The sequence below is a fragment of the Capra hircus genome, chromosome 27 (genome assembly GCF_001704415.2).
Source record: "Capra hircus breed San Clemente chromosome 27, ASM170441v1, whole genome shotgun sequence".
NCBI classification, from domain to species: Eukaryota; Metazoa; Chordata; class Mammalia; order Artiodactyla; family Bovidae; genus Capra; species Capra hircus.
The window spans coordinates 19,247,775-19,318,138 of record NC_030834.1 but is presented as its reverse complement, the minus strand read 5'-3'; the positions used below and the strand labels follow the sequence as shown (position 1 = coordinate 19,318,138).

The 70,364-nt window shown below is 43.7% G+C and overlaps 2 protein-coding genes and 1 long non-coding RNA gene across 4 annotated transcripts; 2 read left to right on the top strand and 1 right to left on the bottom strand.

The window, feature by feature from the left end:
* Positions 4,379-13,698, bottom strand: MBOAT4 (membrane bound O-acyltransferase domain containing 4). 2 transcript variants are annotated; one of them, XM_005698798.3, is made up of 3 exons: positions 13,529-13,698; positions 9,658-9,882; positions 4,379-5,631 (listed from the first exon to the last, which is right to left on the bottom strand). In XM_005698798.3, exons 1-3 carry the CDS (start codon positions 13,645-13,647, stop codon positions 4,668-4,670), a joined length of 1,308 nt encoding a protein of 435 aa, XP_005698855.2. In that variant the 5' UTR covers positions 13,648-13,698; the 3' UTR covers positions 4,379-4,667. The 2 variants fall into 2 exon arrangements, with proteins under 2 accessions (XP_005698855.2, XP_017897626.1); XM_018042137.1 differs by lacking the exon at positions 9,658-9,882.
* Positions 18,486-40,736, top strand: DCTN6 (dynactin subunit 6). The gene is made up of 7 exons (XM_005698799.3): positions 18,486-18,695; positions 23,598-23,662; positions 33,588-33,693; positions 35,040-35,128; positions 36,413-36,460; positions 37,969-38,111; positions 39,670-40,736. The coding sequence occupies exons 1-7, from the start codon at positions 18,673-18,675 to the stop codon at positions 39,766-39,768; spliced, it is 573 nt and encodes a 190-aa protein (XP_005698856.1). The 5' UTR covers positions 18,486-18,672; the 3' UTR covers positions 39,769-40,736.
* LOC106503675 lies at positions 43,251-62,727 on the top strand. Its single transcript, XR_001297374.2, has 3 exons — positions 43,251-45,342; positions 53,602-53,805; positions 62,150-62,727. It is a non-coding gene; the product is annotated as an uncharacterized LOC106503675 (long non-coding RNA).

Here is a 70,364-nt window from a genome sequence, read left to right as displayed (position 1 = left end):
GCGGTCAGGAAGTGTATGCCCTCCAGGGGCTAACTCTAGTATTCGTCCCACAGAATCTAATTCACTTGTCGAGGGCTACTACCCACAGGGCAGAGGCTTCTGGCCATTTCCTTGCATTGTAGAGGATAAGCATGATTTGTCAACACAAGCCAGAAAGAGATAGAAAGTAGGGGTGACCTGGGGACCACTTCTAGATCAAACAAGAGGGGGAAAAAAAATCTGGTTCTGGCAGCAAGGTCAGAGCCATGAGGTCAATAACAAGAGAGAAGAATGAGCAGGTGCTATCAGTGTCAAGGGCATTTGGGAGTCTGTGAGCAGGTCTTGGGAGTGACAATCAGCAACTCAAGGAAAGAGAAACTAAAGTTGCCAAGGATCCAGTACTGAAAGAGCTGAGTCCTAACAAAGGAAACGAGGAAGGGAGAGAAGACACAGTCTCTTTTCTCTGCCCTTCTGGGGATCCCAAGGATCTCCCCTGCAGACAGACAGTTCCAGGGTCTATGTCTCCGTAGAGTAATTCTCTCAAATTGCATTGTTCTTTTTTAAATGTCTTTTCTTTTTCTTTTTCTTTTTTTCTTTATACTCTCCAGCTAAATGAAACCCTTCCTGGTAGATGGAAATAGAAAAAGAAGGAAGCAAATGTCCTGGCTGTAACCAATCAGAGGAGCAGAAATGATCCCTGGGAGAAAGGGAGATAGATTTGGAGAGACCAAGTTGCACTTTAAAATACTTCATTAACCAACTTGTTTTAAAGCTGAACATTCTCTCATATACATTTCCCTAATTATTAAAAGCACTCATTTAAAATTGTTAAAGTGTAGCGTATATACAGAAACTTGCATGGGTCTTTTTTTGGTGTGTGTCTTTGGGGTGTGTGCATGTGTGCGTGTGTGTGCTGCATGGATATTAAGTGTATAGCCCGAAGGGTTTTCATAACCTGGGGAGCACATACATCCAAGTAGCCAGCTCCCCAGAGGTACCTCTAGAAAAACCATTTATGTTTAATAGCTCTGAAAGAGGCCATCATAATTTGCTTAGCCATTTTCCTCATGCTAAATATTTTTCTCTATAATAAATAATGCTGCAATGATTAACGTTTCTCCGAGTTTATGAGCCCACCAGCACCACCATCCCTCTTGTTTCTCTGGATTAATCCTTAAGATTGCCATTTCAGTGCTTGTGATGGTCTTAGATTTGTTATACCACTTCGAATAATTTTTATTGTGTATTATCAGTGGCATTTTTGTATATTATTACTGCATGGTTTGATAAATGCAACATGTACATGATTCAGAAAGTTAAATGATGTTAAAAAGTTGTAATAGGCTATCAAATTTATACAGCAATACTGTATTTATTTTCCTTTTTAAAAACATTTTATGTATTTATTTTTGGCTGTGCTAAGTCTTCGTTGCTGCACGGGCTTTTGCCGTGAGCGGGGGCTATTCTCTAGTTGTGTTTGGTGCCCAGGCTTCTCGTTGCAGTGGCTTCTCTTGTTGCGGAGCACAGGCTCTAGGCCTCTCGGGCTTCCATAGGTGCAGCCCGTGGGCTCGCTAGTTGCGGCTCCCAGGCTTAGTTGTTCCACAGCATGTGGGATCTTCCCACATCAGGGATCAAATCTGTGTCTCTTGCCTTGGCCAGTGGATTCTTTACCGTTCAGCCACTGGGGAAGTCCCTACTTTCCTTCTTAATAACACCCCCTAGGCTATCTACTGTATCCTCCTTGACTGTGCCCCACGCTGGAAACCCCATTTGTCCACGTTGTCTCCCCTGGGCTATTGAGTGTAGTGAGAGAACGTATAGAACCGCGCCGGTCAAGGCCACAACACATTCATCCCATCTGTTTAAGGCACTTGACGCTTGTTGCACTAAGTCCTGTGTGCTGAGATCAGGGGCTGTTTGTTTGTCTTAATGATGGCAAGTGATAGTGACATAACTTTCTAAGTGATCTATGCGTGTATATATATTATAACTTCTTAGTATTACCTTTGTTAAATTTTAGACATTAAAAGCTTTTTGCAATTTTATATTTTGAGGATAAAAATGTTCTGTTTTGGAAGCTTAGATACCTGTATAATTCTTTCTTTGGTGGGACAAATGTAATCCCAGGATAAGCAAATGATTTTAAGCAGTACACAAACATTTCTCACTCAAGCAAGGATGTGTTTCTTTTAGTGAGCTTGAGAGGAGAATAAAATTAGTACACCAAAGCCAATTTTTGCCAATGCTACTACTCGGAAACAAAGTTTTTGAAAGTAAGTAAGTTAAAGTTGATTTGAAAAAAAAAATAAATTAGATAATAATACAGGTGGCTCACAGATGTGGTAGTGCTAGGAAAATGCTAGTTAAAATGACATTGCTTCACTGGAACTGGGAGGTCCTGACCTCTTTCTCTCAGTATATTTTAAATCCTAACAGAAGAAGAAACAGAGGAAGTTATATGCCAAGAAAAAGGACAAGACCATCAAAGCTGTACTAAAACAGTGTTTACTTCTGGTTATCGGTCTCTTCATGGGATATATTTCATGAATCAGTTTTGTATTTAAGTAATTTAAATAATTTTAAGTATTTAATTATGTAAGTGATTATCTATCTAGTCTGCTGGATTCTCAGTTTATTAACATATCTCTCTGAGATAATATCAGCCTTGTCATTTTTAGACCAAATTTTTCAAATTCTTGGTGGTTTTGGTTTTTTTGGCTGTGCCGCACTGCACGTAGAATCTTAGTTCCCTGATCAAGGATCAGAACCATGCCTCTGCATTAGAAGTTCAAAGTCATAACCGCTGGACCACCAGGGAAGTTTCAAGTTACTTATGATCCTGTGACTGACTGGGAGCTGCAGCTGCCCTGCCCAGCACCCCAGGAGAGCCTTATATCATAAATTACTAGCCAGGAAAAGATAAAAATTCCAAGGATGATTTCCACTGAATATGTATTGCTTTTGCACTATTGTAAAGTTGAAAAGTCATAAGCTGAACCATTGTAAGTTGGAGACCATCTGTAGATGCCAGTTTCCATTTTGTTCACAGCACCTTGTATTTTTTTACATTTAGGTTTAATTGGAAGATAATTACTTTACTATGTTGTGTTAGTTTCTGCTGTACAACAAATTGTATAACCTCAGATATGCGGATGAATCCACCCTTATGGCCTCCTGATGAAAGTGAAAGACATGGAACAATAGACTGGTTCCAAATTAAGAAAGGAGTATGTGAAGACTGTATCCTGTCACCTTGCTTATTTAACTTATATGCAGAGTACCTCATGCAAAATGCTGGACTTGATAAAGCACAAGCTGAAATCAAGATTGCAGGGAGAAATATAAATAACCTCAGATATGCAGATGACACCACCCTTATGGCAGAAAGCATAAAGGAACTAAAGAGCCTCTTGATGAAAGTGAAAGAGGAGAATGAAAAAGCTGGCTTAAAACTCAACATTCAAAAAATGATGATCAGGCATCTGGTCCCATCATTTCATGGCAAATAGACAAGGAAACAATGGAAACAGTGAGAGACTTTATTTTCTTGAGCTCCAAAATCACTGCAGATGGTGACTGCAGCCATGAAATTAAAAGACACTTGCTAAAAGCTATAACCAACCTAGACAGCATATTTAAAAGCAGAGACTACTTTGCCAACAAAGGTCCATCTAGTCAAACTATGGTTTTTCCGGTAGTCATGTATGGATACGATAGCTGAATAATAAAATAGGCTGCGTGCCAAAGAATTGATGCCTTCTGTGTTGCTGGACAAGAATCTTGAGAGTCCTTTGGATGGCAAGGAGATCGAACCAGTCCATCCTAAAGGAAATCAATCCAGTAAATCATTGGAAGGACTGATGCTGAAGCTGAAACTCCAATACTTCAGCCACCTGATGCAAAGAATTGACTCACTGGAAAAGACCCAATGCTGGGAAAGATAGAACGCAGGAGGAGAAGGTGACGACAGAGGATGAGATGGTTGGATGGCATCACTGAGTCAATGGACATGAGTTTGAGCAAGGTCCGGGAGTTTGTGAAGGACAGGGAAGCCTGGCGTGCTGTGGTCCATGCAGTGGCAAAGTTAGACACGACTGAGCGACTGAACTGAACTGAACTGCTTCTTCTTGAACCTCCCTCCCACCCCACCCCCTACCCCTCTAGGTTGTTATAGAACACTGGATTGAGCTCCCTGTGTTATCCAGCAACTTCCCACACTATCTGGTTTGCATATGGTAATGTATATGTTTCAAGGCTACTCTCTCAATCCATCCCACCCATTCCTTCCCTCTCTGTGCCCAGAAGTCCATTCTCTGTGTCTGCGTCTCTATTCCTGCCCTGCAATAGGTTTATCAGTACCATTTTTCTAGATTCCATGTATAAACATTAAAGTACCTTATATTTTTATGTATCATATTAAATCTAAACTTTGCTTCCACACATAAACTGTAACCCCTAAGGGAAGAAATCGTGTCTTTTTCCTTTCTGGATCCTCAGTATCAGCATCAATAATAGATCATTAAAGTAGATACACAGATTTCCATGTCAAGACATCAGATATATACATATATTACTTTTAAAAAAACAATTTTTTATCATGGAAAACTGCAAATACATGCACACAGGTGCCATCTGGTACTTTCAAACGTCTGTTTCATGGGCGTATGAGAGGAAGGGTGGGAAAGATGTCAGTTACATTTATGCTTTCTCTTTGCTAACAGGAGAAGCAACGTACAGTACACCGTGGGAAAGACACTGCTGTAAGAATTCCACAGCAGCCGGAGAGAGGAGAGGCTCCGGGCCTCCACCGCCAGTATTATGTAGGCGATGATGAGCTGGGTGTGGGCCCAGGCCAGGGCTCTATAGAGCAGCCGCACAGGCCAGGAGCTGATGAACACGCTGGCGAAGGCGTGAATCACGTAGTCGGCTTCCACCATGACAGCCCAACAGAGGAAGCCGAACACCTGTCCCGGGTGGAGACCGTGCCACCAGGCCGAGAAGACGAACGTCTGTAACAAGGGCCAGGTCCTGCGCTGCTGGAAAACCAGGCGTCGCAGCCACCGAGCCGTGCTCTGGTTCCACTTCCTGGCGAACAGGGCAATCCTGTGGGTCGTTTCCAGCGTCCAAATGTCTGCATCGGGGAGGAGTCCCTCCTCACCCAGGCTGCGACCTAACTCAGATCCAAAGCCGGCCGCGCGCAGCAGGGAGTCATCCAGGAGCCAGTGGGAGTAGTAGGTGAGTTTGAAGAGCCCGGCCGTGGACCACAGGACGAAGATGCACTCCAGCTGCTCGCAGCTGCCGAGTCCTGCCCCTGTGCCCACCACCCCTCTGACAATCACCTTCAGACTCTCCAGTCCCAGGATCTGCAGCGCCCTCCAGGTCAGAGCCCAGAAAGAGTGCCTGGACCACACGCTGCTAGGCCCTTCAACTCGAACCTGAAACCTCTGGAAGGAACACAGCGGGCCTCCTAGGAGGGCAGGGAAGAAGAGCAAGTAGCTGAGATAGGGAAGAGCTGCACGCAGATGCTCAGACAAAGAGTTCTTGTTAGGGATGCGTCCTGATGGTGCTACCACCTTCCCCTCACGAATGTCCAGAGACAGGGATGTGACCTTCTGGGTCAAGAGCATGAGAGAAGAGAGAGTGATGCAGAACCTGAAAGAGATAATTTTTTTTTTAAGTAAAACATTCCATAGTTTATTTTAGCCCCTTCCAATTGCTCAAACAAGATCCCCGGAGAAATGAGTGGTTCTAGACAGTAGAGATCCATCTGAGACTCTCCTGGAGATCCAGAGGTTAAGACTCCACTTTCCAATGCAGGGGACATGGGTTCAATCCCTCTTCAGGGAACTAAGATCCCACATGCCATGGGGGGAGGGGTGACCAAACTTTTTTTTTTTTTTTTTAATTTTTTTAAAAAGCATGTAAGACCAATCTAATACCCTGCAGTGCTATCCCAAAGACTCTTGGCTTAACAGAGTCACAGGATCCTCTGAGCAGGATGGAAGGGTAAATGGAGAGATGAATCCTTAGTCAGAGAGGCAAATAAAAGAAAAACAAGGAATATTATGGAGGAAACATTGAATATGTTATCTCTGAGAGTGGCTTATGAAGACTGGGATCAGGGACCTGGGAGAAATCTGCCACAGAAGAAACAGAACCTTAGGAATGAAGAGACTCCAGGAAGCTGAAGATCTGGACTGTAAGATTCTGCAGGCTTTGTTATACAGAGTGAAGTGAGTCAGAAAGAGAAAAATGAATATTATATATTAATGCTTGTATATGGGATATAGAAAAATGGTACCGATGAACCTCTTTGCAGGGTAGGAATAGAGACATAGACGTGGAGGATGGTCTTGTAGACCCAGCGGGGGAAGGAGAGGGTGGGATCAATTGAGAGAATAGCATTGACTTATATACACTACCACGTGTGAAATGAATCGCTAGTGGGAAGCTTTGTGTAACACAGGAAGCTCAGCCTGGTGCTCTGTGACGACCTAGAGGAGTAGGTTAGTGGGGTGTGGGTGGGAGGGAGTCTCAAGAGGTAGGATGTATACGGAGAATCCCATGGACAGAGGAGCCCGGTGGGCTATAGTCCATGAGGTTGCAATGAGTCAGACATGGCTGAACAACTAATACTTTTCACTTTTCATATATATAGTTCTGACTGGTTTGAGTTGTTGTACAGCAAAACCCAACACAACATTATAAAGCAATTATCCTCCAATTAAAATTTTTTTTTAAATGAAAGATTCTCCAGGCTTTGGGATCTGAGCTGAGGAACAGTGAGTCATGCTAGAGGCTCAGGGTGTGTGCTGAGTCATTAGCAATTTGAGGCGTGTTCCTAACCAGCCACCTGAGCTCCTCCTGCTTCGCCCTCGTAGTAGAGAAGGTCCTGCTGGCAAGACTATCATGGAGAAAATTAATGACAATTACAGTGACACACTGGACAATCAGGATTGCTGTCCTGTGGGGAGAAAATGGTTCTGTTTCCCACCCAATGCTGTTTCTGTGTCTGAGAACTGAAGGACCACTGACCTCCTTACTTGACTTATCAAACAGTAGGCAAACCGGCCACCAACCCCTGTTCACTCACCTTCTGTTAAGGGCTGAACATGTCCACCCCACCCTCAATTCATATGTTGGAGTCTTAACCTCCAGCACCTCAGAATGTGGGTGTGTTTTTTTTTTTTTCAATTTGTTTTGGCTGCACTGCTTGGCACATGGGATCTTAGTTCCCCAACCAGGGATGGAACCTGCGTCCCCTGCATTGGGAGCACAGAGTCTTAACCGCTGGACCACTGGAGGTCCCTAGGATGTGTGTGTTTGGAGCTAGGGTCTTCAAGGAGGTAATTAAGGTAAGATGAGGTCGTGAGGGTGGGCCCTAGTCCAAGGTAACTGGTCTCCTTAGAAGAAGAGATCAGGACACAGACATGCCGAAAGGGAAGACCATGGGAAAGCATAGGGAGAAACATCTACAAGCTAAGGAGAGAGGCCACAGGAGAAGCCGAGCCTGCCAACACCTTGACCTTGGGCTTCAGCCTCCAGCGGAAATAAATGTCTGTTGTTGAAGCCACCTGTCCACAGCCCTCTGCATGAGGGCCAGAGCAAACAAATGCATCTTCCCACTTCAGCTCTGGCTCAGCCTCCTTCCCATCCAGCCAGATCCTGTTCAACTTGCTCCTCCAGCCCCCCCAGGTAGCCCTAAGTCACCACATCCCAGTCAGGACTCCCCACTCCCTACCCACCCGCCATCATGCCTTCTCCTCAGAGAAGCAAGCCCTGGAGCCTTTGGTGAAAATAGAATAAAGAAAAGGATCCTGGGTGCAGAGATATGGCAAAGTGCAGGAACCAAAGGCAGCTAGAGTCAGAGAGGTGACCCTCCCCTCGCTAGGTCACCACTCCAGTTCACACGAGACCATGGAGCCAGGAGCAACAGCCCTCAGGATGGCAGAGGCGCCTGCTTCCCTCTAATCCTGCTGATCTCACTGGATCAGGAAAACACGTCCCTAGACTTCACTTCAGAGAAGGCAATGGCACTCCACTCCAGTACTCTTGCCTGGAGAATCCCGTGGATGGAGGAGCCTGGTGGGCTGCAGTCCATGGGGTCGCTAAGAGTCGGACACGACTGAGCGACTTCACTTTCACGTTCCACTTTCATGCATTGGAGAAGGAAATGGCAACCCACTCCAGTGTTCTTGCCTGGAGAATCCCAGGGACGGGGGTGTCTGGTGGGCTGCTGTCTGTGGGGTCGCACAGAGTCGGACACGACTGAAGTGACTTAGCAGCAGCAGCAGACTTCACTTGGCACCTGATTGTCTTTCCTGGATTGAGTGACTTCTCTTCTTCTAGGGGGTGGAAGAGTTGAGTATCAGTGAAAGTAAAACTCTTGCAGAGCAGGTGTGTGGAAATTCGGCAGAGGCTGACAGTCAGTTTGGACCTTCCCTGTCTTACCGAAAAACACCAGGGAGGCTGCCAGCTGTGTGTCTAAACCACCTACACTGAGGTGTGTGTCCTGTGCTTAGTCACCTGCAGGCGGGGGCCTTGGACTCCTGGTTCACCCTCTTTCTCGGGCACAATGATAATTACAGCTGGTGCCAGGCACTGTGCTACGTAGGAAGCTCATGGTAGTTACTAGGATATCAGTCATACATTTCCACTTACAGTAAGTCTTCTACATATGAACAAGTTCTGTTCAGAGAGAGCATTTGTGAGTCCAGTTTGTTCGTTAAGTCCAACAGAGTTAGCCTAGGTACTCAACTAACAGAATCAGCTATATAGTACTGTACTAGAATGGTGGTGGTTTAGTCGCTAAGACATGTCCGACTCTTTCGACCCCAGGCTACAGTCCATGGGATTTCCCAGGCAAGAATACTGGAGTGGGTTGCCATGTCCTTCTCCAGAGGATCTTCCCGACCCAGGAATCAGACCCCGGTCTCCTGCATTGCAGGCATGTTCTTTAACTGACTGAGCTACAAGGGAAGCCCCTTACTAGAATAGGTTTATACAGTAAATCCCCTACATATGAACCTTTAAGTTGCGAACTTTCAGATGCGGACATACGTTCCATTAACATCAGGTGTGAGTGAAATTGCAGCTGGCCCTCCGTCTCCTGTTGCCGACGATCCTTCAGCTCTACCATCTCCCACCTCCTCTCCCTCCTCCTGGCAGTAACTCTTCTTGCCTGCTTGCTCAGGGCCAGCCCCTGTGTGCCAGCTGTTGGACTGTACTTTTCAAGGTACTATACCATAATATTTAAAATGTTTCCTTAATTTTTTTTAAATGTATTGTTTGTGTGAGAAGTATTATAAACCTATTTCAGTATATATAGCCGATTGTATTAGTTGGGTACCTAGTCTAACTTTGTTGGACTTATGAACAAATTGGACTTAACGAACACGCTCTTAGAATAGAATTTGTTCATGGGTAGCGGACTTGCTGTATATTCATTACCTCTAACCTAAGAAGCTTGCAAGATAGGTGTTGTTATCCCCCAACACACATACCCTTTATTTCAGAAAAAAACATGAAGGCTGAGGGAGGTTGACTGATTCACTCAAGATCACACTGCTGAGATGTGGAAGAATTCGGATTCAAACTCAATGCCCAGGTCCTCTCCACCATCTGTGTGGAAGCAAACCCTGGTGGGCTCGGTACCAGTGCAGGAATGGGCTGCTTTACCTTGTAGAAGGAGCTTCTTGCAGATAATACTCCATATAGTGCAGGCCCAGGTGGCACAGCGTCTGCCAGGTCATCTGAAAGAGGAAAGTCGGCCTGTGGACATCCTGGGGGCCAAGCGAGTGGATGAGGACCACCGTGCACAGGGCGGGGATGAAGACCAGCGCAGCGAAGGCACCCATAGCAGCCACGGCCAGGGCACCGCCTCCCGCCAGGAGGAACAGGTACCTGGAACACAGACGACAGCCTGGCCTTGAGCCTGCCTTCAAGTAGTGCACAGAGGAGTCAGTCCCCATGGCAACCACCTGGGAAGCCCGACCCCACTTCACCCCTAAAGAAGTCACAGTGGTGTAGGAGAGAAATGCGGGAGGCAGGGTCCGAGTGGATTTGTGAACTACTTCGTCAGGAGGCAAACCAGGATTCCTGCCTGGGCACCCCTCTCGGATGTCCACCATAGCAGTGAGAACACGTGTCCCCAACAGCCTTGTGGGGACAGGTCTGTAATGTTTCCTGGTAGGGCCACACACGGCTCTGTGCCTGCTGCGTGACCTAAAAGCTCTGGGAATCTAAGCCTGAGGATCTAGGAGGGCTCCAAACGTCATCTCAGCCAGATGGGTCTCTTCTCTTTGACATAGTCACACCGCCCTGGCCTTCAGAGGGAAGGTTGAAGGGAGGGGTAGGCTCAGTGGCTCCCTTTTAAAATGTATTGGTATTATTATTATTGCTACCTGACATGTGAGATCTTAGTTCCCCAACCAGGGGTTGAACCCATGCAGCCTGTATTGGGAGCATTAACCATTGGACTGCCCGGGAAGTCCAATGCCTCTGTATAAAAAGTGTTTGAAAATTCAGTGACAACGTCTTGTGTATCATTTAATAATTTTTGTCACCTGTGTACATAATTTAGCCTACTCTCCAAATTCATATGAATAAAATCTTACAGTACATCCTTATTTGAGTAAAGCTGCTACCATCCGTATAATATTTTGTTTTGTTTTTTAATTTATTGAAGTATACTTGACTTTTAATGTTTCAGGTGTACAGCAAAGTGATTCAGTTAAACACACACATATATCCTTTTTCAGATTGTTTCCATTATAGATTGTTACAAGATATTGAATACAGTTCCCTGTGCTATACAGTAGGCCCTTGTTGTGTATCTATTTTATATATGGTAGTGTGTATATGTCATTTCCAAACTTCTAATTTAACTCTTCTCCCCCACCCTCAGCTATCCCCTTTGGTAATCCTAAGTTTGTTTTCTGTGCCTGTGAGTTTTCTGTTTTGTAAATAACTCCCTTTGTATCATTCTTTTAGATTCCACGTGATATCATGTGATTTTGTCATTATGTCTACCCTTAATCCACCCTGCTGCCCTTTAAGGTCTCATGACTTAGCACTTTTTATAATGTTGTAAATACCCACATCAACATCGATGGTTTGGGAGCTTGCCTCCCTCGGAAGCCAGTGGATGACCCGAGGACCAGCAGAGGCCCTGGAGATTCCACATAATGAAGACTCAGCTCTTCTTTCCACAGTATATGGAGGTTTGTTTGGTTTTTCCTTTTAACTGGTGCCAAGTTAATAAATCCAAACAAAAAGTTCAGAAGAAACCATCTGAAACGGACCGAGGAGTCAGGGACAGGAAAAATGAATGAATGTGCCCCCCAGGGTGTGGATCGAGGCTCCTTGGCTCGTGTGCTTGTGACAGACACGCCTTTGCAAAGATATCTTCCTTTCTTGAGGGAGATGTAGGTTCCTCAGTGTGAGAGGCTCCATTCCACAGGCCCTGGCCTTTCCTGAACCGCTTGTGGAGCCTATGTGCAGGGCTTTGAACACTGTGGTTTAAGCCTTCACCACCTTGCCATCGAAAAATAAGGGAAAACACTTATTCCTTACACAGCACAACTGAAACCTGAAACAACTGCCCTGGGGATTTGTAAGCACTGTTAAGTCAGGAAAAGAACAACAGATGTTGTTTATTAACACATGCACATGGAATCTAGAAAAACGGTACTGATGGACCCATGTGCAGGGTAGGAATAGAGACTCAGGCATAGAGAATGGACTTGCAGACACAGAGCGGGGTGGGGAGGGTGGGACGAACTGAGAGGGTAGCCCTGACATATTCACACCACCATGTGTAAAACAGGCGGCTGGTGGGAATCTGCTGATTAGCACAGGGCGCTCAGCTCAGTGCTCTGTGACAGACAGAGAGGGGATGGGACGGTGGGCATGTTGGAGAGGGAGGGGATGGGATGGTGGGGGTGTGGGAGAGGGAGGCCCGAAAGGGAGGGGAATGTATGTATACTTAGAGTTGATTCATGCTGTGGTACAGCAGAAACAAAGTCAGCACTGTAAAGCAGTTACACTCCAATTGAAAAATAATTTGAAAAAAGAAAAAAATTGTCTACACGTGTACAATGCAAGATGCGTGATTTTTTGAAGTGCTTATTTTATTCTGGGCATTGGGCCAATAATCCCTTTCTAAGAAATTTCTTTATTTAATCCTTAAAATAATCCCATGAGGATTATATTCTTATTGTTGTTATTTCCATTTTACAGAGAAAGGCCAAGTTTATTCACCTATACAAGAACACTCAGGAAGAGAGGGCCCAGGACTCATCAAGCTGACTCCAAAGCCAGAAATCTTAACCTGTGGGAATTAACCATTATTCTTGCATTCATTTTGCTTTGTTGTTTGTGATTCTTCCTTAATAAGAAATTTTTTTTTTTACAACTGCTTCCTTCATCTCTGAAACAAAGGTAAAGAGCCACCAACTAGCTGTGTACATGTAATAGTCTACCATAGTTTAATCAAACTCAGCCAGCTTGATTGTTAGATATAGCCAGATTTTACATAACAACCCCCAATATGTAAAAATCCAAATTTCAGAAATAAGTGAATTATTAGGAGGTAGAACTTTGGCAATGGATTTTAACTTTGCAAAAGGATATACCATAAAACTTTTTTTTTCATAAAACGTTTTTACAAAATAGGGACTGTCTCTGATGTATCGAGTTGATTGTTTATAAAAAATCATTGTAATCATTATCAAATCTCTGATGTGAAGTGAAAGTGACTCACTCATGTCTGACTCTTTGCAACCTCATGGACTATACAGTCCATGGAATCCTCCAGGCCAGAATAATAGAGTCGGTAGCCTGTCCCTTCTCCAGGGGATTTTCCCAACCCAGAGATCGAACCCAGGTCTCCCTCATTGCAGTCGGATTCTTTACCAGCTGAGCCATGAGGGAAGCCGAAGAACAGTGGAGTGGGTGGCCTATCCCTTCTCCAGTGGATCTTCCCGACCCACGAGTCGAACCAGGGTCTCCTGTGTTGCAAGTAGATTTTTAACCAACTGAGCTATCAGAGAAGCCCATCAAATCTCTAGTGACAATAATTACTAGATCCCAGGTTGAGATAAAACTCATCTACGAAAATTGGTTTTGACTTATTTCATTTCTCTGGGAAATCATAGAAAGGCACTTGAAAAATCATATTTAATGAATTTTAATTTTATTGAAAATGATAGAATTCCATGAAACTAAGACTGTTCAAGAACATCTGGAGTGCATGGCTGACTTATACATGCATCCACTGGGGGAAATCTATATCACCCCAACATTTATCTCTCCCTGGTTTATTTTCACCCTTTTCCCTTTAAATGGGAACTTATCAAACTTAGCCGAGTCAGTGCAAACATGATGTCAATTTCCAATTCTGATTCACTCTATTAGACATATGCATATTCAAGCAATCAATAATCAGTGGCAGTGATGATAACTTAAAAATGACCAGTGTAATTAATATTTAATATTCACATGTGCACTCCAACCTAAACATAAGAGCAAAATTAGCCATCAAACCTACCTGGCCTGAGTGGAAAATGAATCCATAAAGCAGAGATAATTAAACAGAAGTGCAAAAGGAAAAGCAGCTCCTTGATAAAGTGATACAGGATCAAGGAAGAACAGCTGGAGCCAATCCATCACGAACTGGAACAAAAGATGCTGTCCTTCCTAGAGTCCTTAACTGATGCTTTCCTGAAAGAGAAGTCTCAGCCAGGTTCTCTTTGATCATTTATATGGTTTAGGAAGGGTGAGCAAAAGGCAAACAAAAGCACTGGAGATAAGCAGTATAAAAAGTCGGCTTTCTGATAAAGGGAACTCACTATAGAAACCAAAACGTATTTGGTGTTCTATCACTTAACAAGGACATGTACAAAAGCATTGCTTTCAGAAGTTCTGGTTTTGTTTATATACTGCAGTATTTGCCTTTCCAGTCATCTGACTGTCATATTCTTTTCACTAAGTAAATGAAAAATCCCATTTTCCCATTGAGGACAGTTAACTCACTAGATTAGGAAGGGAGAGCAAGAACGTGAGCTGTGAGAAAGGGAGGCAGGTTCTCAAAGACTAGGAAGACTCTCCCAACCATTTCCTCCCTGGGCTCCTTAGACTATTTCCTTATGCTCTATTCTTTTTTATACTACTGGTCACAGCCCTGGTATATCTATTTCTGGGCTAGTTTACTACCCGTCTCCCTGTGAGTTCTACAGGGGAGGAACTTTGTTTTGTCTATTGCTGTATTCCCTGCACACAGAACAGAGCTGGGTATGTATGATCTGCTCATAAGTGCTTGCTAAAATTCAAAAGGTTTTAAGGAAGAAAACATGTGGAGAGAAATATTTAAAGAGAAGCTTTTCTTTAGGGTGTGGACAGGCAATCCAAGAGACACTGCCTAGAAGTAAGAACAAGAAGCCTCATGGCGAGCTGAGGTCCATCTGCTGAGCCCAGAGCATTACTGTGCTGTCCCTGACCAGCCATTTTTCATCTCTGAAGGTACATGCAAGAGCAAGCAGCCTTAAATAAGAGACAGGAAAGTATAGCCTGATATAATATCATCTTAAGGAAAAGAAAATCTTAAAGGCAAGGACCACTGTTAGTGAGATACAGCTCTTCACAGAAGAGAAAGCATGAAAGGAAGCCTCCTGTTAGCTGGGGAACTCTGAGCAAATCACTTTAACTCTCTGAGACTGAAAGCCTTCATCTTAAAAGTAGATCCAATAATGCCAGTTATTCAGCAAAATTGTTCTGCTGTCTTCAAGAGAATTGTTATGAAGATTAGATACCGTATATAAAAGCATGGAGGATAAACTGGTTGGTTAGATGTAGTTGAAGGTAAACCAACTGATTAATAAAAACGAGCACCATTGGGCTGCCAATTTATGAGAGACCTATGCTAAGCTCTTGGGATAGAACGATGAATATGACATGGCTCCTGCCCTCCAGTAGCTCTGAATTGACTAGGAAGAAGGAAAAGGCAACAAATATTTTCATTAAAGAACTATTGATGCAGTATATCACTGGCATACTGCAGTGAATAATAAAGAAGCAATCATCTACAGAGATAAGGAATTTTTCAAATGCAAGGGAAGTAGAGAAGGGGGAATGCTTAAATTGGCCCTGGAAGGATGTTCCCAAACAGATGGGTAGTTTTTTCCAGGCCACAGATGGCACAAAACCCTAGACAAACAGTAGAGCAATTAATGGGAGAAAAGGGCTCCCTAAGCAATGAATAAGCTCACATCATATCAAACATATTAAAATGCAACCACAACCCTCATTGAATATAGTTGCTAGGTTCAGAAGAATTGAGCTGCACTTATTTTAATAGGGAAAAGTTATGCTTTTTGTCATTGAATTAAAAATTTATTAATACCTACTTGTACTTTTCTTCTTGAATTTTGGAATCAGCACATTTTACTTTCAGGTCTCAAACAATTTATAGATTTCTCAAAAAGCTTATAGGCCCTAGACACTGTACCTAATACTGATAAAATGGTCCTTCTTACAAACATGCTCTTGCAATTAATTTTGCATCAACTCAGGCTTCACTGCCCAGCTCTTTGGTCAAACACTAGTTTAAATATTGCAGCAAAGGTATTTTTAAGGTGATATTAACATTTCAATCAACAGACTTTGACTAAAACAAATCACCGTCCAAAATGTGTGTGGGCCTCATCCAATCAGTTGAAGGTCTGAAGAGCAAAGACTGAGGTTCTCCCCCAAGAAAGAAATCCTGCCTCAAAGAAACCCTGCTTGAATTTCCCACATCTAGGTTTTGGGTATGAGACTGCAATATCAACTTTTCCCTGAGTATCCAGCCTGGGGGGTCTGCTTCTTACATGATCAAGTAAGCCAATACCTTAAAATAAATGTGTATGTGTGTATATATTGTCTTCTACCACTTCTGTTTCCCTGGCTGTTACTCATGCCATGGAAGTCTTTTAAATTAATTCAGACATTGCTTAAAAGTGAGTAGGTGTTTACCTGCTTGGAGACAACAGGATATTCTAAATTCATCCATATATTTATTCAAGTTTTTTGTTTTTTTTTTTAAGTATCAACTATGTGTAGGTAAATTGTGGCCAGTGTTGAATAAAGAGTAGGGCCAAAGTGGGAATTCCCTGGTGGTCCAAGGGTTAGGATTCTGCGCTTCAACTGCAGGGGGCATGGGTTCGATTCCAGGTCAGGGAACTAAGATCCCGCATCAGTTAAAAGGCCTTAGGGGCAGAGCTGGAGCTTCCCTGAAGAAATTCTACCTGTAGACAGTGGCTGCGCTCCATGTATGAGTGTTGCAGTGTGCCTTGCGGATTTCTTACCTGCCTAACCAGCCCCCACGATCACGTTAACCATTCCCTGCAATAAGCCTCTTCTTATATTATCTTCTAATGCTTTTGTTTCTGTGGCTGAACCCTGACTAATACATTGACTTAAACAGTCAGAAGAGGGGTCCGGGTAGAGGGCGGGTGAAAGCGGTTTGGGTTTGAATTCAAACTTGCTTCTTGGAGAATCAAAGTGTGACTATGTTACCGAATGTTGGGGTCCAGGTCCTCGCCACTCAAAAGTCAATAAACAGGCCAGGTTAGTGGAAAGTTTGCTTTATTTCGGATGCTGGCAACAGGGGTGGGGGAAACAGATGTCTGTCCAAAGGTGGACTCCCTCCTCCACTGACAACCAGGAGGACAAGAGCTTTTATAGACTGAGGGAGGGGGCTACATGCAGAAACAGCACAGTCAGCTCTTACGATCATCTTCAAGTCGGTCACTGGTGGTCTGACCAGCTTCATCTTGATTGTTTTAAATACAGTTAATCTTCAGTTCCAGGGTCAGTTGTTTCCATTTCTCTGAGGCCAGTTCTTAGAACTGTGGCAGCTATGTCACAGCTACTGTCTGGTTATCATGTAGTTAGCGTCTTCCACCTGGTGGGGATTTCAGTGTCTATAAGACAGCTCACAGCATATGGCTCAGAATATTATCCATAGCCCTTGAGAAGGAACTAAAGTTCCCTGACTATGCTTAACGAGTACATCATTAGGATTTGGTCTCCTTTGACTGCTACCCTTTGTTTCCACATTTTCTCATTTTTCTGATTAATAAGTTTTGACAGATTTCAACAGACAAAAGGCAGGCAGAAGACATGGGGGGAAGGCTCATCGGGTCCTGCTCTGTTTCAAAGAAGAGGAAGAGGAACATGAAATTAAAGAAGAGAGAAGCGGGCAGGGGCTGGATGAAGCCCAGAGATAGGTAATGGAAATGAGTTTGGATTTTAAAAGGAAAAAGAAGCAAAAATTAACTAAATTTGATTTTTAAAAGGATGATTTTAGCTACAGAAGAATAGCTTGGATGGAAATATGATTTTAGAGGTCAAAGGTAGAAGGCGCAGACAACAGAGGGAGATTTAGAGATAGTAAATGATGCAAACTGTAAGAGACGTAGGACCAGCAGAGGTGAAAAGTCGCTCAGTCGTGTCCGACTGTTTGTGACCCCATGACTATACAGTCCATGGAATTCTCCAGGCCAGGATACTGGAGTGGCTAGCCTTTCCGTTCTCTAGGGGATCTTCCCAACCCAGGGATCGAACCCAGGTCTCTCGAATTGCAGGTGGATTCTTTACCAGCTGAACCACAAGGGAAGCCCAGGACCAGCAGAAGTTGTTTGTCAATTATATATGGACAAGTGAAGACAACCTAGGATGACTTGAGTTTCTGTCTTGAGCAACTGGGTGAATGGTGGACTCCTTTACTGAGAGAGAGATCAAAGGATCAATTTACATTCTTTAGAGACAAGTGCCTGCGAGTTCAGGTGCTCCAGACATGTCCAACTCTTTGGGACCCCATCGACTGCAGCTTGAGGGCTTCTCTGTCCATGGAATTTTTCAGGCAAGAGTCCTGGAGTGAGTTACCATTTCCTTCTCCAGGGGATCTCTCCATCCCAGGGATTGAACCGGAGCCTCCTGCAAGAAGGGAATGGTTACCTACTCCAGTATTCTGGCCTGGAGAATTCCACGGGCAGAGGAGGCTGGCAGGCTACAGTCCATGGGGTCGCAAAGATTCGGACAGGACTGAGCGACTTTCACTCACCCACTCCTGCATTGGCAGGCAGATTCTTTACCACTGCGCCACCAAAGCTCTGTTCTGGACATTTTAGTTTTCATAAGACCTCGCAGCATCCAGGTCAAGCAGGCATTCGAATAATCAGGTGTGAAGCTTGGCAAGAAGGACAGAATTAGAGATTAATCTGAGAAAGACATCAGGTAGAGGGTACCTAACTTACGGGGTGGGGGTCGGGGGGTGGAGAACCAGCTCACATTGAAAGGGAAAGGGGCCCAGGTTTAGCAGGAGGATCCTTAAGGAACTTAACTGAGAATGAACAGTGGGACTTAATGAGGTCACAATGACTTGCGTTGGATCTGACTTAATGGCTGCTTTAAACCCGAGTCCACAGATCCTTTTACTGCACTAACAATCAGTTCGCGGCCAAACACCGCCGCCTGGCTGGAGCCGGCTCACGCAGAACTGAAACCTCCAATGCAAGCCGGCCTCGCCCCCGCCCACGGCAGCAGCGCCAAGGCTCCGCCCCTTCCCCGTCCTACCAGGCTCCACAATCACCTGCAGAGATCATCGCTGTGCCCAGGCGGTTGTGTCGACCCAGCTAGACAGGAGCTGAAACCATGGCGGAGAAGACTCAAAAGAGGTGGGTCGCTGTCTGAGAACCTATCCTGTCCTCCCCGCAGGGGTGGAATCTGCTCCTGGTCGCCAGTGGTGGGGACTTGGGTGGTGTCTTATTCCAGGCGCCCCGCCCAGATAGTTCCTAAGGCCCAGACCTGGCGTTCGCGGAGGGAGGAGGCGACGGGCTGGGGGTAGCGAGGGACGGGAAAGGATGCGGAATGGGGTGGGGGCAGGTCCTGGTTCGTGGTCCCTCCGTGGCCTCGCTGGCCCCCTGCCGCGCGCCCGCGTTGTCTCGGGCGGGCCTGCTGGGGATGCAGGGCGTCCCCGTCGCCTGGGACACGAAGGGACCCTCCCCTTTTCCGCGGCTCTCTGAACCCCTGTAGCTGTCCTGTGTCCCCATCACCCGCGGTCCCCCAAACCCTCCCTGTCCGTCGGGGGCGCCCCGTGTATGTGTAAACGGACTCAAAGTGGGGCTGCGCCTGGGCCAAAGCTAGCTGCTTGGTAAACGCGTGGGGACGGGCCTCGGGGCTGCTGGGCGCTGTCGGTGGAAAGGGACAGCTGGGATGCAAGACAAGCTTCAGTTAAACCGTTTCCCAAGGCAGCAAAGTTGAGCACCCTCTGCTGACTCTTTTAGAAAATGAACACCTACAAGCCTTGTTTTGGGGGCGGCCGTAAATTAACATTTAGGTTTTTCATCCATTTAGGCAGGTAATTGGAGAAGGCAATGGCACCCCACTCCAGTACTCTTGCCTGGAAAATCCCATGGACGGAGGACCCTGGTAGGCTGCAGTCCATGGGGTCGCGCAGAGTCGGGCACGACTGAGCGACTTCACTTTCGCTTTTCACTTTCATGCATTGGAGAAGGAAATGGCAACCCACTCCAGTGTTCTTGCCTGGAGAATCCCAGGGACAGAGGAGCCTGGTGGGCTGCTGTCTGTGGGGTCGCACAGAGTCGGACACGACTGAAGCGACTTAGCAGCAGCAGCAGCAGGCAGGTAATTGTAATCTTTTGCATAAGCTAAAGAGGAACAGATATGCTAGGAATATTATGCACAGTATATAGGAGTGTGCTGTGGAAATGGGGGTACTGTTGATATTTTATTAGTTAGGACTTCGGCTAAGTCTTACCGCGGCTGCCTGCTCCCGGCTCCGCCCCTTCACTCCTGAGTTTTATTAGTCCTGTCTCACAAAGAAATATGCTGACTGACGCACACAACCTGGGTCGTCTTCCTTGGGCATAAAACTGAAGACGGCACTTTTGAGTCTCTTCCGTTCTCACTTGCCCAGTATAAGTTAAATATTAGATAATGCTTTTTTCATTAAAAAAAGAAATCATAGCAAGAGGGAGGCTGAGGGAATGGAAAACTAGGATCGGAAATCATGTGTAAAATGAGCTGTTTTATAGGGGTTAATTTATTTGTCCACAGCTTAATAAGATTGCTTTTTTTACACACACAAACCCACCTGAAGGGAAAAGGATTGGAGAAAAAGTGTTTATAAATGGTGATTTATCACCATTTTCAAGGGCAAAATCATTCAGCTGACACAGGAAAACTGTCCAAAGTGACAGGCTGTTTCCAGGAAACTTCCAGCTAACAAAAAGGGATGATTGATGTTCATGTTTTAGAGTGTGGCTGAGCACAGACCTTAGCATGGACTGTTGCTGCTTTACACCTTTAAGCCCCGCCCCTTTACCAGGTAACAGTTGCCCAACTCTTTGTGACCCCATGGACTGTAGCCCGCCAGGCTCCTCTATCTATGAAATTTTTCAGGCAAGAATACTGGAGTGGGTTGCCATGCCATTTTTTGAAGGGGGGGGGCGGTCTTCTCAACCCAGGGTTTGAACCTGCTTCTTTTGCATCTCCTGCGTTGGCAGGCAGATTGTTTACCAGCAAACCATCTGGGAAGCCAGGTAGCAGTTACTGGACTCCTGCCATAAGCAATCAGCTGTCAGTGAGCGCCGTTAGCGGTCCTGCTCAGCCATCCATGGGTGCTGCAGTGAGCCCCTCCCACAAGCCGCCAGCTGTCAGTGAGAGACAGTTAGTGGTCCTCAGTCAGCAGAGTGGTGGTCTTCAGGCCTCAGGCAGAGAGTCGGGTAAGAGGCAGACCCTGGGAACAGTTGGGGGCTTTGTCCTTCAGGGCTTCAGAGCCCTGGCCAAGGCCTCCCACTGGCCAGGCTCAAGTCTTGAGCAGCTGTGAACCTCTCCCCCATCCCTGTGTCTGCAGCGTAATGGCAGTGGCGTCCGCATAGGATGCAGTCTGCAGGACCCAGCCCCTGCCCTAAGGGAGGCTTGAGGAGCCTGAGAGTCACTGGGGTCCTGGGTGCCTGTCTCCCTCAGCAATGACGGCTAGGCAGGGTCTGGGGACGGATGGATATCTGATGGATATCTGCCTCCTCTTAGCCAGGACCTGGACTTTGGAGGGTGACACTTGTGCCTTGGGACCTGGGCCTTTCTTGTCAGAACAGAGAATACCATTTGTTTGGTAGAGATTTACAGAACATCGTTACCTGACCATGAACTAACCTCAAGAACAAAGGATCTGACACCAGGATGTTTGCAACAGCTAACCATGCCCCCACCCCAGTTCCTAGAAAAGGGCTTTGCTAAAGGCTTTCAGGGAGTTTGAGGGTTTTAAGGCATAAGCCACCCACCTCCTTGCCTGGCTCTGGAGTAAACCTTTCTCTGCTCCAAACTGATGTTTTAGTATTGTTTGGCCTCACTGTGAGTCACATGGACTTGTGTTTCGATAATGTTAGGACAGCGATGTCCCAGGAATGAACTTTGGTTCAAGAAATTTCAAGGCCCTGGGCTTCAATTTCCTCATCTAGAAAATGAGAGGTTTGGAGCATTTTCTGTTTTCTACTCCATGTCACTAAAGTTTTTCCTTCTCCTATTCAATAGAAGGGTTATATATTTTCTGTGATTTCAGCAGGCAAGTGACATGTAGTAATCCAGATGGATCATTTTTAAATTGTATTAATTTGTGCCTAGTAGAGAGTCAGTCAAAATGATGGAGACAGACGTAGCTGTGTCTCCTCTGGACATTTCTTAAAGATAGACCTAAGGATTATAAGTCTCTTATTTTATCGGTGTATTTTTTTAAGCTTACTTATTTTTGGCTATTCTGGGTCTTCATTGCTGTGTGGGGACTTTCTTTAGTAGCAATGAGTGGGGACTACTCTCTAGCTGCGATGTGCGGGCTTCTCATTGCGGCGGCTTCTCTTGCAGGGCATCGGCTCTAGGCTGGGTGGTTGTGGTGCACAGGCTTAACTGCCCCATGGCACATGGAACCTTTTAATTTCAGAGATGCTTGCTCCTTGGAAGGAAAACTATGACAAACCTAGACAGCATATTAAAAAGCAGAGATACCACTTTGTCAACAAATGTCTGTATAGCCAAGGCTACGGTTTTTTCCAATAGTCATGTATGGATGTGGGAGTTGGACCATAAGGAAGGCTGAGCACCAAAGAATTGATGTTTTCAAACTGTGGTGCTGGAGAAGACTCTTCAGAGTCCCTTGGACCCCAAGGAGATCAAAAACCAGTCAATCCTAAAGGAACCCTGAATATTCATTGGAGGACTGATGCTGAAGCTGAAGCTCCAGTATTTTGGCCACCTGAGGCAAAGAACTGACTCATTGGCAAAGAGGACAAGAAGAGAAGGGGGCAGCAGAGGATGAGATGGTTGGATAGCATCACTGACTCAGTGGATATGTGTTTGAGCAAACTATGGGAGATAGTGAAGGACAGGGAAGCCTGGCATGCTGCAGTCTATGGGGTCAAAGAATTGGACACAACTTAATGACTGAACAATAACTATGTGGAATCTTCCTGGACCAGGAATTGAACCCATGTCCCTTGCATTGGCAGCCAGATTCTTAGCCACTGGACCACCAGGGAAGTTCTGATGGATATTCTTTTTACTTAGAGCTTTAAAAATACTTTGTGATAGGAAGATTTGGTATCTTAAATTTATAGAAGAAAAATCCGTACATGTCTTTCTTAAGTTTTCCACATCAGTATGAAAATGGTGATTTTTTTTTAAATATTTATTTTTGGTGTTACTCTGCATTTATATTAGGGGATATTTGGGTGGATTCTGGAATATGAATGATGGAGAAACATGTTAAAGAGTTTGCTCTGATGACTCTCAGCTGTATTTCTGGTCTAGCGCTCTCTCATAGGCCCAGATCTAGATATACTGGGTCTTCTCCATGGGTACCTCAAACTGACTTCATCTAAAATTTAACCAAATAACTTCCATTTTTCATTTTCTTGCTTTTCTATGTACTGATGTTTTTCAAATCTTCCAACAGATAATGTCAGATGCCTCCTAACTTTTTCCCCAAGTGCTCATCACATAATCTTTCAGGTTTTTTTTTCTTTTTTTCTAGAAATCTTCCCTTTGAAGTCCTCTGTCTTTGCTCTCTAAGAACCGATGCACAGCAATTACCCTAATGTTCCCCTCTGTCCTTGTATGCTAGAGCCTCTGATTCTAGTCCCTGGTTTTGATTTTTTTGACTTAACAATGTAGCTTGGAGATCATCCCGACTCTTTACACACGGGATTATTCCTTCTTTTTTATGCTGTATATTAGTTCATACTATACCATAATGTATTAACCAGGTCCCTACTAATGAATACCTAGGTTGTTTTGAGCTTTTTGCTATTTAAAAACAATGTTGGTATTAAAAGAGTCCAATGCCTCTTTTTCCCCTCAAGCATTTTAAGAACACATGATAAATGATTTTAGCCTGATGGATGGTGTATCACCTGAGAAGTTTATAATATATTACATCTAACAGTTTACTTTTCATTTTTCCATCAGTTTGTTTTAACCTTTCTATCATTGCAGTGCCAGGATAGCTCCTATAACAATATTTTTAAACCTCACCCATGACGCATGTCACTTTTTTCTCCCTGCAGTGTGAAGATCGCACCTGGAGCAGTTGTGTGTGTAGAGAGTGAAATCAGAGGTGATGTCACCATAGGTAAGAGAATATCCTATTAGTGTTGTCTCTCAAGAATTGGTGTTATTTAGTTTATTTCAATGCTTTACAGTTCGTTAGGTATTATTTTCTATGTTTGACTCCTAATTTTATTGACAAAGCAATGTATTTCTCTAAGTGTTTAATGTTTCTCAAATAATTTAGTGTGATGGAGTCTATGTTTAAACTCCCATCTGATGAACTAACAAGGCAGAATAATAAGGTGATTTATTTGAGAGACATCTGCTGTGTACCTACTATGTGCCTGGCCCTATGCTCACACCTGTGCTTGCACTCTGGACCCAGCAGTGAATATAGCAGAGCTCACATTCTCATAAGAGTGTAAAGCACAGAGTCTGATGGACTTGGGGTTAGCATCCTTGCTCTTTGTCTGCTGGATCACCTCAGGCATATCACATACCACAGGCCAGGACGTGATGGCTGGAGCACCAAGAGTGTCCTGGGTAAGAAAGGAGAGGCGTGGAGACGAAAGCGTGCACTCCCAGTGGAGTCTGCTCCCCTTAAGTGGTCTTCCTGAAGCTTCCACAGCACTCTCTGCCTTGGGCCTGGTCTCAAGGACACATCTAGCTACTGCGGAGAATGCAGGGAGATGTATTCTGAACTGGACACATTGTAGCCCCCGTATTGGATTCTCTTACATAGAAAAAGGGAAGAATGGACATTCAGCGGCAGCAGCTTTTGTCACATGCAAAATAAGAGTGCCTTCCTCAAACCTTTTTAAAGGATTAAATAAGAGAATATTTATGAAAGTCATGGCCCAATACCTGACATGTAGTAAGCACTCAGTAAATGTTGGCTAGCTGCACTGTGAAATCAGTGTAGCCTTGCTTTAGAGGTTAAGTCCAGTGTTTAAATGAAATGAAAAATTTAATATGTGGACCATGGGCTTCCCTGGTGGCTCAGTGGTAAACAATCTGCCTGCAATGCAGGAGATGTGGGTTCAACCCCTGGGTGGGGAAGATCCCCTGGAGAAGGAAATGGCAACCCTGTTTTTATTCTTGCCTGGGAAATCCAGGAACAGAGGAGCCTGGTGGGCTGCAGTCTGTAGGGTCGCAAAAGAGTTGGACACGACTTAGCGACTAAACAACAGCTTGCGTATATGAACATGATTGAGTTCCCCCAAATGCACATTCTAGCCACTAGATCTTTTCCATACGTTTTCACTGGACATGGTGCCCCGGTATCTTTATTAACGTGAGCACATGTTTACTAGCCACTGGGTGTTACCAGAGTAGAGCTCTCAGGAAACTTAAGTACACTTTCAGAGAGAAAATGTGCCTTGTTCCCTTACACTAACAGTAACTGCAAAAGAAAAAAAAATTTCTGTAATTTCAGTAAGTCTAAGCCTCCAGCCACTTCAGGATCATGTCTTATAAAACTAGTTACGGTTGTGCCAGTATTATGGAGCATAATTAGGGCTTTGCCCAGGTTGGATCTAATTAATTATTTTAAATTGACAGAATTTCAAAGTTTAGAAGGTAACTGTTTCTTTTCAGTCCTGTATTAACTTTGTTAACTTTTAAACCACTTGCAAACTTTTTATGAGGAGAAATTAGCCACATTTCCTCTGCATTTTTATTCTAGTATTTTTATGGTTTTCATCATGATTCAAGGGATAACATCTAATGTTAATTCGCAGGGTATTCTATAATTAGAAGGAAAGTTAAGACTAAAATAATGATATTTCCCTCTCATTTCTACTTCTTCCCTACTTTAAACAATGTGTTCAGTATCTACTGTGAAGTAGATACATAGATGGTACGGATATCTCTACAGGCATAAGTGTACACACAAGGATACATATATGTTTGTGTGTGTGTTTCAGATTTGAAATAACAGGTCCTGTCCTTGCAGAAGCTTCCCTAGAAGAGCAGTAAAGTCTTTATCCCGTGCCAAGGAGAGCTGGGCCGCTGCGCAGGACTGGGGCCTGGGGTTTCAGGAACCAGCGCTCACTCTCCTGCTCTCTGTCTTTCATGTCTCGGTGCTCTTCCCTCTTCTTCATCCCTCTTATCCTCCTGCCTTCCTTGAGCGTTGAAATTATGTAAAGAAATGTGGTCTTTAAATCTGCTTTCCATATAAGCTGATCACCGGCTGATCATGCACCGCTCTGGTGGTTAAAACATAAAATGATTGTTCAACACAGATTTTCAGTGATGGATTGTAGCATAAGAAATGATAATAATTTTTTTTTTAAACTAGTGGTTATAATCTCATCATTGAATGGATCTAAGTTAATATTGTGTTGGGTTTATTTTTGACCCAGGTTTTTAAAACCAGAAAATGTTCTCACTTTACAGAAACACCTCAATTTTCAAAACTAAGGAAAAGATTCAGAGTGATACAGTTTACCCAGTGTTCCATGCTCCATATTTCTTATCTCATTTTCATTGTGCCTGTTTCTGATTCTTAATTGTATATATAAATATGGAAATTTTCCAGAACTGATACTTAGATAGTCATTTCTATCACTTTTGTATTTGGTGTAAAATAATCTCTAATTTTTTTGCACTGTTAATTCCTTTTTCTGATGTAATATCTCAGATTAAAAAAAGCTCTTGGTAGATAATACAGTTAAAGCAGAGAGCAGAGACAAGTTACCTGATTAAAACTCACTCTCCCTACCGTGTTTTCTTTTTCCTTCTTTTTTTTGGGGGAGGGGTGTGGAATTTTCTTAGGGAAACTTTTATTTTTTTATTTATTAAAAAATTTTACTGATGTACAGTTGATTTATAGTGTGTGTTGTTAGTTTCTGCTGTACAGCAAAGTGAATCAGTCACACATGTACATATACCCACCGTTTTTTAAAGTCTTCTCCCATAGAGGTCATTACAGAGTATTGAGTAGAGTTACCTGAGCTATACAGTAGGTCCTTACTAGTTATCTTTATGTATAGTTGTGTGTATATGTCAGTCCTAATCTCCCAATGTATCCCTCCCTCCCTTCCTCCCTGGTGACCCTGTTTGTTTTCTATATCTGTGACTCCATTTCTGTTTCATAAATAGGTTCATTTTTTTAGATTCCACGTATCACATTATGTGATATTTGTCTCTCTCTGACTTCCTTCACATAGTACGATCATCTCTGGGTCCATCCCTGTTGCTGCAGATGGCGTTATTTCATTCGTTATGATGGCTGAGTAATATTCTATTGCGTATATGTATCCCATCCTCTTTATCCATTCCCTTGTTGATGGGCTATTGTTTTTCAGCTTATGGCTGGTTTTGTTTTTGCTTAATTTATCAGAATAACTAATGTAAGTCTTCTCCTGTTACAGTATAGATATGGAGATGTCACGATGTTTTACATAACTTTCCATCCCCTCATCAGTTTTGCCTTGCTATGTTTCAGTTAGTAGAACATTAAAGTTTTCTGTTTTCCTAGAAAATCAAGTATTTGGTTTATCAAAGAAACTAGTCTGAAGCTTTGAAGTGTAGTCCTTAACCAGAAACCCTATGTCTGTGGCGCTGACAGAACCTGACCCCTTTCATTAGAGTCTGTTAGGAAACAAACCTTGGGAAAAATAACAGTTCTCCTGTTAATTATAATTTGGGTAAATAAGCTTTCATCTTATTTACTATCAAGCCTGCTTTTCCTTTTTTAAGTCTGCTTTTAATTAGACTGCCTTGATGCATGGGTTTTGCATTATTTTCTGAAAATTGTTTTAAAAGCTGGAACCCATCTTAGAAAGGTCCGTCTGTGCACAGTCCTGCAGTCCTGTTACCGCTTGGAAGCAGACTCCTGGGGTTAGGGCAACACTTGGGGACTCCTGGTGTGAAGGCAGAGCGCCTACAGTGACACAGCTTTGTGATGGAAGCACTTTGTCCCACGTTGTTGTTCTTTCCATTAGAGTTTTTAATACAGATCAAAAGCTTCCCTTTATTGTGGAAATTTTTTAAAATTGAGGTCACATTGGTTTATAATATTATGTAAGTTTCATATGTACAACATTATATGGAAATCTTTTTCAATAAGGCAAAACAGTGGCTTTGACTTGAGAAAAAAGCATCGAATATAAACAGTTGTTAAAAGTACTTCATCTTATAGGTCAAAGGAATTGTTTTCATTTTCAAGAGACCTTGTGGCTTTTGGAACTATTTATTGACATATGAAAATGTCCACAAAGATTGCTTTCTGTGGCAAAGATAGACAGGAAAAATACCCTTTACTAACTGAAGGGAATGGAAATATGATGCAAGGAATGTCTTTCTGGCTAGGTTGCGTCAAGCCCAGCCAACCATTTAGAAAAATAATTCATCAGCCAGTAAGGCAGCTCCAACTCTAGACACATTTATCCAAACAAGGAGATAAGCCAAATAGGGTTTCAGCACATTTGGTAAGAAAATACACAAACTACCCTGCCAGAAAGAGCTCCAAGAAAGTTCACGACAGCCTTTTAACAAAAACTTTCCATGGTGACAGATTTTTATTTTTAAAGCATTTTAACCCCAAGACTCTTCAACTTGGTTTGAATTCAGACCCATCCTAGGTGAAAGTGCCACTTGCACGCAGAACAGTGTGGAGCAGACTGTGCTCACATTTCAGCGTGCGGTTGCTGCCCGCGTCTTGCACTAGTGCTGGGCTATCAGGCTTTCTGGGACCAGCCTCCAGCGCTGTGCAGAGACAAAGCACCTGGTCAGACGTTTCCTTTAAGAAGTTCACCAAACTTAAGTCTTAGCAGTCACGTATACTACAGTTCATGTTTAGAAACTCACCTCTCTAGTCTCTGCCCCAAAAAGCCCTTCAAGAGCTTAAGGGGAGGTATTTAGTTTGTCACCCATGACCTTGCTGTTTCTTCACAACTCGGAATAGATCACATTGCCAACATTCGTTGGCTCATGGAGAAAGCAAGGGAGTTCAGAAAAATATCTACTTCTGCTTCATTGACTATGCTAAAGCCTCAGACCATGTGGATCACAACAAACTGTGGAAAATTCTAAAGAGACAGGAGACCAAATCACCTTACGTGTCTCCTGAGAAACCTGTATGTGGGTCAGGAAGCAACAGCTAGAACCGGACATGGAACAACAGACTGGCTCCACATTGGGAAAGGAGTGCGTCAAGGCTGTATATTGTCACCCCGCTTATTTAACTTCTATGCAGAGTACATCATGCAAAATGCCGGGCTGCATAAAGCACAAGCTGGAATCAGGTTTGCTGGGAGAAATATCAGCAACCTCAGAGAGGTAGACGATACCACTCTATTGGCAGAAAGTGAGGAGGAGAGAGCCTGTTGTTGAGAGTGGAAGAGGAGAGTGGAAAAGCTGGCTTGAAACTTAACATTAGAAAAACTAAGATCACGGCATCTGGTACCATCACTTCATGGTAAATAGAAGGGGAGAAAGTGGAAGCCATGACAGATTTTATTTCTTTGGGCTCCAAAATCAGTGCAGACGGTGACTGCAGCCGTGAAATTAAAAGTCGCTTGCTCCTTGGAAGAAAAGCTATGATAAACCTAGACAGTGTATTAAGAATCAGAGACATCACTTTGCTGACAGAGGTCCATAGAGTCAAAGCTATGGTTTTTCCAGTAGGCATACAGATGTGAGTTGGACCATAAGGCTGAGTGCTGAAGATATGATGCTTTTGAACTGTGGTGCTAGAGAAGACTCTTGAGAGTCCCTTGGACAGCAAGGAGATCAAACCTGTCAATCCTAAAGGAAATCAACCCTGAATATTCATTGGAGGACTGATGCTGAGGCTGAAGCTCTAATACTTTGACCACCTGATGAGAAAAGCTGACTCGTTGGAAAAGACGGTGATGCTGGGAAAGATTGAAGGCAAAAGGATAAGGGAGTGGCAGAGGATGTGATGGTTAGATGGCATCACCGACTCAATGGATATAAGTTTGAGCAAACTCCAGAAGATAGTGAAGGACAGAGGAATGTGGCATCCTGCAGTGCATGGGGTCACTAAGAGTTGGACACGTCTTAGGGACTGAACAACAGTTTCACCTTTCAAGTCACTTCAGAACTCCAGGACTTGTAGTTTGGCAGTGTGACCACCAGGTGGAGGTGTTGTCTTAAACAGGTCTCATGGAATCTGCTCACTGGTTCCTGTAATGCTTTCTATCCCAGGGAGGGGCCTGAGACTTAGAACCAGTTTTCCAGTTATTTACTAACACTCTTGTTAAGAATGATAAGAAATAATAATAATGAAATACCTGGCTAGCACAGCGCCAACATTATTTTTAAAAGGGAAAAAATGAAAATATCAGTTGTTTTCAAACCTGTACTTGAGAGGAGCTTTTAAAGAAGCATAGGTCCCAGTGTAACCTTTGTCTTATGAGCCTTTTCTCACGTAGCTTTTTGCAAGACTGCTTGTCAAAAGCTGCAGCCTGAGGACCAGCAGAATATCTCGTGCCCCTGGGTACGAATCTAGCTGCGGTAAAGGATCTGCTTTCGGTTACAGCCAGGACAACCTCTCCCTCCTGTCAGATTTTTAATGCCAGTATGGAACATTTTTATTAATCTGTTTCACTGTCTTACAGTAAGGTGAAGAATTTCTTCCCTGTCTAAAAGGAGGTTTCACCCTGTTACCTGAGTATCAGGGGAATAAAGCAGTCCCTTTTCTTCTGTTTCTCAGACCAGAAAGAGCTGTTTTGTTTACTGTGACAAAGTTCTTAGCTCTTAGTGTCAGTGATGAACCTCCCATTTTGAAGAACTGTGGGCCAGACCCCATGCTCTCCTTTCCAAATATAATCCACACTTCAGCCTGGTGAGATAGGCTATCATAGACTTCATCTTTTTATAGATGAGAAAACGGAGGCATTTGAGAGGCTAAGCACACAGCCTTTAAGTGATAAAGGCCAGAGCCTGGCCTTTCTAGACAAGGGGTGTGGTTGCTGGCTGGGGCTTTAATTATAAAGAACCAAAAATAGAAAGATCGTGTCCCTTTATCACAGAATATCTTGACATAAAATGTAAATCTGGCATTGTGCAAACCACAGCTTTGCATTGCTCCACACAGCTGGAAGGACCTATAAGAAACTCCTCATTTCAGAGGAATCCAGTGCTTGTTTCAGCATTGTTTTAGCACCTCCCCCCAGAAGCGGTAATTCTTCTAAATGCCTGTTATTAAGGGGTTGGTTACATAAGTCATGGTATATTAGTGTGAAATAATATTCAACAGTTTATGTGGAAAAAAATCACCATCACTTTTTAGGTGGAAAGGCAAGTTGCAGAATGAGTGCCGTCCTTAGATTTTGAAATTCATATTTTAGTGTGAGATTCAGACTCTTCTCCTTCAAGCTGGGCTTATCTTCTGACTTTCTAGTGAAATAGATTTTACATACAGTCATACTTACAGATTTTAAATATACACTAGTAGTTAAATCTGGAGTAATACGCCAAACTTTTAAGAATAGTTACCTCCAGGGAATGAGATCAGCAGGAGGAGAGAGGATCTTTCACTTTTGACTTTGATTTTGGGGGGGTGAGCAGGTATTCCTTTTATGTGTATGTATATGTGTATGTTTATGTGTATGTGTATATATTTATAATTATGTGTGTATATGTTTATAATTATGTGTATGTGTTTGTGTATATATTTATAATTATGTATATGTGTGTGTGTTTATAATTATGTGTATGTGTGTGTATATTTATAATTATGTGTATGCGTGTTCATAATTATGTGTATGTGTTTGTGTGTATATTTATAATTATGTGTATGTGTGTATATTTATAATTATGTGTGTGTGTGTTTATAATTATGTGTATGTGTTTGTGTATATATTTATAATTACGTGTATGTGTGTGTGTGTTTATAATTATGTGTATGTGTGTGTATATTTATAAGTATGTGTGTGTGTGTATGTTTAGAATTATGTGTATGTCTGTGTATGTTTAGAATTATGTGTATGTCTGTGTATGTTTAGAATTATATGTATGTGTGTATGTTTAGAATTATGTGTATGTCTGTATGTTTAGAATTATGTGTATGTGTGTATGTTTAGAATTATGTGTATGTCTGTGTGTGTTTAGAATTATGTGTATGTGTGTATGTTTAGAATTATGTGTATGTCTGTGTATGTTTAGAATTATGTGTATGTCTGTGTGCGTTTATGATTATATGTATGTTATATTATTATGTGTATGTCTGTGTATGTTTAGAATTATGTGTATGTGTGTGTGCGTTTATGATTTATGTATGTTATATTATGTGTATGTCTGTGTATGTTTAGAATTATGTGTATGTGTGTGTGCGTTTATGATTATATGTATGTTATATTATTATGTGTATGTCTGTGTATGTTTAGAATTATGTGTGTGTGTGTGCGTTTATGATTATATGTATGTTATATTATTGTGTGTGTGTGTGTATGTTTATAATTTGTGTGTATATTTTTTAACCAAAGGAAAAAGGCACCCGTGGTCACAGTCATGGCCACCTTGAGAAGTTTCCCAGGGATCTGAGTGACCCCCATCTTCTATTCTGAAATCTCCTAGCCTAAGCAGGAGCATTTGCCAGGAAAGTTTTACTTTAGGGAGCCAGAAGTGACACGAATAACAAAGCCACCCTCTGTGTGTCCCCTGACCCCGCACCCCATGTTGGGCCCCACCCTCTGTATCAGTCCCCAGCTCTTCATTGTTAGGGAAAAAAATAAGCTGTCCTGAGATTCTTTCCAATTCTCTGGGCACCAGGAACACCTCCTTATTTATTTTAATACATTTTTGAGTGAGCCTGTTAAGTCTTCCTGATTTTCAAGACAAAGCTCCAGAGGGCAAAAATAGCACCCATTCCTTTTTGTTTCCCTGTAACACGCAGCCCTGCGTCTTGCATGTCACCAGCAGATGGTGATTGGTGAGTAAACTGAGTTGATTAGTACGGTTGACTGAAGCAGTTGAGCGCTGAGTTTGACGGGCAGCGTCGTCTTCCTGCCTCCCTCCCTACCTCGTGTCACTGCTTCTGCCCACTCCTGCTGTCGGAGTCAGCTGCGTCCTGTGCAAAGCAAAAACTTCCTGTCCCGTTGTCTACAGATAAGGATGGCCTTGATCTGGGTTGGTGGGGCAGGTTGGGAGGGAGTGCCTGCAGTGAGGTGATGTTTTCTCATCAGTGGCTTCACTGTCAGCCAAATGCTAGGCCTTTGGGTCAGTCGAGTGGAGGAAGGGAATGGTACAGTCCGGAACCGACGGCCTTGTTTAGGCCGTGCAGGGCCTCCTCCACCCCGTGGTGAAGGGATGCGATGAGGGGCCTTCCTGCCCCTCAGTGTGAGGCTGGAGTCACTGCCTCAGCTCTCCCACTGCCAGAGTCCAGTAACCATGCTTGGCTCCTTCCTCTGCCTCCCTTATCCTTTTCAACTGGTTAAAATCATATCCTCGACCAGACATCAAGGGCTCTGCCTTCTTCCACTGAGTAGGCTTATAATAAGGATAGTAACAGAATAACAAAGGTCAGGTGAGTCTCCATGCTTTCTCTCATTCCACCCGTATTTCATCATGTTCCCTCAATAAAAGGACTAATCCTGTAATACACCAGCATGAGAAAGTGTTATGTGGTTCCAGCATAAGCAAGTACCAGTGTTGTAAGCAACGAGAGCCTCACCTTTAGGAGGGAAGAGAAGAAAAGGAATTAATTTTTATTGCCAACTCTGTGCCAAAAAATCATTGCCTACAAACAGTGTTTCATCTAATTCTTACAACAACCCTGCAGGACTGGTATTATCACCACCCCCATTTCACCACTGAGATTACAGAGACTTCACAACAGAGGGTGAGCCCGACTGTCCAGCTCCAAAGCCCTGTGCTGTCTTCCCTCTGCTGGGCTGGAGATTTGGCCCAAATTACAGTGATAACCTTTGTAACGTGCCCCGTGGGGTACCTGGTACCTGCTTTAGGAAACGTTCCTCCCAAGAGCCTCCTTGCAAGCTCGGCTTCCACAAGTAATTTCTTTTCCATCCGTTTAACAGGACCCAGGACAGTGATCCACCCTAAAGCACGAATCATCGCAGAAGCCGGTCCAATAGTGATCGGCGAAGGCAACCTAATAGAGGAACAGGCGCTCATCATAAATGCGTGAGTAGCACCCTTACACCTGCTCTGAGCGAGCTGCCGCAGAGAGAGTCTCCGTTCATGTCAGCCATCTCTAGGGACCTTCCACAGCTGACATCTGGAAGGCCCACTGTCTGAGAACCAGGAAGACACTAAGGATCTTTTTCAACACAGGTAGTTAGTAAGTGAGGATGCTACAGACCAGAGGGGTAGAGAGTGTCCAGGGTGAAGCAGCTCATAGGTGGATGACTAGAATCTCTGACTCTGGGTCCCTTCCATGTGCCAGCCTCTTCTGTCCCTTAAGGAGGCGTCTCCTGAGGACACCCCCAGTGGCCCTGTGCTGTGCTCCCAGCCTCGAATTGTCTTCTGACAGGATGGCTTGATTCTGACTGCGTTATTACTCATACCAGGACACGTGAACTTCAGTCTGATGTATATTTTTGTGTGCCTTATGGGGATAACACTCAGAATTATATTTGAAAAACCGGAGGTCCTAGAGGCAATTTCTCAACTTTAAAGATTAAAAAAAATTATAAGCTATTAGAACATGTATAATCTTAGTGAACTAGACTGTAATACCTATGAAATTTTTACAAGCATCTGTAAAGCTAGATAAAATTTTGGCAGGAAATTCAAGCTTATACCTAATTTATAGCAACAGTGTATGGAATTTGTAGTAAAGACCTTGGGAAAATATTTAACTGTGATAAAGAGATTGATTTGTCTTAATGCTTACTTAGGCTTTGGAAGTTTCTTACTATATTAAGCAGTTTCTTTTTAAAATGCATTTTGGCACCTTTACTGTCAGTCAGTTAACAACAGCTATATTCTGCAGTAACTCAGCTGTCAGAGATAAAGCACCATTTTTAAATGGCTTCCTTCTCTTAGACTGCAAACATTTTTTTTGTTACAAATGTTTCAGCTAACCACGTAACAGCATAACATGATTATTTTTACATGAATATCTGTTTACATTTCACAGTCTTGAATGGTTATTAGGAATGGAAAATTTTCAAGTTAGGCATGATTTTGATTCCAATTTAACAAGCTGAAAGTCCCAGCCAGCTTCTTTTCTGCCTTGTCCTGGGAAAGGTCCCCTGGGCTTTGAGTTTAGAAAATAGACAAAGGGAGGCTGGCCTTCTATACACGCCTGTGATTTCCTTGCATTTCAGTAGTTCTGCTTCAATTCAGAATCGAGTCTTCCCCAGCACAGAGGATAAACAGTTCACTTGGATTAAGAAATTATCTCACGTCATTACATACATCAAGCTTGATAGAGGTGCAGTTGAGAGAATGAACCCAAATTCTGCAACAGGGGAATTGCTTATTGCATTATTGACTTTTTGATCATTTCTCTCTTCTTTTTATAGTCACCCTGATAATATCACTCCTGATGCAGAAGATCCAGAACCCAAACCTATGATCATTGGCACCAATAATGTGTTTGAAGTTGGCTGTTGTATCCTTTGCAATAATTTAAGAGAAATCATTCCCAACTGTCTTTCAGTACCCAATCTCCTCTGTAGAAATTGTCATAATTTATCTATCAAATACTTTATGTATATGTATGTGTACACACACACACATACTTTATATATAATAGATCATTTAATTATATATGTGACATGTATTATGTATATATATAAATAAATGTATGAATTATATTTTTAGGACTAGGCCATCTGTCTCTTGAAAAGACTTATTTGTAGTATATCAAAACAAATTCTCCCCTCTCTTTGACTGAGTACCTTCAGAGAGTGAAGGAAGTCCGCTGTTTTCAGTGTGCACACATGCTCACGCACTGCCTGTAGGAGCCATCTGCTCGTGTTACCCGTTGTCAGCAGGTGGTGGCTGAGCGGCAGTGGACGTGGAGCAGAGTAATCTTGGCTTCACTCCTGATTTAAGAACCACAGCTCTGTCCATTTGTGATTTCTGTATAGTTTTAAAAGGTTGACAGTGTGTTCCTGTCTGATACAAGGAAATGGTGGATGGGCTGGAAATATTTCATTCTTTGATGTTTTTCTCCTGAGTGTTACCAGTGCCTTTGCTGATTTCATGCTCTAAAAAGAGTAAAATCTTTTCATAATGTGAGTAAAATCTTTTCATACTGTGAATGAAACGTTATTTTATAAGAGAAACTATTAGTACTTCAAGGAAAAAGCTAAAGGATTAACAATAGCAAAATATTTAAGTGAATTAAGTGTCAATTATAAGATAGACCATTAGAACCATTAAGGAGTCACTTAAAATTATGTTTTTAAAGATTCTGATGGTATGGAATAAGGCTTGCAAAGGTAGGTGAACTGAATAAAGTAAGCTACGAAAGGTTATAGAGTTTTATTTTATACAGTTTGATTTCCAGTTATATACAGGGAATGATATATCTACATAAAGATAATGTCAAGCTGTTAACAGTGCTACCCTTACGTGATTGGGTGTTAGTTTTAATTTTCTTAAACAATTATGAAAATATGTTTCTTAAAACAATTATGAAAATACTCATAAAATTGGGGTACAAGGTGCTCATTTCTTTAAAAATACAGAAGGCGTTTATTTGTACTTAGAGATATTTCTGTTTAAAGAATTAAACTTTACTTTCCTACTGCCCTGGGCAGGGAGTTCTGGTCAGCCCGGCCGGTGGGGCCCTCTCAGACCTCTGTCCACCCCACTGCAGGACAAGGAGAGTGAATCAGAAAGAAAAAGATGAGCATGTTCACAATGTGTACTTAACTCTGGCTTACAGATTGCCAAGCCATGAAAATAGGCGATAATAATGTTATCGAGTCAAAAGGTAAGCTACATTTGAAACTGTATCGTGAGAACTGATCACCTCCTTTCTGTCTGTGGTGTTCTGGAAAACAGCCTAAGTGCAAACCTCGACGAAGCCACGTGCTTGGAAGGACTGCAGGCATGGTTGGAAGCAGGCTAGCATAGCCAAGAGACGAATTCTTCACCTTTAAGGAACCTAATCTAATCATCCACTAAATTAAATTCTAGCTGTGTATGTTTAAATCAGGATTGAGTTAAACTTTCAGGTGAAAGATTTGAAAAAGATTTCTACTAAAAGCTAGTGTCAATGGTAATTTAGTTGATTCATGTTGTTGAATTAAAGGAAAAAAACCCAGTTTCTCTCCTAGTTTACTTTCTTTAATTTCAGGACTGCTTTCCCCTAGCCCATTAGAAACAAATGTAAGCTACTTTTCATAGGAGGGGCTAGGCAAGGGGTCTCCTGAGTTGCCACCACTGCTGGGAAGTGACTCCAAGAGCTTGTCCGGAAAGAGCCGGAATGATAAGACTTGTCTATTTTTCTAAATAATGTTATCTATTTAAGAGGACAAATACAGTCATTTTATTCATTTTTAAAATTTTTATTTATTTTTGACTGTGCTGGGTCTTTGTTGCTTCAAGGGCTTCTCATTGCAGTGACTTCTCTTGTTGGGGCACAGGCTCTAGGGCGCGTGGTCTCAGCAGTTGCAGCCCCTGGGCTCTTGTTGTGGAGCATGGGCTTAGCTGTTTTGCAGCGTGTGGGATCTTCCCAGATTAGGGACGGAACTCATGTCTCCTATATTGGCAGGTGGATTCTTTACCACTGAGCCACCAGGGAAGCCCAAGACCTCTTTTTTTTTTTTAATTAATTCATTTTAATTAGAGGATAATTACTTTACAACATTGTGGTGCTTTTTGCCATACATCGCCATGAATCAGCCATGGGTGCCCATGTGTCCCCCCATTCTGAACCCCCCACCCTCTCCCTACCGGCTTTGAGTGCCCTGCTTCATACAATGAACTTGCACTGGCCAAGACCTCTTTAGAATAGTGCCTTTCTTTTCTTAGTCTTGGATGGCATGAAATAAGAGCTTTTTAAAACTAATTAGACTTTTTGTTAACCTACTTAATAGTTTTTATTTAATTTGGATTACCAGTTATGATGATGATGATGAGTATCACTGTCATTTTCTGTTTATTCTGTACTTACCGTGTGTCAGACCTGTGCTTGACACTTGACATTTATTATCTCATTTATTCCTTATAGCACATTGTGAAGTAGGATGGGCTCCATTTGAGAGATAAACTCGCTGAGAGTGTTTACAGGTCACACAGATCACAGCAGAGCTCTGTTTTGGATCCACTTAATACTAGCCTGGTTCGTGCCTCTCTGCTGTACAGACTCTGGACTGAAGCACTTTTACTATGTTTCTTAAGGACAGTTTGTATTTTTATGCTTGCATCATCTTAGGAAGGAAACAGTGTTCTAGTTGCTGTCTTACGTAGTCCATTCTCTGTGTGTCTTTCCTGCAGCGTATGTAGGCAGGAACGTAATACTGACAAGTGGTTGTATCATCGGGGCCTGTTGCAACCTGAACACGTTTGAAGTCATCCCTGAGAACACAGTGATCTATGGCGGAGACTGCCTTCGTCGGGTGCAGACTGAACGGCCTCAGGTACTAGAACCTCTCTAGTCGGTAGCGTCCTTTCTAGGGCTGCTAATTTTCCCAAAATACTACATAAATGTTTTAATGGGGCAGCGAGTCTGTTATTTTAAAAACAAGTGATTAAAATAAAGCATCAGAGGAACATTCCTAAAACTGCAATTTATTCGTTGACTCAGCAGATACTTGAGTCCTTAAGTTAATATCAGAAATACGTCCAAAGATGACAGTGACACTTTGGCTGTGGGAAGAGAACATCCAGGGATGTTTCTCCTAGTCTTACGTGTTTTCACTGAAGGTGCATCTCCAAGCCTTACGAACTATACTGATTTGCTCCTAAAATACCAGCCTTCAAGGGTAAGAAATGAACCTGCCACATTACTATACACCCAACTTGGGGCCACCTATCACTTTACTGACATAATTGGCCTGAAAATAAATGCAGCTTGTGAATATGCAAGTATATTTAGATATTTTCCTGGCGTATGAGGAATTGTCCCCTCCTAATAACCAAGAATAATGGCAAGTATGCATTTGGAGTTTCATGTTAGAGTAGGAGATAAATATTGATAGAGCATTTGGGGCTTCCTTTGGATAGAAGGCATTCTGATTGACATTTTAACCTTACTGCTTGGCACACTCAGTATATTTCCTTAGTTATGCAGCCTCCTTCCCCTCTCCCAAAGAAAATGTTTGCAAGACATTTAGCACTTTTGATTCTTAGCCATATTTTATCAGAGATTAAAATGCCAGTTCTTTCTGGGTTATTCTAATTCTGTCATCTTTGGCTTTTATTATTATAAGCAAGTATTACTATTCTTTGGACCAAAAAAGAAATAAGAACAAATCTAGTATTTTTTTACTATCTTTCTGCATAACAGCAAAATGATTGAAGAGGGAAAGATGAAGCTGGAGTTGGGTTAAGGGAGATTAGAATTAAGTGAGCAAGAATATCTGAAGTTTAATACGTAATGGTATGTATGCAACACTGTTTTCCATGTTTTACCAATTATAAGGATCACATAGAGGTCCTTATTACAAATGATCCCCAGACATTTTGAAACAAAGTGGTCAGGGCAAAGTACCCCAGGTGAATTTTACAGTGAGGCCAAGTGTGAGTAAGGCTGTGATATGAAGAGTGAAGATCAGATGCGTATCATACCTGTGGGCTCTGTCATGCACAAAGCAGTGTACTCATATTGTCTACTATAATGGAAACTCTTTCACTTCTTAGAGGCCAAGATGAAATCTACAAAAAGCAAGGTTGAAAACTGATAAACATACATTTTTACATGCAAATGTTTTTGGCTTTTTCTTATTACCAAACTCAATGTATGTTCACTGTAAATTGAAAAAGCAGGGGAGCAAAATTAAGTCAGTGAATGGGATCCAGTGCAGGGGGCACAGGTTCAAATCCCTAGTCAGGGAACTAAGAGTCAGCATGCCTCCGTCCAAAAAAAGAGATCAGTGAAAATCACCTGTAATTCCATGACATAGTGATAATCATTTCTACTTGATGCTCTTAACTTTGCTTTCTGCTAGCCAGGTCTTAATTCTCTTATCTTTTTAGCCCCAGACACTACAGCTGGATTTCCTGATGAAAATCTTGCCAAACTACCATCACCTAAAGAAGACCATGAAAGGAAGCTCAACTCCAGTTAAGAACTAAGACCAGTAGATGACATCAAGATAATATTTGCGTTTGAGCGATGTCTTTTTTTTTTCTTTGACTGGTGTCTTTTGAAAGAGCCACATGTTCGTGCATTCGTAACAGTCCACAAAACACCTGTTGACTTTATCTTGTAAAATTGAATTAGAGAAGAAAGTAATGGATTTTCATTGTAACTGTCCTCTATAATTTATATAAAATATTATTTTCTGATGTCCCTGTCCCATTCTGATAATTTACAGATTTTTTTGCTCTATGTTGTGTGTTATATAACATGTTGGCCATGAATTTTAGTTATGTAAAAGACTACCCATGATAAGAAAGAACATATTGTTATGTATTTATATTCTAACAAATACTAAACTAAATAAAAATGTTGATGACAGGACTTTAATCAGTTTTTCTACTTGCATCAACTTTCCCAAAATAGCTCTTTTAATTTTTATTGTATACTAGTTAAATATAAAAGCTAATGTGTTTACCTTTTCCTTTTGTGAATTTGTGGCTGTCTAAAATTTCAGGTGAAATTTCAGCAGCTGTTGAATTAATTTAGATTTCATTATGTTCCCAAGAAAAATATTTTTTTTTCTTTTTAGTAAAACAAAAGTAATCAGGGAAAGATGTATTCAGTAGACTATGAAGTAATAAAGAATGATGTCTAATGAAAATGACAAGTAAATGACCATTAAGTGGTATTCTTAAGTTTCTGAGGACAATGAAACTAGAAGAGATTTTGATATATCTATAAATATATGAAATTAGCTTGGCATATTACTAATCAATAATTATCAACCTTGGCCTGATTCTGTTTACCTGATTATATAATAGGCAAAATATTGAGCATTTTATTGTAATTCCAAGTTTTTTAAATAATTCAAGTGCGCGCATTAATGGAACATAGTAACTTTTGAATTAGTAGATGTTGATTAATACTAAGACATTAAATGCTAAAATATTTTCTCTTGGAACATTTTTTAAAATTGAAATACAGTTGAGTATGTTGTATTAGTTTCCCATGCACAGCAGAATGATTCCATTATACATATATGTGTATTCTTTTTCATATTCTTATCCATTATAAGTTATCATAAGATTAATTTTTAATAGTGGATAGTAAAAAACTATTTTTGAATTTCCAAAACTGACTGGTACAAATTAGCCTTTGTTCCAAATGTGAATGACTTTATTTTGATAAGAATATTCATGACTCAAGTTAGAAAAGTATACTGCTACACGTAGTGGTTTGAGAAGAGAAGAACATCCCATAAATATCCTGTTTTTTGTAACTTCTGTGTGTTCATTTTTCAACCCCTAGTGATCACCGTAGGATATTGTTGATCACAAAAGTTTCTACATAAAAGAGTAGAAATTACAAAACTACCCTTGAAATGCTGTGCCAGTTCTGAATATTATATCTGGATAAGCTCTGATGTGCTCATAACTGCCCTGTGCCCCAAACTACGCAAGGAGTATGTGAAGACAGCAGCGGCATCCCTCCCGAGGACTTGGTAATAAGATAGCCCCAGAGAGTCAAACTATTGAATCATCATGTGCGAAGAGCCTCAGTGTTTATCAGGTACACTGTGGCTTTTAATTGCCATTAACTCATTTGAGGAAAGAAAATGTTAACAGAAAATGTCGGTTTACCAGGAATACAGAGAGAGAAAGTGTGACAGCGTGAACACAGCGTTAACCCGTGGAGGGGAGGCGCTGAATCCAAGAGACGTGAGCTGTTCAGTGAGCAGAGTGTTCTCTGGCTCAGGTCACACGGCTTGGGAAGAACATACCTCGGGACTCGTCACTTTGGCCTCCAATTGCAAGCGTAATCTGATTGCTGATGCAGCCTCTAAGGCGGTGTGCTGAGCAAAGGGGGGCCTCTGTCTGCGAGCATCAGAATACCGTTCTGCTCACAGAATTTAGAGAGACTTTTTGATTTATACATCAGTGTCATGTGAACTCCGTTTGTGCAGTTCAGCCTCCATGTCTGTCAGTTTAGCCGATGAGTTTTGAATATTTTAATGAAATAGTTGATCCCCCTTCAGGACAAAGAATCAAAGACAGTTTTTTTGCAGTTCTTGCTCTTTGGGGCTTCTCCACAGCCAGGCTCCCAGCCTTCTTCTAGTAAACAGTCTCTGCCTCACTGAGATTGCAGTCAGCACTCAAACCTCAGCACGAATGTTCTAGGTGATTATGCTAAGTAGTAGGACAGACCCTGACATACTGGTGACTGAAAAAGAAGCACCTAATCAGGGAGGAGAAAGAAGCCATTTTATCACGGCAATTTGTAACAGCTCTAGGGCCAAGATGATGGGTTTTTACCAGGTGAAGCGTCAGGTCCAAAAAGGGTATCGTACCCTGCTGTCTTCTCCACTTCATCCTTTAACACACGCCGTAGTAGTTATCTATACAGTGTAGAAAATTACCCTAAAATACAGCAGCTTAGAACAATGAACATGCGGTTTCTTCAGATCAAACCTAGGAGTGGCTCTGCTGGTGGTCCTGGCTCAGTGCCCCTCATGAGATTTCCCTCAAGCCAGAAACTGCAGTCAAATGAAAGCTCAACGGGCTGGGGGCAGGGAAAGGGGCGTCCACCTCCAAGAAAGCCGTCTCGCGTGGCGGGTGGCAGGGGCCCTCAGTGCCGCACACGTGAGTCTCTCACACGGCAGCTGAGTTGTCCTCAGGATGGGGCAGCTGGCTTCCTTCAGCTTCCTCCAGATGCAAGCAAGGAAAGACCTGGTCTCCAACATTACACACCACCACTCACACTTCATTTTATCTGTTAGAAGCAGGTCACTAAGTCCATCTCACACTCAAGGGGGGTCATTAGGCTCCACCTTTTGAAGGAGCCAAGAACTGATGTTCTTGGAACATCCAAGAATCGATATTCATCTTCTAAAACTGCCAGCATACACAAACACACATCGTTTCCACCTGGGATCCTCCTAGTGCGCCGTCAGCATCTCTTAGGGGCCCCAGCCTGTGGGGAAGCTTTAGGAAGGACTGCTGCTTAAGATGGGCACATGACATCATTCAAGATTTCTTTTCTGTTTGTTTTTGGCCATACGTCCTGCGGGATCCCAGTTTCCCAACCAGGGGTTGAACTCAGGCTCTCTGCAGTGAAAGCATGGAGTCCCAACCACTGGACCAGCTGGGAATTCCCTATTCGAGATCTCCTTACCTTGTATAAACCTTGTCTTATTAGACATTTAGATTACTTGTCCTAAGTTTAGCATGCATTTCATTAAGCCTCTGTTTAACTGTCTCAGCTGCCCTGGTGGCTCAGACAGTAAAGAAACAGCCTGTAATGCAGAAGACCCAGTTGATTCCTGGGTGGGGAACATCCCCTGGAGAAGGGCATGGCCACCCACTCCAGGATTCTTGCCTGGAGAATTCCATGGACAGAGCAGCCTGGCGGGCACACCCCACGGGGTCACAAAGAGTCAGACATGACTGAGTGACTAATACTAATGTAACTTGTCTAGCCTTAGTAAAAAGTATTAATAAAAAATCTTGAAGGATAAGGGTGCTGAATGACAGCATGTTGAAAATAATACGAAAACTGTACATAATGCTAAAACATATGCTTAGTAAACTCACTGACATTTTAAAAATTTGCCTGTGTTTGTTAAACTTGTATAGAACCTATTACATGTTAGGCACTATTTAAAGCAGTTTACATATAACTTACTAACTACACATTAACTTACTTAATATTCTTAATCATCAGGTAGGTAATGTTATTACAACTATTTTACAGATGAGGAAATTGAGGTGCAGAGAGGTTTAGTAACCATCCAAAGTCACTCAGCTAGTCAGTGGCATTTCAGCTCCAGAGTTCATAACCTTTACCCTACTCAATGCTGCCATTAGGAAGGCTAGTTAAACCTTCTAAGATAGAGATTCTATAACTTGCTGAGCTTCCTAAATGCTAGTGGGAAAACAGCTGTGAGTTTGTCTTGCTTGGTTTTTGTCTCTCAAAGTTTTTAAACAGCCTGAGACAAAACAATAGGAACATAAAAGATTTGGTCTTCCCACTGAATTCAGTAAGAATTACTCAAAGAGGGATTAAGGTTAAGACTACAAGTCATTCTATCTAGAACTTCAAACTGCTTCTGCTTATTATTACTAAATAAGTGTCGTGGTAAATTGTGGTATTTTCATTGTTTTTACTTCTAAAAGTAATATAATTTCATTTCAGACATTAAGAGGGTAGAGAGGAAATACTTCTAATTCCATGGCTTATCCTCAAGCACCGCCTCTTTTATCATTTTGCTGTCTAATTCTTAGTGTTCAACTCCTAATGAAGGTGAATGAAGATAATTTAATCTTAAAGGTTTATAATCCCACTGTAGACCTGCTGTTTCATCGCAAGAGGACACCAGGAAACAGGATCATTTTTCCCCCCTTTTGGCTAGCCAGATGGGTTCTCCTAGAGAATTTTATTATCCTTAGTAATCCAACCTATATTAAGGCTACTGTAGACTTAAGTGTTTTATTAAACGTAAGCTGGGAACAGTTCCTCGCCTGCCTCCTTCAAAGGAAGAAAGGTATAGTTTATATTTTAGGGTTTTTACCAGGGGTAGAACTAGTACCACTGCACACATCCAGATAGGGGCTCAGGCACGGCACTGTCCCTCAGAGAAGCGTTGCTGGTCCCACTGGGGACCTATTAATAGCAAAGAAGGTTGGCCAGATCTTTGTTAACATCCCTTCCGAAAGAGTGTCTGCACTAACTTCACGTGAGCGTGAGGGCTAAGTCTCTTGAGTTTAGATGTTCTGTTTCTTAAACCGATTCTGCTTTCCTACGGTTCAGACATTTGAACCAGTCTCTGTTCTTTATGAAAAATGGTGAGGAAGGACCACAAACTTTTTACAGCTGGTAAATAGGCCAGTTCCTGATGGGCTAGTCATGTTTCTCCCAGAGTTGTATGCTTTTCAAAGTTAATCACTTGTTCCCAAACTTGTTTATGCAAGTTGTACTCAGTAATTACATAATTTAATGCAGTATTACCAAACTCAAACAAATATGAGTGTGAAGAGGGTCGTAATCTCTCTGAAATTATGTTGAATGCTTGAGAAAGACCTGGTATCAGGAAAAAAAGATGCTGTGGAATTAAATGTGGACAGAACAAATGTGAAAGTTTGGGTGGGAGGAAAGGGTTGGCAAAATCTAGAATTCTGCCCTTGGTTTGCTCCGCAAGTGTCTTGAGTCCTCACTACGCTGAGACTAAAATTGACAAGGCTACCCACTGTGCCAATGGATAGCTTACGTGCACCCCATCAGGAGACCCCATTCAGAGAAGAGGTCTTAGCCTGATATCAAAGGAATGATGGGTGAATGAACTTGTATGTGTTTTAAGTTAAAAATAAAGTTATAAGGACATTTGTTATAATTTTGTGATTGCCCATTTTAACTTGCTTTTCTCTTCAACTTACTGTTCTCTTTAACTGGCCATCAACAGATCCTGACCACAGAGAAGCAGGAAGGTTCCACAGTATGATGTAACGAGCAGCTGCCAACCGCACACAAGTACAGGAACATGAATTACCTAGACCTCAGTGCTTGCTAGCGACGTAAGTACTGTTTTTAAATCAGTAGCCTCATTTTTATAAAGATTATACAAAAGCCCTTATTTCTGGGTTAGACGTGCTTAATTTTTAATACAGTAGATTTTATAACTTAATTACATATAATGTACCTAAGCCCGTTATCTGAAGAGATGGTTTCAGATCTTTCAACTTATCCTGTAACTGTGCCTAAAGTATGTTTCCGTTTTACTTAAGGCTGGCATAATTGTAGGTGTGTGATATATCAATGTATTGTTAAATGCTTACAGCCCAGAAGGACAGACTGTGACTTTTTATTTACTCCTGTAGTCAGTGAAACTCTGCCATCATGTTTTGTATATTTTTAAATTGGGAAAAGAATGACCCACACCTGATCCCATACACCAGCTTTTACATTTGAACTTTATCATAATGTAATAAGAAAAATTAGAAAGCTCTTTATTATAGACAAATTATTAAAGGTTGTGCCAGATGACAGAAAATCCAATGTGTTTGGGTTTTAAATACTGAAATAAGAAGGGGGGAAAGTCATACTGTAGTATGACTGTTTTGCTTAAATTACCTTCCTCTTTCTGCAGTATATAAAGGCCCCTTCCCTATATTTCAAGCTTTGTATAGAAGAAGAGCCGCATTAGATCGGGGCAGCATCTGTCTCCTCTTCCTCCTTCTCCGCAGATTCTCACATTTGGTTCAGCTGTCCACCTAATCCACAAGTAAGCCTCAGTCAGTCCAGGCCAACAGGTTTTTGGCCTTTCCTTGGCCCACAAGTGCACATGTAGCTTAGATTTGCTCATTTCAAGCTCAGGGAAGAACTTATAGTTGGGAAGGAGATTTTCCTTCTACCACAGGATGTGTTTAGGGGGATAGGCTGCATATTTGCTGCTGACGGCCACCTTACCACCACGAGGGGAGGCAGCAGAATGGAAAGACAGGAGGAACATAGGCACTTCAAGACATGGCTGAGCCTAACCTTAGGGCCTACCTAACCTTGAACTTGTTAGGAGAGAGAATACATTTTCTCACTGTCTTAGCTGGGGTTTCTATTACCTGCAGGAATTTCGTATCCTAAAATACAAAATTTTTCAAGAAAGCTTGTCTCAATGTTTGTGAGTGTGTGTGTGTGTGTTGAAGGTAAGTATAGCATTTATTTGCAGGACACAAATCCAGGAGAATAGACAACTCATGCTCAAAAGACCTGAACTCCCTGATGCTTTGGAGCGAAGGTTTTTTTTTTAAGGCAGCATTAGGAGTGAGGATCACAGGTTTGTGATCAACTGATAGACATTCTTCTGATTGGTTGGTGGTGAGATAACAGGATGATGTTTTGGGAATCTTAATCATCAGTCTTCTGGTTCCAACCACTCTGGGGTCTACATGCTTGTGGTCAGTATGTAGTCTGACTGTGATCCTATGGACGGTAGCCCACCAGACTCCACCTTCCATGGAATTCTCCAAGCAAGAATACTGGAGTGGGTTGCTATTTCCTACTGCAGGTGATCTTCCCGACTAGGGATCAAACCCGTGTCTCCTGCGCCTCCTGCCCTGGCAGCCAGGTTCTTTTACCACTGCACCACCTGGGAAGCCTCCACCTGGTGGGGCTCTTAGTTTATGTCTTAAGCAAGGTCCTGGATCAATACCCACTGTGTACCACAGACAGCAGGCAGGACATGGCAGGCTTCCTGCCTCAGTTTTTTGGTGGCCTGCTTTGTGGGACCAGCATGAGCCTGGTCCATCTATTGAGCAACCCAGCCCTGTCAGCTACTGCGTGGGTGGTAGGTTGAAGAGGGCTAAGAGTAGAGAGACCAGAAAGAAATTTCGTTAGCAAGAGATGCTTGTATGTAGGCTTGGTATGTAACAATAAAGGTATGGATAAGAAGAAAAACTAAAGGAGAGATTTATGAGATAAAAATGAAAAGATTCAGGGATGAACTAAACCTTGCTGGGGGGAGGCAGGCAGGGCAGAGACAAGATGCCAAGCATGACCCAGGGGTTTCCATTTTGCATAAGTAGATGCACTGTGGTCCATTCTGAGCTCTACAGAGCACAGAAGGAGGACAGGGTTGATGGGAAAGAGCAAGAATTTAGCTTTGGACACCTGAGTTTGAGCTGCTTTTGAGATCCCCAATGAAGATTTTTCTAGAGCAGTTTGAGGCATAATTTATCCTACAAAAAGAAAACCGCATACTCACCAGCAGTGCTTCCTCCTTAACTATGGCCACCACTGACCTATTCTCAGTCTCTATGGATTTGCCAGGTCTAGACATTTTACATAAATGAAATCATATAATGTGTGATCGTCAGTGCGTGGCTTCTTTCATTTAGCATAATGTTTTCAAGGGTCATGTAAGTTATATCATGTATTGATACTTCATTCCTTTTTATGACTGAATAATATTCCAGCGTATAGATAACACCTCATTTTGTTTATCCATTTATCTGTTGATAGACATTTGAGTTGTTGCTACTCTTTTTTTGCTGTTACAAATAATGCTGATATGAGTATTATGCATATGTTTTTTGTGTGACAAGTTTTAATTTCTCTTATTCATACCTGGGAGTGTAAGTGGAATTGTTGGGTCATGTGGTAACTATGTTCAGCTTTATTTTTTTTAGAGATCTTATTCAGTTCAGTTCAGTTCAGTTCAGTCACTCAGTTGTGTCTGACTCTTGGCAACCCCATGAACTGCAGCACACCAGGCCTCCCTGATCTTATAGGTTCTTTTTAAAAATTTTGCCTGAGATCAGCATGTACACGCCGCTCTGTTTATTTCTCGACTGACATATACACACTGCTTTATTTTTGGCTGTGCTAGGTCTTCGTTGCTGCACTTGAGTTTTCTCCAGTTGCAGAGCACGGGCTCTGGACACCTGGGCTTCAGTAGCTGCAGCCCAGGGGCTCATTAGTTGTGGCCTGAGGGCTTAGTTGCTCTGCAGCATGTAGAATCTTCCCAGACCAGGGATCGAACCCGTGTCCCCTGCATTGGCTGGAGAATCCTTACCCACTGTGCCACTAGAGAAGTCCTGTGCTTTTTGAGGAACTGCCAAAATGTTTTCCACGGTGGTTGCACAATTTACATTCCTACCAGCAACAAACAAGGACTCCAGTTTTTCTACATCCTCACTAACACCTGGTAATATTTGTCTGTTTTATTTTAACCATTCTAGTGGATGTGAAGTAGTGATGTCTTATGGTGTTGGTTTGTATTTCTTTGATGACTAATGATGTTTGGGGCACAAATCATGGTTTGTATGCAAAAAGTATTTTAGTAATTGCAAACTTTTTTTTTTTTTTTTTTGGTGTTTTTTTGGCTGTGTCCCATGTCATGTGGGATCTTAGTTTCCTGACGAGGGATCAAACCTGCAGCCCCTACCTTGGAAGCATAGTCTTAACCATTGGACCTCCAAGGAAGTCCCATTATAAAATATTTTGATAAAATATATATCCAGTAGTTTAACAGATAATAATAACTTCATTGAACAGTACCATTTGAACCATCTGGTAATAAACTAATTTACAGAGAAACAAGTCTTTTATCCTTTACAAAAAAGCTTATAATATAATTGGGAGGTATAATGAAAATAACATGTATGTAAGCCCATTTATTAAGACTCAAATCAAAACACTAATTACCTAACTATTTAATCTGTAGTCCACGGATTATATGCAAAATGTGAGGTTTTTTTCCTGAAGAGAGGGTCTGTAACTTCCATGAGTTTCTTAAAGAATTCTAACCATTAACACCCCCCAAAGCAAAAAATGAGTGCTCTTAAGTTTTCATCAGGGAAAAATGACTAATGTATTCTTAATGTCTGCTTCTGTTTACATTTCTTTCTCACTATTAGTTCCTGATTAAGTTACGCATTTTGCTTTGGTTACCTTTTTTTCTAGTCAAGACTTTTTGGGTCACAAAGTAAAGACATCACTTCAAACTAGTTTAAGCAACAAGGCCTTTATGGAAGCCTCTTGAGGTGGCTGATGGAATCCGAGGGCATCCAGCCTGCCTTCGGACCCACAGAGGACTGGTCCAGAAAGCCGGCAGCCGGCGCCTCTCGCTTGCGTTCTCTCTCTAATTGTCCGCTTGGCTGGTCCCTGAGCGAAGCAACCACCACTGCGGATGCGGGCCCCTGACTGCGTGCCTGCCCTCGCTCCCGAGTTTCCAGTCCTCCTTTCACTGCCCTGCGGAGATGACTAAATAGCATCTCACAGCCCCAGTGCAAAACTCTCAGGACTGAGACTCAGTCCCATTGCTAGTCCCATCCGACTCTAGCCAGGAAGGCCGGATCCTGTGGACCAAGTGTCACTGCCCCTGGGTCTGAGCAGAGACAACTCTCAGGAAAGGGGAGCAGAGGCCAGGGGGCATCTGGTCTGTGTCTAATACTCCAGTCAACTGAAAGTCAATTTGCTTGTCTGTCTACCTGACTTTCAGGAAATTTTCATTTATCAGAGCCTCTGGAATCTGAAATGAAACACCCTCATGTCCTGTGGAGAAGATAACTAAGAGAGAAAACTCACTGATTTTACTTTTAGATCAAAATCTCCTTTATGTTATCTTTATTGCAAACCCATCCTTGAGTGATTTATGTCACTTCTCATATTATAGTTTCAGATCCTGGGCACCATCACCATCACTGCTACACCCACCTCACACCCGCTAGCTGAGAAGAGGTTTTTGTTTACTCGCTAGTGTTTCTGTTCAGTTGCTCAGTGTCTGACTCTTTGCGACCTCATGGACTACAGCACATCAGACTTCCCTGTCCTTCACCATCTCCCAGAACTTGCTCGTGGCCAACTCTTTGCAACCCCATGAACTGTTGCCCACCAGGCTCCTCTGTCCATGGGATTTCCCAGAATGCTGGAGTGAGTTGCCATTTCTTTCTCCAGGGGATCTTACTGACCCAGGGATCAAACTCACATCTCCCGCATTGCAAGTGGCTTCTTTACCACTGCCTCCTTGAATGTTTAGCTTAAAAGTTGTCATGGTTGGCCTGTTTATTTTTATCAATCTGAAAGAGGTGAATCCCAACCTGTAGAACCACATATATATTTTATTTCACAAATCCTCTCCCATTTCCAAGAGTGCTGTGAGTTCTGTGTGTATGTGTATTTTTTTTTAATGAATTTAAATGAATATTGCTTTGAAACTTAACTATTTTCCAGTATCTGGTAGGTTAATAAAGGATGTGGAAACCACCATGGGGAATCTATTCAATCCAAGGCACCCAGGGGACCCACGCCCTGTTATCCATTCACAGTAGTGGGTGGCTGCTGACACCCTTCAGCTTCTGATTCCAGCCAGAGTCTTGCTGTCATGGCCTACACAGGAGGATCATACCCAGATTAATGAGGAAGTCTGGAAACCATTAGCTTGTTACCTGAAAACTGGGTTTTGCTCTTGACAGGCATCGGGCCAGAAGACAAAACCAAGCACAGAACTCATACACACAGAACTCAAAGCATTCTTGGAAATGGGAGAGGATTTGTGAAATAAAATATATATGTCGTTCTACAAGTTGGGATTCACCTCTTTCAGATTGATCGGTAGAAGGAGGGATTTATTTTTACATGCAGCAAGTAAGAACACTAGGGATCTTTCCCAAAGTAGTGTCTCTCTGAAGAGCAAAACTGGGGAGGTCTTAAGCTAAAGGTACATACATACTCATGAAGGTCTTTGAGCAGAGGAAAATTCAGCGTAGAATAGAAAATTCAGTATTGAATTGGGGCAAAGATCGACAGAGGCCAAGCTTTAGTTGATTGAAGTCAGGAGGGTCGAGTCAGCACTTTCTATCTTCCACATGGAAAGGAGCCTTAGTTCCTGCAGAACTCAAAGATATATCAATATTATGTATATCCCTTGAGAAAGAGCTAGGACTCTGCTTTATCATTTCACTATTGTTTGACTGCCTTTTCTCAGTTCCTGGATTCCTTTGTTCCCTTGGCATCATTAATTACTGAGCCACGTTAAAGCAAACATTGTGGCTAGGCTTAGAGCCCAAAATGACTTCTCCTATGTTGAGAAAGCCATTCCTGGTTCTCCTTCTCCAGGGACCCCCTAAGCTACCTGTTTTAAGCTCAAGGGTCTTCTATCTGGGCTGTACATCAGCACCCCCATTCTAGACCTCGCAGTCTCTGAAAATTAAAAGCTTTCCAGGTGACACACTTCCCCCAAGTTTGAAAATACTACATTTGATGGAATTTTCAGACAAAACGTGTAGCATAAATTGCAAAACAGGGTAGGTCCCCCACCCCATATTTCAGTTTCATTATAAATATGTCCCATTTAGTACGAAACTTGGAAAAAAAAAGACACCCACTTCAACATGAGGAAATCACTGGTACTATTTAATTATATTTTCTACTAATTTTTTTCCTATCCATATTTTTAAATAACTGAGGCCCCAGTGTAAATACACAAAGACTGTTTGGTTTTATTTTATACTACTAGACACTACAAAGAAGCATTTTTCCAGGCAAGACAGGCAGTGTGATTATCAGAAAATGAATGAAAATCCTTCCATCACTTTAAGGTCCATCCCCCCGTCTACTCCTAGCCTCAGCAGGTCAAAACAAGAACTCACCAAAGTGTACAATGTTAAAACACAAACACGCCAACAGCAAGCCAGAACGTACTGGTTTTACCTCAGCACCTCACCCTGTAAGGGCCCTTGTGATAACAGAGCTCCATTTAGGGATACTGAGCTGCCTTCCCCTTCAGAGTCTAAGAGCCACTTGCTTTGATGTGCAGCTCCCTTTAAGGTTCCTGGAAGTTCCTGAGAGGGTCTGTAATTCAACAGCACGGATTTTTGAGCCATGATCTGACCTGATGTCCCTTCCCTGCTTCTCCCAAAGGCAGCATGCGTGGGGCAGACAACGGGACCCCAGCCCCAGAGGGAGCATCCGTCCCCGCTTCACCACCGCCTGAGTCATGGGAGGGAGCTGCCAGCCAGAGAAGGCTCCTCCCGCCCTCGAGTGAAGGTGTGGCCGATCCTCCTGGAGTCCTCGTTAAGAGTCCTTGTCACTGGGCAGCCACCCTCTCTGGAAATCTGAATTCTCTTTGAATAGTTTCTATTTCAGTTAGGTTACTGTGCACAAGTATTTTGCATAATTATGGAGGGCGACTTGGGGGAGAAATGAAACAGCTTAGAGAAGTGATCAGCTACATAACTGTACTTACAGGCACACACATATAGATTGTCCATAAAGTACAAGTGTAAAGATTATGTATATGTGAAGACACATTATTTATATTATAAAGGAGAGTGAGCTTCATTCTAGGCCACAATCCACCCCACCTGTCACTTATGATGCACAGGCAGGTGTGGAAATGCCAGAGCCTCCCTCTGAAGCCCCACCAGACAATACAGGTCTTCCTCAACTTGCAGTGGGGTTACTTCCTGATACTCCCATCATAAGTTGAAAATGCATGTAACCTACAGAACATCATATGTTAGCCTAGCCCGCATTAAACATGCTGAGAATACTTTAACTTGTGTGCTTAGTTGAGCTTCGCTGGTGACTCAGTTGGTCAAGAATCTGCCTGCACTGAGGGAGTCCTGGGCTCCATCTCTGGGTTGGGAAGAGCCCCTGGAGGAGGGCATGGCAACCCACTCCAGTATTCTTGCCTGGAGAATTCCCATTGATAGAGGAGCCTGGCGGGCTACAGTCCATGGGGTTTCAAAGAACCAGACATTAAACACGCTCAGAACACTTACATTTGCTTACAGTTGGGCAAAATCCTGTAACACAAAGCTTCTCATGTCATTCACGGAACACTGTACCGAAAGAGGAAAGCAGGGCGGTCGCGTGGGTCTAGAATGGCTGCCAGTGCACTAACTGTTCACCCATGCGATCGCGGGGCTGACCAGGAGCAGAGGCTCGCTGCCCCGACCCAGCGTCACCAGGGGCCATGCCGCTAGTCCAGGGAAAGATGAAAATTCAGAATTTGAAGTATGGTTTCTACTCGCCGAATATCACTCTCACACCATCCTAAAGTCAAAAGATTGTAAGTAGAACTAAGCCAAGGACCCTAGTGTACATTTAGTAACAGAGGAAAGGCCTTTGCCCCTGCAGGGCCCAGATCAAGGCTTTCCAACTTTGTTTGCATAAAAGAGCACTGTTTACAAAGTAGAAATGAGCAGAATAATTGAACAAGAACGGCTGTTGTCTTTCGGTAAAGCCATAAATTCTTTAGCATTTGAGTCAAACTGAAACCTTTACAATTGATCACCCTAAAAAAAGTCATTCCAAAAATATATTTCATTCATCAGGATGTTGCCTTTTTCCAGAAGAAACTTGAAGTGGGTTAAGATAAAGATGTGTACACGTTAAGATTAACAAAGCAGACGTGAACAGGACAAGCGGGAAAATGAGAAGCAGAAAACCTGACCTCAAGAACTAGCTAACCTCTGTGACGATCAGACTGGGCTTCGAGAGCAAGTTTATAAGGCAGCTATCAGAAAACCTGAAACATGGTAAGGGGTAGTAAATAGTGGCCAGTGTTATCATAATTCATAACCAGTATTACATTTCTGTTCTCAAATTCCCATTTTGTTTATTTTTTAATTTAGATTTTCCTCTTTTTCCTTTTGGCTGTGTTGTGCAGCCTGCAGAATCTCAGTTCCCCGACGAGGGATTGAACCTGCACCACTGGCAGTGAAAGTGCAGATCCTAACCTCTGGATCTCCAGGGAATTCCCTCAAATACCCATTTTGTTTCACCACATGAAATTGCAGTACATTCATTTTTAAGGCTTTAAAATAATTCTGGAACAAAATGTCACTGGGTTGGAATCTTCTGGTACAGCCCCACACCAAGCTCCCTCTTCTGAATCAGGATCATCTGAATTTTGCATTTCAGCAAATAAAAAGGAATGATTAAACTAGCAATGTGCTTTCCCCATACATTTAGCTCTTCCATCTCTGACTAGAAAGTTTGGAGGCAATAAGGTCCCCAGTATTTTGGTTTGAAAAGCATTTCCGTGATTCTTGGTAGCCATGACAAATAAGAAAAAAGAACTTCCCTGGTGACCCAGTGGCTAAGACTCTGAGCTCCCAAGGCAAGGGGCCTATGTTCGATGCAGTCAGGGAACTAGTTCCCACACGCCACAGCTAAAGATGCCCAAGCTGCAACGAAGATCCTGTGTGCCGCAACGGAGACCAGAGCAACCAAATAAATGCATGCGCTCAGTCGTGTCCAACTCTTTTTGATCCCATGGACTGTAGTCCGCCAGGCTCCTCTGTCCATGGGACTTTCCAGGCACGAATACTGGAGCAGGCTGCCTTTTCCTATTCCAGGGGATCTTCCCGACCCAGGGATCGAACCTCATCTTTTGTGTCTCCTGCATTAGCAGGCAGGTTCTTCACCATTAGCACGACCTGGGAAGCCCTTAAAAAAGAGGGGGAAAAGAGTAATTTCCATTTTCCCCATCACATATAATGGAAGGTTTCAACTGGGAGACTCAAACAGTATTTCCAGTGCAGGTCAGAGAGACACAGAACTGAACCAAACGGGATTTTTCTGTTATCCTTCATCTGGATCTGAGACGCTGCCCTCAAGGACCAGCTTGTAGAGCCAATGGCCCCAGCACAGTCCCTGCAGGTCTCCCAGAAATGTCTCGTGCTGAGGCCTGGAGACAGCGTCCCACTTTGTACAGCAGACTGTGTCGCCAGCACCACGGGAAAACTAGCAGATTCCACCTGGGCATGAAGGCCAAGTCTCGCTTCATATGTCCTCTTTTAGCTCTTCCGTTTGCCTTCTGCCAGATCCTTAGGTGAGTCCATCCTGAGATTCACCTGAGATGATACCAGGAGGTGGTTTATAAAAGCCTGCCCTCTCCCCAGGCGTCTAGCACAGTGCATGACACATACGTGCTCAGTAAGTAAACGAGAACTGAACCGCATCCAAACAAAAATGACCCCAATGATTCAAGTTCAGTCCAGAAGGGAAAAAAGACATTGAAAGGGGAGAATGAGTTGTCAAAATAATACTGTCAAAATGAGATCCTCTAGATTTTCCCATATGAGTCCTCCTCCTTCAGTCACACGGGTTGGATGTCCCTTCATCTCTGTTCATTCGAGCCTCCTCACCTGATCAGAAACCATCATCGGCTGTTATCATTCAGTAATTCTATCTTAATGAGATTAACAAGATTGGAGGTGAAAGGAGGAACAGCAGATGGAATATATTCTGAATTGATAAGATAAAGAAGGGAATGTGGACACGGACAGTTTGCATCGTTGATCAATTAGAAAATACTCATTCCCTGAAAAGAAAGTGTGTGGGTTCAATGCTTCTTTGTTGTTTTAGTCACTAAGTTGTGTCTGACTCTTTTGTGAACCCATGGACTGCCAGGCTCCTCTGTCCACAGGATTTCCCAGGCAAGACTACTGGAATAGGTTGTCATTTCCTTCCCCAGCGAATCTTCCCCATCCAGAGATCCAACCCATGTCTCCTGCATTGGCAGAAGGATTCTTTACCACTGAGCCACGAGAGAAACCCTAATACCTTTCTACTTTTTCTCAAAAACAACCTGTATTTGCTTCCAATGCACCAAAATGAATGTAATTTTCCTGGATTTATCTCAGGCTAAAAACTACCCTATCTCACTTCATTCATAGTTAAGAACCTATAAAAAGCTACCTCCTGTCCACTGGAATTTTTATTTAACCAAAGAAATGAGCATTAATACTAACATATACATTGTTTTCATTGTGATTATGCAAAGCAGAGAATGTAAGAGAGTAATTGGACTTGTGGAGTCTTTCCATCATTGTTAAATTCTCTAACCCTGCCCTACTGCAACCCCACATTAAAATCTTCAGAAGTGAATTTCAAACTTCATACAAATGTATTTTAAATTTGTTTGCACATATAGAACATGATTTAAGGGTCTTCCCTGGTGGTCCAGTGGCTAAGACTTCTCCTTCCAATGCAGGGGGTGCAGGTTTGATCCCTACTCGCGGAGGTAAGATCCCACATGCCTCAGGGCCAAAAAAAACCCCCACAAAACATAAGACAAACAGTATTGTAAAATTCCATAAAGACTTTTAAAAATGGTTCACATCAAAAAAGGAAATCTTTTAAAAAAAGAAACAAAACCTGTTTCCACTTGTGATGTGAACCTAGGTACACAAGCCTTTTATGGCATTGTCAGGATTGTTGTTGAAGTAAAATTTCCAGCTAACATATGGTAGTTGTTAGAGGTGCTTAGCCGAGAAGGCAGTAGGAGGCGGCTGGGTTCAGAACACGCCACCCAGGTCCTCTGATGGCCACGGGAGAGCCTTTTTCCCTGACTGCTGAGCGTTGAGACCTCCACCAATCAGCCCAACACCCAGTCTCTCAGCCAACAAGCAGCAGATTCTTAAGAAGCTTTTTTCTTGTTTTTCTCCTGGAATGTTTCCACCTCAAGATCAAAGCCATGCTTGGAAATACCACTGCGTGGTATCTACACTGATTTTTTTTTTCCCCAGTGCAAAACAAGAAAGAGTGGAATTGGCTCAGTGGTCCAGAAGCTCTTATTCCAGAGACAAGTGAAGGGAGGCTATAAGACCCTCCTTGCTTTACCTCTGATCCCAGAGGCTCGAGCCCCAAGGCTCAAGAGCTGTGAAAGATGGGCCCAGAGCAAACTAAGCCGGGCCTGGATTCAGAGAAGTTAGTACACAGGCAGGGGCACAAGAGTCCTGGCCACGGGCTAACCACCACCCCTCACCCTCCTCTCCGCCCCACCCTGCCCAGTTTTGCTTGCTCCCACTCTGCCGGTCTCCCCTCACTGGCATCACTGGTGAAACCTGCCCTTTAACCAGCCTGGTCCACCCAGAGGCTGATTCCCAGCCTCTGCTCTCCCCTTGTCCTCTTCACACCCCAGTTTCCACGGCCACCACCTCCTCAGCTGCTCCCTAAATGCTGCTGTTCCTTGGGTTTCTGTCTGGGAGTTCTACTTGAGTGATCTCACCCACACCCCTGGCCTCAGCTGCCTCATTTGGTAATTGTTTGCAGCCTGGATTTCCAACCTGGGCCTCTCCTGATATCTAAGCTCCAGCTGCCTTCTAGCAGGTTCCACTGAATGGCCCGCCAGAACCGCCTTCAACATGTGCTCTCATCCGACCAGCCTCCCAGAAGTGCCTCACGTGTAGGGGTCTGGAGCGAGTCCCACTTGACTCAGTGCCAGTTCATACAGTGGTTGGCACCTGTGGCAGCACTGCAGGTGTTAGGAGACCCAGCAGAGTCCACCTGGGCACGAAGAACAAGCCTCTCTCCACATGTCTTCCTTGAGCTCTTCCTTTTCCCTTCTGCCAAATCCGTAGGCAATGCCATCCTGAGATTCACCCAACACAATAAAGCGTTAGTCGCTCAGCCGTGTCCGACTCTTTGCGACCTCACGGACTGTAGCCCGCCAGGCTCCTCCATCCATGGGATTCTCCAGGTGAGAATACTGGAGTGGGTTGCCATTTCCTTCTCCAGGGGACCTTCCCAATCCAGGGATTGAACCCTGGTGTCCCCATTGCAGGCAGATTCTTTACTGTCGAAGTCACCAGAGAAGTATCCTTCAATTCACCTGACATGACCAGTTTATAAAAGCCTTAACCTCTCCTCAGGGATCCAAATGCATGGTAGGGACCTATTCCCCCAAACCAGCAAACTTTCTGTCATGCCTTACTCCTTCTTACACCGTCAGCAGCCAACAGAACTCAATTCCACATCCTAAATATTTCAAGATACTGTCCCTTTCTCTCCATCCCACCTCCTGAAGCAGGCTTCATCAGCTGCATCCTCTAAAAGCTTCCAGATTGCTTTTCATCACTCCCCTCTCTTCATGTCTCTCTAGTTATCATTCTGAAAACACACAACCCACCACTTCTGCACACATTCAATGAGTTCCAGTTGCCTGTACTTTAGTAAATCCCAACCCCAGCGTGTGGTGCGCCAGGGCCTCTGCAGGCGACTATACCTGCTGCATTCTGGTCACTTCCCAATCCCCCCATCCCACTGGTCACTCTGTCTCCTCAGCTCAAAATGCGCTTGGCTCTGCCTGCCAAACACCCATTCACCATTTAAAAACTCAGTTTAGACGCGAGAAGCCCCGGTCCCTTGGGCAGCGTCCACCGCAGCTCCCCGTGCTCCATGGGCCTGCGGACCTAACCTCCCGGGACTCATGGCTGGGCTGTCCCCTCACCCACCACCAACCCCACTCCCAAGGGCGGTGCTTTCAACAGGCCAGGTGCTCAACTGTGCCTGTGCTTTTGATTCCACAAGAGTAAGAAAGCTGGAAAGCCACAGATCCGTTTCCAAACAGTCTTGTTATGTTTGTATTCTCTTCCATCCCCCCAAAAGATACTGTCTACATAAGAATCTACTCTGGTGGGTACTTATTGAAGTGATTTCTAGAAGCAAAGAAGAAGCTCTCAATGCTGAAACTCTCACAGTGGAAGCCAGTTTGGGAGCCATCTGACACCCCCCGCCCCCCTCGCCCCGGGGAGTGGTCAGTCTTTACCTGGAAAACTCGGAGCCTGGCAGAGGAGGGCAAGGAAAGGAGGGAGAAGAAAAACTAGAACCGCTAACAGTACAACCCCTCATATGTGTCTAGATGAGCAATTCAATCAAGCCAATAGAGAAGTAATGGTCTTAATCAACTGCAAAGAGCAAATGACATTACGTGGTGATCAGATATGAACTTGGAGTAGGAAGGCCTGGAGGGCGCTGCTCCATCTCTGATCCATCTCTTCCCCTCTCCTACTTCTGGCTTCCCTGCTGTTTAAGGGGAGCCTTGCAGAGGCTGACTCATCAGAAGGTTGGGGAGCTGCTGAGGAAAGGCTGGCATGGGGCAGGGAGGACGGAGGGTGGTGAGGAGGAGACAGGAGTGTTACTTGGGTTGTGGGACAGCAGGGTAGTGTGGGACCTTCTGTCCACTGCTTCGTCCACTGCTGGAATTCGGGCGCTGGTCGCCTGTCTCCTGGACTGTTTCCTTTGATGACTAAGCTCTGTGTCCCACCTTCTCCCTCATTTCTCTGGTCCCCAGGTGGCCACCAGAGCAATGCTCCAAGGGGCTAATCTAACCTTGTCTTTCCTCTGCTTCCCAGGGCCCACTGTATTACAGGATTCACCCGTCTACTTCAGCCAACAACTATGGGCCCCCCAGTCCTAACCCCTGTCCCCTCTCACCTCCCATTCCAGTTGATGGGGTCTCAACTTGTCATCCATCACCTCTGTACTGGCTCTGCCCTTCTCTTTGCTTGGAATCTCCTTTCAAGATTTAGGTCAGGTGTCTTGTCTTCAGGAAGGTGTATACCTTGTTGACCTGAAACAAGCCAAGTGCCAGTCATTTCTCCAACAAAGATGGATCAGCAGAGAATTGTGGAGGGGAGCAAAACTTGCCACCCTAGGGCTTCCCTGGTGGCTCAGATGGCAAAGAATCCGCCTGCAATACAGGAGACCCGGGTTTAATCCCTGGGTTGGAAAGATCCCCTGGAGAAGGGGATGGCTACCCACTCCAGTATCCTTGTCTGGAGAATTCCATGGACAGAGGAGCCTGGTGGGCTACAGTCCACGGGGTCTCAAAGAATTGGACATGAGCGAGCGACTATCAAAGACAACATGCCTCTCAGTCTTGGGGATTATTTCAAGCTCGAAACAATCAAGGCCTCAAAAACTCAGAAACTTTGACCTTCCCACTAACTGCCTAAAAGAGTTTGCACAGAGATGTCTGTTCCTGGAATAGAGCTGCCCCAGAGACTTCAGCAGAAAGTATGGACCAGGGTGGTAGGGAAAACCCCTAGAGATCAGGGACCAATCTGGGACCCATTGTCTCTGCAGGCCCAGCAGACAGACGTTTATTTACCAGATATTTGCATTTCCATCTCCTTGTGAATTGCCGTCCTCCTCTTTGAAGTCCTAAACCACACCCCTCTTTTGCCTTTGGCTGTTCAAGGTGAGGGCTTGGCCCCATTTTCATGACTTGCGGAGTTTTCCTGGGTCTCTCCCATGAGTACATATTATTGAAATTTTGTTTGATTGTCTCTTGTTAATCTGTCTCATGTGCATTTTAATCTTAGACCAGCCAGAAGAACCTGGCAGGGTAGACGAGAAATTCTTGCTCCCCTACAATTCCAATTAGGGGTCTGGGCCATGGTAAGTCAGGGGAAAGAGATCCCTTTTCTGGTGGCGGGGGTGGGAAGGGGGCGTGGGGGCAGAGGAAGGGGAAGGCTGTAGCAAACAGAGTCTGTGGCTTTCCATTGGCTGAGTGCTTGCCAGGAAATGAGTCTTTCTGCTTCCTGGTGGGCCCTGTGGTCATCACAGGGCCTGAGAGCTCCCCCTTCTGTTTTCCCAACTCCATTTAAAATAAATCGAGGGGGACTTCCTTGGCAGTCCAGCGGTTATAACTCCACTTTTTGCTGCAGAGGGCACTAGTTTGCCCTGGTCAGGGAAGTAAAATCCCACATGCTGTGTAGCACGGCCAAAAAAAAGTTGGAAAAAAAAAGAAAAGAAATTGAGGTTTCTACTTAATTTTTACAACACATATAGATATACATGTAGACAAACACAGAGATAGACACATATGTTCATACACACACACACACACACACGCACACACACACAGCATACTACACCACATGTCAACACTGGGCTAGATCGCTTCCCTGGACTCTCCTAGCACCTCATCCTGACCTCTGCACTGAACCAACCAGCTCTTACCTACAAATCTGTCCAATCTCAGTGATAAACCCCTCCAGGTCAGAGACTGTGCCCCTCTCAACTTTAACACCCTGCTTTCCCCCACACTCTATCCGCTTCATAGTGGGCCATCAATAAAGCTTTGCTCCAAAATCACTGCAGATGGTGATTGCAGCCATGAAATTAAAAGACGCTTACTCCTTGGAAGGAAAGTTATGACCAACCTAGATAGTATATTCAAAAGCAGAGACATTACTTTGCCGACTAAGGTCCATCTAGTCAAGGCTGTGGTTTTTCCTGTGGTCATGTATGGATGTGAGAGTTGGAGTGTGAAGAAGGCTGAGCGCCGAAGAATTGATGCTTTTGAACTGTGGTGTTGGGGAAGACTCTTGAGAGTCCCTTGGACTGCAAGGAGATCCAACCAGTCCATTCTGAAGGAGATCAAACCTGGGATTTCTTTGGAAGGAATGATGTTAAAGCTGAGGCTCCAGTACTTTGGACACCTCATGCGAAGAGTTGACTCATTGGGAAAGACTCTGATGCTGGGAGGAATTGGGGACAGGAGGAGAAGGGGACGACCCAGGATGAGATGGCTGGATGGCATCACCGACTCGATGGACGTGAGTCTGATTGAACTCCGGGAGATGGTGATGGACAGGGAGGCCTGGCATGCTGCGATTCATGTGGTCACAAAGAGTCAGACACGACTGAGCAACTGAACTGAACTGAACCCAACAATAATTCTAAGGCAGGCTGGAGGAACTGGGAAATAGAATGGCTTCCAGGGTGACCAAATGTAAAACTGATTACCCTCTCCAAGTCCCCGGGGAGACTGCAACTACCTTTAGGCAACGGACAGTATCACACCCTTCCCCCCACCCTTCAAGTCTTATCCTTGCCCCTTAAAGCACACACAAAAATTGTACTCCTAAAACCCAGCCATTGGCTGTTGAATTAAAAGCCTTTCTCCAATTTGAGATATTCCGCAGAATAAATGGAGTCAGTGCCATTTCTAGGCAGCCAAAAGGAAACAGAAAAGAGACTAGCTTAAAGTTTCATTCAGCACTCACTTAATTTCCCATTTATCTTCTTTATTAAGACCTTTTGAAGACAGAAACTACATCTGACTGTTCTTTCAATTTCCCACAGCTCCTCGCAGGATGCTTTCGATACAAAAGGCAAAGTGTTGCTAGAGAAGACGGGAGAGGATGGACATGGGCCCTTTGGACCTGTGGACATGGGTTTTCCAGAGGAGAAAAATAACACGTAACATGGAAATGTAACACACGCTTCAAAAGTACGTGTCACCCCATGTCCATCACAGGAACTCAGCTGTGTTTCTCTCTGTCCCACGGCAGTTTATACACCTGCATCAGCTGCTCATCTGGGTCACATCACAGCCACCACCAGCGGCTTTGGGACCAGACGGCTCTGGATGGCATCCCAACTCTGTCGCCCATCAGCTGTGCGCCCCAGGCTAGCCTCCTGGGCTCAGTGTCCTCACCTGTAAAGAGAAGATGACACACCTCACAGGGAGGGGGTGCTGTCACCAGTGGGATGTGCTCTTCAACAGCCAGTGTTTGTCTTTCAAACTTCAAACTTTTGATTTTGCATTTTGTATTGGAGTATAACCAACTAACAATGTTGTGGCAGTTTCCAGTGAACAGCAAAGGGACTCAGCCATACATAGACATGTGTCCCTTCTTCCCCAAACCCCTCTCCCATCCAGGCTGCACACATAGTTGAGTAGAGTTTCCTGTGTTATCCAATAGGTCCTTGTTGGTTATCCATTTTGAATATAGCAATGAAACAGTCACTATCTGATTGTTATTATTATGTAGGTCCTCCGTATATCTGAAATGAGAGCAGAGATTCTGAATTAGAGCAGGACACTATTCAATTACTGGTGGAAGTTTGGCGATTTGGAGCGCATATTGGGAGAGATCACACATGAATATCTCTAGAGCCAAGCAACAAATCAGTCAAGAAAGTTGTTAAAACAAAAGACCAGTGCCTATATAGGGCACTTCTTTGGCAAAAGAAGATGGGGAGGATGAGAGTCCAGCTGGGCCCACCACGTGGATCAGGGGAGTAAGGGAATGTCCAGCCACTGACAGAGGGTCAGCTCCCAAAGCCCCTTTAGGACTCTGGTTGCAGCAAGTTCCCACCCGGAGAGGGGGAAGCAGCCCAGGAAATCCAGGGCTCAGGCGAACCTGAGCCTGGACTTTAGATGAATTCCACCTCTCAGGAAAAGGGGTCAGCAACCACACAGAAGCCCTTTCTGGTGCTGGTGAAGCCTGGGCTTCTCTGAGGCTCCAGGACTGGCCAGAGGCTGACCCACGCCTCTCCATGGGACTGGCCGTCAGGCACAGTGGAACCAAGATGGAAACCGGGGGGTCATTTGGAGGCCCAGGGTCCCTAAACCCACAGGAATCGGGGGTGGGGGGAGGTGCTTAAACTCTAATTCCTTCTTGCCTGAGCACTGACTCAGGAAACTGCACTGAAGGGTGAGCATCAGAGGAGTCAGCTCTGAGCAGTTGGTGGGAGGAGTCAGGAAGACGGGATGGAAGCCACACACCCAGCCGGATTCAAATATGTTGTGTTATCCGTCGTTTACATTGGTCAACTTTTTCCCCCCCAGACGCATCTTTGTATCGAGGTGCAGCTACCTACCTATGGGCACATATTGTTAATTTGCAGATATTATTTAAAAATTTTTTTTATTTATTTAGGCTGCACCACGTGGCTTGTAGGATCTTAGTTCCCCAACCAGGGATTTTTTTTTTTTAATCTTAATTGGAGTATAGTTGATTTACAATGTTGTGTTATTTTCAGGGGTACAACAAAGTAAGCAAGTTATATATACCCATATATCCACACTGTTTTAGATTCTTTTCTAAAGAATAATAGGCCATAACAGAGTACAGTCCCTTGTGCTATACAGCAAGTTCTTACTAGTTATCTTATTATATATAAATATAGTAGTGTGTATATGTCCATTCCAATATTTCAATTTATCTCTCCCCACCTCCCTTACCCCCTGGTAACCGTAAGTTTATTTTCTACATCCATGACTCCTGTTTTGTAAATAATTTCATTTGTGCCCACTTTTTTTCCAGATTCCACATATAAGCGATATCCTATTTGTCTTTCTGTGTCTAACTTACTTCGTTCAGTATGACAGTCTCTAGGTCCACCTGTGTGGCTGCAAATGGGACCGTGTTGTTCTTTTTATGGCCGAGTAATATTCCACTGTGTGCAGGGACCACGTATTCTTTATCCATTCCTCTGTGGATGGACACTTAGGCTGCTTCCATGCCCTGGCTATTGTAAATAGTGCTACAGGGCAAACTGCAGTGTTTGACCAGGGACTGAACCCATGTCCTTGCCAGTGAGAACGCCGGACCACCAGGGAATTCCGGGCAGATATCTTTATAATAACATCACCAGCATTTACACAGTGCTTTTTGGATTCCGAACCACTTTCATGAAAACCTGCTCACTTGTTTCTTGGAATAACTTGTGAGGTAGAAAAGGAGGTGGTTTTTACCACCTGAGATACATTTGGAAGCCTAAGAGAATTAGAGATGTCACACAACACTTGATTTGGGTTTCAGAAGAAGGAATAGGAGTTTGCCAAGCATACTTGGAAGGCTGCTTTCTCTGAAAGTGATGGACATTTGCACCATTATATGGATGCCAACCCATCTGCCCAGTCACTGTAATGCTGGACCAGAAAGTTGGGGAGACATAGCCACTTCCATTAGAGTATCTTTGTGGGACCAGTGCCCTGGGACTTGCGTGTGACCTACAATCTCAGTTTTAACGTAACATCTTCCAAAGCAATTAAAAATATTTTACCCACGGATTGACGTCGAATTCCCTTCTCTGTACCCAATTAAAAAATAATGATAACAGTCTTATTAGATCTAAAATAAGCCCAGATTAGAAACAGCCTGTTTAAAAATCAATAAACTTTTCTTAATCCCTGCAGTGGAAAAAGAAAGAGGCTCCTCTCTGTCTTCCCTAAAAAGTCAGTATTTACACAAAGCATTGCGTTGCCGGATTCGGAGACGCAGAGGTGCCCGAGGCTTCACCCAGAGGCCTGCACCCCCTGAATCCCACAAGACTTATTTGGCTATAACTAATCTTAGCTCCAGGCTTGCTTACATTTTTGGGTGACCCTTTCGCCTGGAATGCTTCTCAGTGTTCTCATTAGCACGGTCCTCCCAGCCCCGGCCCTCCTCTCCTTTTGTTGCCGTTACTTTCTGTCCTGCCATTAGTAATCTTGACTGCTCCCAGCAGCCGGCCTGGCGTGTTCCCCGTCACGCTGACATCTGTTCCCGCACCAGACCCGGCCTGCCTCCTACCCACCCTGCCCTGTCCCCACGGCCAAGCCCCTCTGCTGCCCTTCCTGGATATTTTCACTTGGATTTCTGATGTTGTTAATTCTTTTTCCAATTATGAAGCATGCTTTATGCTTTTTATATAAGACTGTAAAGAAAGATATTTTAAAAACCCCATAATCAACACTCAGAGTCAGAGACTGCTATTTTTGTAGCATGATCCCTATTTAAAATATATTTTATTGTATGTTTCATTCAGAAAGTAATGTAGGGGGTTGTCTGGGGGTCTGGCATTAGGATTCAGCCCTGTCGCTGCTGTGGCCCTTGTTCAATCCCTGGTCAGGGAACTAAGATTCTGCATGCCACGTGATGTGGCCAAAACAAAACCAAACCAAATATTTTTTTTTTAAGTAATCTATTCCGTGCTATGATGTGATGAGAATGACACTTAACTTTTGTGGTCTTTTTCCCCCCCAAATTCATAACTGCAATCTAATCATGAGGGAAAACATAAACCCAAAGTGAGGGACCTTCTACAAAATATCTGACCAGAACTCCTCAAAACTGTCCAGCTCACCAAACACAAGGAAAGCCTAAGAAAGTGTCACGGTCTAAAGGAGCCCAGGGAGACACGGCCACTAATGTTACCTGGTGTCCTGGGTGGGCTCCTCCTGGAACAGGAAAAAGGTGTTAGATTAAACACTTTAAAAATCTCATGAAAGAATAGACATTGGTGGGATTCCCTGGTGGTCTAGTGCTTAAGACTCTGTGTTTCCATTGCAGAGGGCATGGGTTCAATCCTTGGTGGGGGAACTAAGATACTCACATGCCATGAAGCCAAAAAAAGTTGACATTGGTTAACTAAAATTGTTTATTAGTTGTAACAAATGCAAGATGTTAACAATAGAGGAAACTGGGTACTGGATATGTAGGAACACTCTGAATTATCTTTACAACTTTTCTGTAAATCTAAACCCATTTTCAAATTTAAATTTATTTTTTCTCCCAGTTTTATTGAGATATAATTGACATGCAGCATTAAATAAGTTTAAAGTGTACAGCATAATGATTTGACCCACATCACGAAATGATTATCACAGTAAGTTCAGTGAACATCCATCAACTCATATAGATACAAAAGAAAAGAAAAAAAATTTCCTGGTGATGAGAATTCAGGATATACTCTCTTAAAAATGCTCATTTAGAACAAATTTTCATATATAACATACAACAGGGTTAATTATATGAATCATACTTTGTATCCCAGGTACTCTTTTTAATCATGTAACTGGAAGTTTATAGATCTTTTGAGCACTTGCATCCAAGTTCCTGGAAAAAATATTCAGGCAACACAGAAGTGTGTGAAATAAAAGGCAATAGGTCTCTACCTCACCTCCCCACCTCACAGTTGGCACCATCCTTATTTTCTGGAAACGTTTCCTCTTTATTGTGTAGTTGAGCTCCTGCTGAGGTGCAGTTCTGAGTCCTGGCTTTTCTGTTTTGCGTTACAGTGTAAGCATTTTCCCACATCCTTAAAATTCTTCTTAAAGACAATGTTACAGGTTGTGTAACAGTCATGCACTGTTCTCTTGCCTAAGGTAGCTGTGATCCACCCTTATGAATCCAGGAGATTTGCTTTCAATTTCCATGTTTTAGAAACTTTCCTCCTGCAAAGAACTGCTCCCCTGCTATCTCCAAGCAACAAGGAAGACCGCAAAATCCTCATCCAGGCTTTCCTGGGGCCTCCAGAAAACTTGTTTAATCCAACACGTTTCAGCAGAGTTTGGGTGTCAAGCCTTTCTTTTAGTGATCTCTTCCCTTGCCTTTATTTCTCACGATGGAGGATTTATCATCCAATGGGTACAACTCAGGGGCTGTCAAGACTGATGATTAAAATGTGAACTGTTTGAACGTTAATGTACAGGGTAGCATCCTTCCCAAATTAGATTCACCTGGAGCCCCAGAACAAGATGCTATTTCAAGGTAGGGTCTTTGCTCGTGTAATATGGTAAGATGAGGCCATGCTCATTAAGGATTAAGGTGGGAATCCAGTCCAATCACCGGAGTCCTTGAAAGAAGGCCACGTGGAGACACACACACCCCGAAGGAGAATGCCACGTGAGGGTGGGGACAGGTTGGAGGGACATATCGAGAAGCCAAGGAACGCCAGGGGCCGCCAGGGGCCGCCAGCGGCCACCAGGAGAAAGGCAAGGGACGATGCTCCTCGGAGCCCCCAGGAAGGACCGAACCCTGCCAATACCTTCAGTTCGGACCTCGAGTCTCCGGAACAGTAAGAGAATAAATTTCTGCTCTTTTAAGGCACCCAGGTGATAGCATTTTTTACAGCAGTGCTTGCAAACTAATTCCAGCAGGCTGTGGTCTCAGAGGGTGGTGGGTATAGGCAGAGCTCTGGCGCTTGAGTAGGGGAAGGGGTCGTGGTTGCCCCTATGGGGGCAGTGAGGTATCTGGGGATGGGTGGGTGGGGGAGAGCTGGGGGGGTCACAGGTGTCAGGCAGTGAGCAAAGGTCCCACTGGGCACAGATGTTTCGTGTTATTTCCCTTCTCCACCATCTTCCCCACCTCATGGCCGTTTCTTTCTGGTCAGACAGAAACAGGCCCACAAAGATCCCTTTCCTCCCTTACACCTGTGTCCAGAATATTTCTAGAAGACCCAAGCTGTTGTTTGCCAGGAAATGCCTTAATTACACAAAGCCTCGAGGGTGCAAACCAGTTCATTTCCAAGCTCTGGCTATGACAAAATAAATTACTTCCGCGCTTTGTTTCTTATTCACTATTTGTAGTGAATTTGCATGGATAACACACGCACACCTTAACAGCGATCGCTGTATGGATTTTTCACTTTTTCCAAAATGATCTTAGATTACTCTCCTAAGGAAAATATTGTCACAAAACCTCCTTTAAAAGAGAGGTGCTGTATCTGCTGTAAAAGCTGATTGCTGATGGAGAGGTTCTCCTCAGATAAGAGGCTGAGGCTCAAGGTTGGTGAGCAAAGTGTGAGTGGGATGCTGTCGATAACTTTCAGCGCGTGAGACCTGATGACGTCTCAGGGGTCCATGGAGGCACTGTCTTTAAGGGGCTAGAAGGTTCCAGGAGGTCGTAAGGCAGGTATGTGGTGAGGGATTCCTCTCTTGGGGCTGGGGGAGGAGTGGTGCTGCGAGCAGAGAGAGTCTTAAAGGGGCTTGATGACTTTTCCTACGACTATGACAGCGGTCCCCAACCTTTTTGGCACCAGAGGTTGGTTTCGTGGAAGACAATTTCTCCACGGACCGGGAGTAGGGAGAATGAATGGTTTCGGGATGATTCAAGCGCATTGCATTTATTGTGCACTTAATTATAACATCAGCTCCACCTCAGATCACCAGGCATTGGATCCTGGAGGTTGGGGACCCCTGAACTATGGAGTCAGAGCAGCAAGAGAAAACAGTCACCCTGGACTACTGTGAATGAAACCTGGAGTGGAGGGTGTGGTTTGTGGGAGAAGAGAGAGCTCCTGGGGTTCACCGCAGGCAGGTGGGCCACACCTCCCCAGAGGGGCCTTCACGTCCTCTGAAGGTCCCAGCATCGCTTTCTGTGTTGCTCATCAATTGCCGTGTAACCTCAGAACTGAGTGGCTTCGAACGACCAATGTCTGGTACCTCGGAGTCAACGTGGGCATGGAATGCGGGAGTGAAGGGGCTGGTCGCCAGGCTCCGAGCCCAGCAGCCTCCCACTTGGGTGTGATCGTCTCCTTTACCTTCCCGACCTTCTGAGTGTGCAGCAGGGTGAGGTCAAGGCTGCGGAGCCCCCGCTGCCCAGGGCAGAGCTAGGTGTAGGTGCTGATCCACTCCCCTCTCAGCTCTGCAGCCTTGTTGCTCCAAGCTTGGAAACCTAATGGGGCCTCCCACCCAACCCCAAGCCACCCAGCCGTCCCTCAACCCTAGTGCTCACTGGCCCCCAGGCAGGAATTGACACTTTGCTCTAGACAGTAACCGGTCACTCTGAATGTTCACGGTTGGGTCCGCCAGTCTTCTGCATCAGGACGTTGCCAGCATGCAGTGAGGAGCCTCTTGCTGCAGGAAGGAAGTGAGGGACAAGGCCAGGAGTGGGGTCACAGAGCCAGCGATGGGCCGAAGGTCTGGCCAATCTGATGAAGCACCTTCGGACTGCAGAGAGTCCAGCCCAGGAACGGTCTGGGATGATGCAAAAGGAACCGGACATTGACTGGGAAGCCTTCATCCTAGCTTCACTTCCTGCCCAGGTCTGGAGGCCTGGCCTGGTGAGCGAGGGCCAGCAGCTGGGAACAAGGACTCAGAAAAGCAACTTTTCCATGCACAAGGGATGAGTAGCCATCAAAACAGGTTACAATCCTTTGGCAGAAAACTCAGGCCCCTTCCTGCTGCAGCTGCCTGCTATTTGTAATTTAATTCATTGTAGGAATCCTCCCACCCCATACTCCCCCTCCCCCCAAAAAAGCCAACTCTGCACAGTCCAGGCAGGGACTCCTGCTTCCAGCAGTGCTGAGTCCCTTTAGTTTAGACACTCACGCAGCTGGGCTTTCCGATGGAGACTGGTGGAGGGAACGCTGGTGCCTGATTAGACAGACTTGCATGGGGAGTGGGGGTGGCCAGTTACCAGTTCATCAAGGGTTTTAAAAATCATCTCAAAAATGAGTTCTTTTGTCATTTGCAGAGGCCAGGAGAAGAGTTTTAAGGAAAGGGTGGGAGAAGGGATAGGAATGGAGCCTACTATAAACCGTTTTCCCTCCAAGGCTTAACCAAATGCCCGCTCTCCTCCACGCACAGACCCTCTCCTAAAGGCCTCATCATCTTACATCCATCTCCCTTCCTGTGATTCCCGAAGCACTTTTTATCTGGGCATTCATCTTAAGTTTAGTCATATGTTGTATTAGAAATCTGTGATGGCTTACAAAAACATGAAATTGAAAAGACTTTTAAAACTCAGGTATATTGTCACAGAGAAGTACACGGTCTTATCCCGTTGCTAAAAGGGATCAGAAA

What these genes read in the sequence shown, in the direction of transcription:
- MBOAT4 (XM_005698798.3), bottom strand. Translation starts at nt 13,647, where the DNA reads ATGGATTGGCTCCAGCTGTTCTTCCTTGATCCTGTATCACTTTATCAA. An exon ending in TCATTTTCCACTCAGGCCAG is followed by an intron (nt 9,883 to 13,528) that starts GTAGGTTTGATG and finishes TCTGTGTTCCAG; the next exon opens with GTACCTGTTCCTCCTGGCGG. An exon ending in CAAGAAGCTCCTTCTACAAG is followed by an intron (nt 5,632 to 9,657) that starts GTAAAGCAGCCC and finishes TATCTCTTTCAG; the next exon opens with GTTCTGCATCACTCTCTCTT.
- DCTN6 (XM_005698799.3), top strand. Translation starts at nt 18,673, where the DNA reads ATGGCGGAGAAGACTCAAAAGAG. An exon ending in GCGGAGAAGACTCAAAAGAG is followed by an intron (nt 18,696 to 23,597) that starts GTGGGTCGCTGT and finishes TTCTCCCTGCAG; the next exon opens with TGTGAAGATCGCACCTGGAG. An exon ending in TGCAGACTGAACGGCCTCAG is followed by an intron (nt 38,112 to 39,669) that starts GTACTAGAACCT and finishes TTATCTTTTTAG; the next exon opens with CCCCAGACACTACAGCTGGA.